The sequence below is a fragment of the Hibiscus syriacus genome, unplaced genomic scaffold (genome assembly GCF_006381635.1).
Source record: "Hibiscus syriacus cultivar Baekdansim isolate YM2019G1 unplaced genomic scaffold, ASM638163v2 tig00112305_pilon, whole genome shotgun sequence".
NCBI classification, from domain to species: Eukaryota; Viridiplantae; Streptophyta; class Magnoliopsida; order Malvales; family Malvaceae; genus Hibiscus; species Hibiscus syriacus.
In genome coordinates, this window is record NW_024063299.1 from 800,652 (window position 1) to 872,740 (window position 72,089).

Consider the following 72,089-nt stretch of genomic DNA (forward strand, 5'->3'; position numbering starts at 1 on the left):
GGGTTAAATAAGATTAAAACTAAGAGATGGATGGATTATTTGAGATTGAAGAAAATGAGTTTTGAATGAGATGTTGGAATATGAATTTTATTGATATATTACTATATTTGACTTATCAAATAAGTAAATAAGAGATTAGAAGCCTTGGATATGATTAAAAACATGTTAGAAAATGTGGTATGATTCTTGGTTTGAGATGTTCTTTGGAGATTTTAGATGTTATAAGAAGCTAAAGGAAAAAAAATTAGTTGGGATAAGTAAAGAAAAGTTTAATAGTATTGTTCGGGGTAAACATAAGAAAATTTGACCAAATTTGGGTAAGAATCGGGATGAAAAATGAAAAATCTGGGTAAGAGCATCGGTACTGGAAGAACAGTACATATACTATAGGCTTAAATTGGAAGAAATCAGTTGAGCAGTATCGATACTGATATAATTAGTATCGATACTGAGGTGGGTATCGCTATTATGAAGAATGTATCAATACCATTAATTTCATAATATAGAAATAGTATCGATATTAACATCGAAAATTGATACCATAGTATAGAAGTATCGGTACTAAGAGAAAGGTATCAATACCAAGATTCCATAATGTAGAAATGGTATCGATACTGAAAGGAAGTATTGGTACCACAGTATAGAAGTATCGATACCATGGTAGGGGGTATCGATACTATTGAGCCAGAAATTTAAGATAGGCTGAGATTGTTATAGAAAATTTAATAATAGTACTTTTGAGTATTACTTAAGTATAAATGTTAGGGAATATACTAATATTTGGTATTGTATGTGTCTTTAATGGATGTTTGAGTAGATCGAAATCAAGCCCCCGAGTCAAGCAAAATAAAAGGCAAAGGCAAAGTGGAGTAGTCAGATTTGCATTTTGGATATAATAGTGAGGCAGGCCAGGTAAGTACATATATGGTAATTATATTGGTTGAGGGAGAATCACAATAAATTCACCTCAAATGTTTAAATTAATGTATGTTTTACCTTATATGATATATGTTTATAATGTGTGTGGAATTGATACCTTGATTAATCTTTAGGGTATAAACTGCTTTAAATTAAAAGATTAAATGCATAGTTGTGCTTTTGACAGAAAAGTGTCAATTATGCCAGTTAGATGAAAGGTTAAATACGTTAGAGTAAAAGATTAAATGCCTAGATGTGCATTTGATAGAAAGGTGTCAATCATGCCAGTTAGATGAAAGGTTAAATACCTTTGAGTAAAACATTAAAGCCTAGTTGTTCATTTGACAGAAAGCCATCAATAATGCCAGTTAGATGAAAGGTTAAATACCTTTGAGTAAAAGATTAAATGCCTAGTTATGCATTTGACATAAAGGTGTCAATCATGCCAGTTAGATGAAAGGTTAAAAACCTTTGAGTAAAATATTAAATGCCTAACTGTGTATTTGACAGAAATATGTCAATCATGTTAGCTAGACGTAAGGTTAAATACCTTGAGTAAAAGATTAAATGCCTAGATGTGCATTTGACAGAAATGTGTCAATCATTCCAGTTAGATGAAAGGTTAAATACCTTTGAGTAAAAGATTAAAGCCTAGTTGTTCATTTGACAAAAGGTGTCAATCACGCCAGTTAAATGAAAGGTTAAATACCTTTGAGTAAAAAATTAAATGCCTAGCTGAGAATTTGACAGAAAGGTGTCAATCATGCCAGTTAGATGAAAGGTTAAATACATTTGAGTAAAAGATTAAATGCCTAGTTGTGCATTTGACAGAAATGTGTCAATCATGCCAGTTAAATGAAAGGTTAAATACATTTGAGTAAAAGATTAAATGCCTAGTGTGCATTTGATAGAAATGTGTCTATCATGTCAGTTAGATGAAAGGTTAAATATACCTTTGGGTAAACGATTAAATGCCCAGCTGTGCATTTGAAAGAAAGGTGTCAATCATGCCAGTTAGATGAAAGGTTAAATACATTTGAGTAAAATATTAAATGCTAGCTGAGCATTTGACAGAAAGGTGTTAGTCATGCTAGTTAGATGAAAGGTTAAATACCTTTAAGTAAAAGATTAAATGCCTAACTGTGCATTCGACAGAAAGGTGTCAATCATGCAAGTTAGATGAAAGGCTAAATACCTTTGGGATGAAAAACTAAATACCTAACTGTGCTTTTTGGCAGAAAGGTTCCATTAATGCAAGATAGATGCCTAACAGTGTATAATTGGCATGAAACGATGCCAAAAATGAAATTACATAAGTGTGTATTAACAGTATATAAGGTGTATAATACATGCATCACAAGGCTCACATCAAAGGAAGAAGTAAATCTTCCAAATGATTCACTCGTCCATGCCTTGGAAAAGAAGACCATAATAACAATAGACTTGCGATGACTTTTTGAATGGGACCCTGACCTTATTTGGTCAATATGTCTTCTAAAATACAACTGTATATCTCTTAGCTTTCAAACGGTTCTTGAATCGCATCAATTCGATATTGGGAACTCAAGATGCATTCATTTTAGTGAAGACAACACATGCATAAATTCCTATACGAGATTAATACGTGATTTTGTAAATATTAAGAATCTTCAATATTTGTATTGATTATTTGTAATATAACTTAATATAGGATGATGAATTATCTTTTAGCATTAGATTTATTATTTTTAGGGATTCAGGTTGAGTTAAAACATTAATTTTAGTATTATTATTTTATTAGGAATTAGAGTTAAGACATGTTTAGTTTGTTATTGTTTTTTTCATTAGTTATTTAGGACCTTTAAAACTCAGCCCCTATAAAGGAGGCTTCTTTCAACTTTATAAAATAAATTTTTGATTAATAATATAATGAAAGTTCATTTTTGCACGTGTTGATTGACTTGTGCCTTCGAAGCTTCTTCTCCTGGAGTTTTTCAAGTTCTTGTGAGGGAGAATAATCTTCACACTCCAATTTACCTTTTCATCACGACTAGGAGGTTGGTTAGAGCCATTTATCGAGTTTGCCTTTTCATTGCGACTAGGAGGGTTCGATAGGAAACGTATCCATCTATTTCCATAAATTCATCCGCACCATCAATCATCTTTATCATCCACCTTCATAAGGGAGATATTTTTATTCTTTATTATATTATTTATTTTCAATTTCTTATTTTGTTTATTTTGTTCTAATCCTATTGCCTTGATTCCAACCCTTAAAAAACCTTAAAGAATCCTAGCTGTTACCGCCACCTTCCTCTATTCATCCCCTTTATTCTTCATCGAGTCTAGAGCTTTCTAGGTTTGATTCTTCAATGAGAGAAACGTTCATTAATGCCATTGCTTCCCTATCAATTGGTATTAGATTTGGTTCGATGCTTAGAAAGAAGCAAACAATCTTGCTTGTTCATGCACACAAACCATCAAGGTACCCCAACGGAGCTAATTTAAAAAAGATTCATCATTTCAAATTCTTTTTATTTAATTTTAATTTAGATTCAAAATCTTTCCTATTAGTTTACTGTTTTTTCAAAAAATGGACAAAAAAAGAAGCCAAAAAATAAAAAAAAAAATTAAACGAAGGAATTTAGGGTTCATTTTCTCTAGATCTCATATTCATCCTAAGAGTAATCTCAAGTCCAAATTTCACCCAAATCGGAGTTCATTAGAGCCTTCAAATACATCATTCAAGTTTTATTGACTAATTCGATCTAGAATCTTGTCGAATTTCTTGAAAATTCTATAGGAGAAATTTTGTGGTGAAAATTTGCATATTGAAACTGCATATATTGAAGATCATTCACAAAAACATCAGAATTTTTGGAGATCAAGAACACCTTCGAGCAAAGCGATCATGAAAAATAGATTGTTTGAGGACTCACCGTTCAATAGAGTCTACTGATACTACTGAAAGTATTTGGTTCTAAAAATTTACATGTGGTTTCTAGATGTATCGAAAGACATTCAAGATTTTCCAAAATTTTTGGACACCGGTAACGTCCTCAAAAACGTTGCTCAAGTTGACCCAGCGTTTTCTAGGTTTCTAGTTTGGTTCTTTTTTTTTTGACTCTTAGTGCTTTAGGTTGTTTTGTTTTCCTTTTTATTGTTCTTTTACATTATCTAATACATATATTCCTTGTGTTAGTAGGACTAAAGAGTTTGCATACTTCCTCCTTTGCATTCTTGTTCTCTTGGAGTCTAACCTTTGTTTGGCCTCTTAGAGCTTTTAAGTTTTCTTATCGCCTTTGCTAGTAATCAAACTCCGATACGAACTGTGGAATACTACTTAGTAAAGTGAGTTTTAAAGAGTACAAGATTGGCTTACTTGCCTCTCGTTGTGTTACTTTCTTGGAGTGAGCTGTGAGGTTTTTGCTTTGTTGAATTTCTTTATTTTTTAATTTTACTTTAAAATTTTCTTTCGAGTGTTATGATTTCAGGATGGGCGATAATAACAACAAGACACTTAGACTATCTTAGTCGCACAACTCACGACTCAATTTGAAAGATTTGATCTTAACAATCGTGAGAGAATGACAATAACCACAACTGGATCTACCAAACCAGAATCTAAGACTAAACAATGCTAAACGTTTGGAACCCAGACGAGCACAACCATGTTTCCAAGTACCGAACTCTTTACAAAACCAAAGTTCACGATCCCTTCTTTCAAAGGAGACAACGATCCGGGCAAGTATTGGGAAGGAAAATTTGATCCCATGTTCACATACCATGACTGCCCCAAAACTGAACAAGTTCCCCTCACCATGAAATTCGAAGGATATGCTCGCACTTGGTGGATCCAACCAAGGAAAAAGATCGAGAACTTCCAAATTCAAGCAATCACTTCTCGGACCGACCTCAAACAAACCATGAGGAACATATTTCTACCGACACATTATACATGAGAAGTTAAACTATGACTACACCGACTTCGACAAGGTAGAAGTTCAGTTGAAGACTACTACAAGGAGATGCAGACCTTACTCAATAGGGCTAACATAACCAACGAAGAAAAAGGCACTGTGTCAAGATTCGTTGGCTTGAACTCAAACGTCCTAATCTTCTTGACCTCCACGGGTACGAAAACTTGAAGATACACTAAAGAAGGCAATAACTATAGAAGCACAAATCCAAAGGAGATTCCTATTCAGAGAACATTACCAAGGTACTTCATCCTCTTACCAAGGTAATCCTTCAAATCCTTCCACATCTTCTACTCCACCTTCTCAAAAAAAGTTGAGATATGACAAACCTGACAAGGAGAAACAACGACCAACAAAGAATGAAACACCTCCAGCCCCTAAAGATCAAATGAGAATTTATGAGGAGGTAGGGAAAATAAAAAAAGAAAAAGCTGGGAAAGAGGCAAAAGAAAAAGAGGTCACTAGTTACAAAAGTCAAAAGAATAATGACCCATGGGGGTGAGTGAACCTAATTGTGAGAAGAAAAGAGTGACTCAAATCTATGTGTGAGCACAAAATAATTGAGAGAGAACCTTATTTACAAACAACCTTACATCCTTGTTCGCTTTAAGGAATCAATTGTTTCGATTTCTAACATTAACAAGGATTTGCCTAGTGTGTTTTCATCTTTGTTACAAGATTTTCAAGAAGTGTTAGGTGATCCACCTGACAGATTACCACTGGAAAGAGGAAAACAACACCAAACCAATCTAATACAAGGTTCCATCATACCTAGTCAAACATACAATCTCGAAGAAACCAAAGAGTTAGATTTTTTACAAAAAGGTTACATCCAGGAAAGCCTTAGTCGTGATGCCATCTTAATAACGAAACAGGATTTGAACAACTCCACAGGCTTTATAGTTTGTTCACAGGGAATCCATATAAATGATGAAAAGTAAAAGCAGCACGAGACTGGCTCTCAATATCTTCCATTGCCAAGAGTTGTCAAATAGTGCTAGGTGACCCTCTTGACGGGTCACATCCTGAAAGCCCTAATCACTATGCCATATCAATGAAGAGTCACGATTTACGACAGTTCAAAGACTAAGGTAAGCAAAGTAGACGATGCACTATCACAAAGGTATACTCTTACCTATCAAATACATATTACTATTCCAAGAATTGAACATCAAAGATGTATATCATGATAACTCGGATATTTCTATATTTCTACCCACTTTGAAAAGTGCTTTTAATGAGCTTTATCTTGTATATGGGTTTCTTTTCCATCTAAACATGTTATACAGTCCATAAATCTCCTCCCGAGAATTCTTAATTCATGAACCACACTTAGGAGACTTAAAGGATTATTTTAACAAACCAGTTGACATGGTTTTAAAAAACTCATTCTCACCACAAACGAAAAACCATGAAGAAATTATCTGAAGCAATTGTACAGAAAGCCAACAGTGGTTGGGCTTGTTGAATTAAACCTAAAACATATTACAAGACTTTTATGCAAAATAGGATTTCAAGACTACAAGAAATCAATCCCTACAAAGAAGAAACCTCAACTAAAATGCATAAAGACACATCACATTGATTCTGGTAAATGTTTCACAAGTTTTCCTTTCAATACATCTAATTCTCTTTCTCTTGGATTTTTAGACTCAAGGACGAAACCTTTTGAGGAGTGGGGGAATGATACATGCACCAGAGTCCATAATATATGCTTATTTGGACTATTGTTTCTACTCAAACCTATTAAAAGAACAAAGTCTCGAAGATTCAAAGCATATCTATTCGGTAAGCATAATGGGAATAAATTATTAAACGATTCTAATGTTGCTCCCTTTAATGTTTCAGATTCGAGGTTTAATATTTTTGAAGAAAGGGAGGATGATACATGCATCACAAGGCTCACATCAAAGGAAGAAGTAATAAATCTTCCAAATGATCCCTCATCCAAGCCTTGGAAAAACACCAGAACAGCAGCAGACTTACGATGACTTTTTGAATGGGACCCTAACCTTATTTGGTCAATATGTCTTATGGAAATACAACCGTCTATCTCTTATCTTTCCAATGGTTCATGAATATCATCAATCCGATATTGGAAACTCAAGATTCGTTCATTTTAGTGAAGATAACACAAGCAGAAATTCTTATACGAGATTAATACGTGATTTTGTAAATATTACGAATTTTCATTATTTTATTGATTATTTGTAATATAATTTAATATAGGATGATAAATTATCTTTTAGGATTAGATTTATTATTTTATTAGGAATTAAGGTTGAGTTAAAACATTAATTTTAGTTATTATAATTTTATTAGGAATTAGAGTCAAGACATGTTTAGTTTATTATATTTTTTTCATTAATTATTTAAGACCATTAGAACTCAGCCCTATAAATGAGGCTTCATTTAACTTTGTAAATAGATTAATAATACAACGAGATTTGTTTTTGCAAGTGCTTATTGCTTTGTGACTTTGAAGCTTCTTTCCTGGAGTTCTTTCAAGTTCTTGTGGGAGATTAATATTTACACTCCAATTTTTCTTTCATCGTGACTAGGGTTGGTTAGAGCTATTTATCGAGTTTGCCTTTCATTGTGACTAGGAGGGTTTGATAGGACACTTATCCATCTATTTTCACAAATCCATCCACACCATCAATCATCTTTACCGTCCACCTTAATAAGGGAGATATTTTGATTTCTTTATTATCTTATTTTATTTTCAATTTCTTTATATTTTTTTATTCTATTCTAATCTTATTGCATTGATTCTAGCACCTAAAAGAAACCCTAAAGAATCCTAGCTGTTACTGCCAACTTCCCCTATTCATCCCCTTTTTTCTTCATCGAGTCTAGAGCTTTTTAGGTTGATTCTTCAACAAGAGCAACGTTCAATAATCCGCCATCGCTTCCCTGTCAGTGCAACTCATGATAATTATAAAAGATAAAGGACTATTTGACACTTTGGTGCAATACATGTACATTACTTTCTCATTTAATGTACATAGGACAAATAAAGAAAAATTGGGAAATTTACAGAATGATAGATATGTTGGGCCTACTAAGAATAATTTCAATTGTTGTATGAAAGAAATGTGGTTAATTGAGAAGAATTTATTTGATCCTTATGGAGTATGCGATTTAATTCATCTTTAAATAATGAGATATTTGTATAAATTTTAGATTCTTTACAATATTATGTCTCACTAAGCAAATACTTAATATGTGTTGATTTCACGCTAGGTAAAAACAAGGACTAATCGGGTACGAGGTGTAGTAGCAGCTATCATCAATCTAAGGTGACTCTCATCAGTAACAGTAGGGCAATCATGTTTATTTTGAAAATTTGTTGGCATGTAATAAAACTAAGAAAAAAGTTTTGTAATGTATTAAACCTATACTTTGGTAATATGTTTCAACGACTGTTTTATTGTTGTACTAAAATGTTTTGGTTTTAAATTTCGAAACAAAATCTTATGGGTTTTACAAATGGGTGAATGTTTTTAAAAGTAATGTGACACCTATGACTTGTGTACGGAAAAATACTGGAAATGGGTGTTACAACCCTAATCACTTTGAACAGATATGTGTGAATTTTTGTGAGATATTGAGTTATGTTTCATTAAAGTTGGAAAATAATTGGGATACTTGCTTGCTTAAAATTTTTCTTAGTTGTGTCTTTGCTTGATTGTACCTTGAATTCGGCAACTGTCATGGACTTAGTTCGATTGGAAGTTTGAGGAATAAATTGAAATGGAAACTTTGATTTTGATATGTTAATGAGGAATGCTTGAGGACATGCATTGAATAAGTGAGGAGGAATTTGATAGGTGCTTTATTTATTATTTACCTTTAAATTACTCCTTAGTTGTTGGTTTATGTGGCTGATTTATTCGTTTTGATTCATTTTCTATACATGACACTAGATTCTGGAAATTACACTAAAAAGACATAATTATGCAGTTTTTATTTTATTTTCAGAATCAAGGCTGGATTAGTGGGCATGACTCCAGGAATAACACATCTGAGAGGAGATGAGTCAGCACCTTTCAGAAGGTCCAATAAGCGCTTCTAGAAGAACGAATGAGTCTTCCGCATTTCTGAAATTCAAATCCAAGTCAAACTCATGTTTTAGGATTTTAGTTTAAATATTTTAAGAATTTTATTTTATCTTTGTTTTTAGTATTTTAGTTTAAATATTTTAATAACTATCATTAGGAATTATCTTGTATTTTTAGAGTTTATATTTTCCTTGTTTTTAGGATTTTTGAAGGCTATAAATACCCTCTCAGGGTAAGCCTAGAAACACATTCAGAAATCATTCTTGTTCTTTCCTCTGGTTTTATAAAAGTTTTTCTTTCCTTTTCTTTTCAAAATTTTTTCTTTGTTTATTTATTTTAAAGATGTCAAATATGATTGTCATACTTAGCTAATTTCTCCATAGTCAAGGGTTGAAGCGATAACTCAATCCTTATTGTGAGGATTGAAAAGCACTAAAATAACTTTGAGTTATTTCTCAATTTTCTGGAGGAATAAGATTGGTAATCGACCTATCTTTTCAAAATCAAAACACTTTTTAATCAAAAAGAGCTCGTTGATTCAGAAGTTGTTCTGATTTATAGCTGAGAGGAAGAATCGGCTGGTAGCAAGTTCGACTTCCTGTGAACACAGCGGCGGTCCACTATGGGAAATTGAGATAGGGCTTGATTCTCATTGAGGCAACATAGTCCGAGTCAGGGTTTTTCATATCTATAAAACAGGTTAGTGCTGATGATAATAGTCGTAGTTGGTCTAAAAAAAAGGACTGATATACAAAAATAGATTTTGGGTTATCGGTTCACAAGAGAGAAAAACAAGTTACAGGGGTTGGGCCCTGTAGACTGTAACCGATAAATAACCGAAGTAAATACTTATTCCGAGGATCAACTGGAATTTGAGGCAAAAGTTGAAGCTCGAGGCTAATTTCACTATAAGGTTCTTTATCTCAAAGACTTTAAATTTTTTTTTTATCATTCTTTTTATTTTATTTTTTCTTATCTTTTATTTTAAAACAATTTTTAAACCTCTTATTAATCTCATCCAAAACTCTACCTTATCTCATCTTTATTTAAATCAAAAAGTTTACTTCATTAGAAATATTAGAGTTCCTGTTGACCCACCCTGCTTCTATATTTCTACCCTCACTTATTTATTATTTATTATGAATTCAAATTATTTTAATAGTAAAACGACACGTGTCAATATGACAGTCCACGATATTAATGTGAAAGTCGGTGTCAGCACGATGATATAACAAAGGAATTTTATTGATATTTCTAATGAATTTGATGGCATAATTGATTTTTTTATATAAAAAGATTGAGGCCGAAAAGTCTACTGTTTCTTATCTGCCTGATCCTCTACTATGCACTTTATTTAAGATCACATGTCTCACCTCTGAATCATCTGTCATATTACTTCAAAATATAAGACGCTACTAATCAAACGCGAATTTTATAATACTTGATAACTAATTAGGATGATCTGATCGAAATAACAAATATCACATTAAATATTAAAATAATATAAATTTACAAATTACAAATTTTGTTTTCTTAGATTTTCACTTCAGATATATAATAGGTACAATAAAATGTAATCAAAATAACATTAATGAGGTCCAAAATAATATTAAGGGATATCTTCGTATTAATTATTCAACTATTCATATAATTTTATTTTGATAATTCGATTATTATTTTTAAATAATCAATAACATTATATTTTAATTTTATTTTAATAATCTAATATTTTTTATATTTGTAACTTTTAAATATTGAATTGACAAAAATATTATTGGATTAGGACAAAAAGAGATTGCAATAGATATATATCTTATTTTTTATGATATCCATCTTAGCCAATGACAGTTCTAAAAATGTTTTTGATGGTGTACACATATACATTAATAACATAAAATTTTTAGATGGGGTTGACACAAATACAATTTTAAAATGAACATAATCAATAATATAAATAACTAATGAAAAAAAATTAAAATTTAACGTAGGTCCATCCGGGTATAAATGTAGATCCGCCGCTGACCCCAGCTGTAATCTTTAACAAAAGGATTTTAATAGAGAAAATAACCTCATTGACCAAAAATGCCTTATAATATACGATTTTAACCAACTTTTTTTGGATTTGCCAAAATGACCAACTAAATCGTAATGCGATCGATAATTCGCAACGCGATCTCCGGTATCGCAAATCAGTTTCCAGATTCGCAACGCGAACTTGGACTATCGCAATGCGAACTTGGACTATCGCAATGCGATAGTCGAAGTTCGCATTGCGATAGTCGAAGTTCGCATTGCGATAGTCCAAGTTCGCATTGCGATAGTCGACTATCGCATTGCGATTTACATATTCGCATTGCGATAGTCCAAGTTCGCGTTGCGATTTATTCCAAATTCGTTGCGATAGTCCAAAATCGCAACGACTGGTGGTATTGCATTTGTTTCTTAAGAATTTTCTCTAAAAAGATAGTATTCGCGCGGACGTGTCGAAGACACATATTACCACGACCGCGACCGCGACCGCGACCCGACCCGAGACGAGACGAGACGGACGGCGGCGGCGGCGACGCGCGAGAGTCCCCCTTGTTCTCTATCACTCAACAAGGAAGTGGGAAAGCCAAACCTTAATACCATTCCCAATAGTGTTTCCATACTAGTGGGATTGAGCATTACCAACACTTGTTTCCAATACAATGTGATTATTCAGGAAACAATTAACAATCATGCACCTTAAAACAACTGAATCAGCAACCAATTGCATTAGTATTATACGATTAAATATGTCATAATTAAAAGTCAATCTACAATCAATCGCGATTATTGCAATTTTAAGTAAAACATTAAAAAATAATATCACTATTTAAGGCTCAATCCCACATAGTATTGGGAACAAGTGTTGGTAATGTTCAATCCCATAGTATTGGAAACACTATTGGGAATGGTATTTAAGGCTTGGCTTTCCCACTCCTTGTTGAGTGATAGAGAACAAGGGGGACTCTCGCGCGCCGCCGTCGTCTCGTCTCGTCTCGGGTCGTGGTCGTGGTCGTGGTCGTGGTCGTGGTCGTGGTCGTGGTAATACGTGTCTTCGACACATCCGCGCGAATACTATCTTTTTAGAGAAAATTCTTAAGAAACAAATGCAATACTGTCGTTGCGATTTTGGACTATCGCAACGAATCTGGAATAAATCGCAATGCGAACTTGGACTATCGCAACGAATTTGGAATAAATCGCAACGAACTTGGAATAAATCGCAACGCGAACTTGGACTATCGCAACGAATTTGGAATAAATGCAAATATGTAAATCGCAATGCGATAGTCGAAGTTCGCGTTGCGAATCTGGAAACTGATTTGCGATACCGGAGATCGCGTTGCGAATTATCGATCGCATTGCGATTTAGTTGGTCATTTTGGTAAATCCAAAAAAAGTTGGTTAAAATTATTATAAGGTATTTTTGGTCACTGAGGTTATTTTCATTTTATATAAGTGTAATACATAGGTTGTGGAATAAATAGAATAGGTATTAGGTATACAGACTACCAAGAAGCCAAAGTTTATAGTATAGAAGTAATAGAGGACAAAACCTTGTAAAATTCCTCCATTTTTTATGAAAAAAATAAAGAAGTGTAAAAGAATATGGATAAAATTATATAATCCCCAGCAGTTAAGAAACTGGAGTTCTAAAGCCTAAACCTAAACCTGCAGCTGCTTCTGGAAATTCTGATGGCATTGTTAGCGGCTAAAGCATCCACCACTAGCCGGCACCGGACCGTGAACTTCATTTCCGGGAGCTTTAAGCTCCCAAGCTTAATCCTCACAGGCTGTCTGGCCCTCAGCAACAAAGGTATGTTCCCCGTCTGTTGCCGCTGCTGTTGCAGCGCCGCTAGCAGGTCGGTTCCGTTCTGGATTTGTCCCGACATCGGCACATCCAGCACAGTTGTGTTGCGGTGACCTTGGTAGAATTTGGGTATCGAGCCTTGCACCAGTTGGGTTTCGTTGTACCATACGGTTATCCAGCTACCTCCTTCGTAATATATTCCGATTCTTCTGTTGGGGTTTCTCGCGGTGATGTTGACGTCGAAGCCAGCAGACAAGCTAGAGTTGGAGATCAGATTGAACCGCGTTACCTCCAGACCGTCGATAGAATAATCCGGCAGCTTCGGTCGGAAAACGAGGAATAAGATGCCGACGAGATCCCTAATACGATTAAGAGCAAGAGAGTAGAAAGTGTTCTTGGACAGGGTTAACGTGGTCGGATTTCGTGGAGCCTACGGGAACCAAAGGGGCTGTCGGAGAGGCTTGTGGCGGAGATTCGATGTCGGAGACGGGATGGATTCTCTGTTGATCGGCCATTGATTATTAAATTCAATTCATAAGATTGAATTTATATTAGAATTTATATAGAGTAAGGTAGATTAAGTCATAAGAGAAGCTTCCTTTATTTGACTTGCAAAAGATAAAATTAAGCGGTTTCGTCCAATATTCACCTAATAGACCGCATTCATATTGTAAGGAAAATTCAATGTCCCATGCTTTAGTAATCATTGGGGCTAAGTACAAAAATGGTCCCTTGAATATATGATATTGTGTTATTGAGTCTCTCGACTATTAAAAATTACAAATAATCTCTGGCTTTAGAGAGTTGCTTTGTTGAGTTCCTCGACTTTTAGAAGTTTCAAAATGGTCACCAACTATTCATTATGTTCCAAAACTCATCTTTTTCTGTTAAAAAATTAATGACAGTTTGAGCAAGACGTTAACCTGTTAACTGAGATATGATAAAATTTGATCTCATAATTTCAAACAATTATCATATCTCAGTCAACATGTTAACGTTCAAATCAGACGACCATTAATTTTTAATCGAAAAGGACGAGTTTGGAACATAATGAATAGTCGGATGATCATTTTGTAACTTTTAATAGTCGAATGACTCAACAAATCAATTTTATATTGTCAGGAGACCATTTTATAACTTTTAATAGTCGAATGACTCAACAAATCAACTTTCTATTATCAGGAGACCATTTTATAACTTTTAATATTCGATGACTCAATAAAACAATATCTTATTATCGGAGGATAATTTGTACACTTTACCCTAATCATTAAACTCAGTAATTTAACCCGTGACCAGACTAAAACATATCATAATTGAATCATAACATAATATAATATGTGTTAAAATAGAAACGTGAAGTATTGAGAGGTCGGTGTTGAAAAATTAAAAGAGAAGATTATAAAATATTTGTTGAACAAAGCCGCCGCCATGTGACCGTCATCGGGTATGAAAGGAGGGACAAATGTTAGGGTTTATAATTTTATTCTGAGTTTTATTCTCACGTGTCATTTTGTTACTATCATTTTGTGACACATATAGCCTTTTGCTCTTCTTTAATTTTATATATATATATATAACGTTGAAACTTGAAGTTTATGTGACGACTTTAACAAAAGACTATTACAATATTCAAATTTTGAATATTTCTCAAAAAATAAGAAATGCTAATTATGATTTTCTAAGTATTCTAACAATCTCTTTATAGGTAACCCAACAATCAAATTACTGACGCTCTAGTACTTTTTTCAAAAAGGATAACATTATGTTTCACAAATATGTAATATTTGTCAATTTAGTTACTTAACGTTTTCAATGTATTATTTAAGTGTTTCGAGCGTAATAGACATTAAAAGAATTTCATCAACCACTTAGAATATGACACGTGGTATCTTTTAAATTTTGAAAACTTTATTTAAAAAACTTTAAATTATTATTATTTAAAAATTCCAAAATAATTCTTAATCTTGTTGCTGCCCCCACCTACCCACCAATCGCTTTCTACACATTAATCAGTCACCGTCAATCGTAGCTTCAAATCCTCAAAATCCCTAAATTCAAACCCTAAATTCTTAAATTCCAACACCTATCCATCTCAATCGGTGGATGGGTGGTCAGTGGGCTAGTGGTTGGCAAGTGAGTCGATGATTGCTAGCGGCGGTGTAGTGGTCGACGCCAAAACTGAAAGTCTTGGGACCATTTTACGAAAAATAGAAAAAGTTTAGATTTTTTGAAATTTTTTGAATTTTATTTTTAAAAAAATTATAGAAAATAAACAATCAAGCCACATGCAAATATTTTTTAATTCCCATTACAACGTAGGTAGCTAAATGGTAACATTAGAAACGTTAGGTACTTAAATTAATAAAAAAAGATTTAAGCGCCGGGGAGAAGTATAGTTTGACACTTATTTTTATATTAAGCCTAAATATAAATTAGAATTTAAGGAGTAATAGTATGCACTTACAAATTAAGGTCGGTAAAACTAAAAGTTAGAGGACGGGGTTTTTGATATCTAAATTCAAATTTCATCAAATATTTAAAGTAAACTTAAAAAATCCAATGCAGCTCCCGATTAATGGAGAGAATTGGGATATCTTTTTCGGTTCCATGCTTTGGTGCTTATGGATTAGGAGAAATAAAGCCATATTTGATCAAGATTTTCTAGATGTATAGAGTGTCATTCAAAAGAGTTCTTGTTGGTGTATAAGCTGGAGTTGTTTGCTTAACTAGCTTCTCACGTGTTAAAGTCTCACGTGCATTAATAGCAGTTAGTTTGTTAAGAGTTAGTTGAGGTGGTTATAAGCTGTTAAAGCTTCTTGGATTATCTTTACCAAATGTATAAAGCACCTCTCTATGGTTGAGAGATACAATCAGAAATGAAATGAATAAGTTTCAGTATTCCATTTCTGTCTTTCCCTTAATCTTGTTTCTTTACAACAATCGTTGATCACTATAACAAGATAATAACATGGTATCATTCGCCAAATCCTGGAGCCTTTTCGTTATTCGCTGCTTGTTCTTGCTTAGATTCCTCTTACGCAATGTATGAAAGATCGTTCTTTTCAATGGCTATAGTTGTTGATAGTATAATTTGCTGAAGGTGGTTACAGAACTTGAAGTTTTTATGAGTTGGTGGTAAGAAAGATTCTACTCATTTTCTTGTTGGCTTCTTTCTTAATTGGCGTCTATGGCATCAACTTCGATTAATTTGAGTGTTCAACTTATTCCTAAGCATGACATTGTGAAATTGTCCGAGAGCACTATCTTTGTGGAAACATCAAGTAATGTTGATATTAATAGATATGGTTTTTTTGAAATATGTATCTACTTATACTTTTACTCCTAGTGAGTTTTCACGAAGATTCAGGGTAAGAAGAAGAGAATCATGCTTTTGTGGTTTATAGGCAACAAGATAAACTACTGGCATCTTGGCTCCTAACCAGTGTGAGTACAGAAGTCTCCCTCATCTCACTGGTCTTACGACAACTCTCACCATTTGGAGTGCTATTCACGACTCTTTGGTGCGAGATCTAGTGCAAAGATATCTGCTCTTTGACATAGTCTTCACTCACAAATGAAGGTTGGTTTAATAGTAAGTGATATCTGGCAAAAGTTAAGTCCATTTTTTATGATGAATGCTACAAGAAGTTTAATAACTGAACAAGAGCATGCTAGTGTTCTTTTGGCTGGATTCATGGAGTTTGAGTCCAGAATTGCTATAGTTTCTCGTGATTCCTTGCTTTGGATACTTTAACTGAAATGCATCTTGATTGTGAAGCTCGACAGAAGCTTTTCTTGTATGAAAGTGCTTCAGTTAATATGGCATTCATTTTGGTGATAAAGATTGTCAAGAGTTGAAATCCACTGCTAGTAATCATGCATCTCAGTCACAACCAAATCAGTGAGAAACCAACAAGGTGACAGTTTATGATGTAGAGGTCGTGGTCATTTCAATAGTTCAAATCGACCTCAGTGTCAGCTAGTGTGGAAAGTTTGGCCATATTGTACAGAAATGCTATCACAGTTTTAATCGAGAGTACTTTGGGGTGACTGACTCTACTGCGTTAGCTAATGAGGATGGAAACAATCACGTACTTCTCGGGTGATAAGCAACAAACTGCTGCCAGCATGCGGCATATAATCACGTAATGAATCCTGATTTGCTCAGACTCATGTGTTCCTATATCATCCAAGTGCTAAATTAGTTTTTCCTGGTATGCAGTCTTGGCTCAGTGTCATACTATCAAGGTGGTCACTTGTTCACTCATCAGTCGCGTATCTAATGCCAATGCTTCCTGTGAATGCAGCTTCTGGTGATTCATGTTGGTTTTAATGCTGGAAATAATCCTTTTGGTTCTTCAATGTCTTCTTCACAGCAGCCTTTGTTTCCACAGTTCATTTTGTCAATGCTTCAACCAAACCTGTTACCTGGTATCCAGATACAGGAGCTGACATCATGTCACCAATGATTTGTATGTGTTTAACTCTGGTGTTGTCTACACAGGTAATAATATCTACTATGGGGAAATGGAGAGGGTGTTAAGATCTCACATATAGGACAGTCTTGTCTATTGAGTAACTCAAATCCCTTGTTGTTACAAAATATGCTTCATGTGCCAAATAAAAAAGAACTTGATGTAGTGTCATAGTTTACTCGTGACAATGAGGTGTTTATAGAATTTCACCCGTTTGAATGTTTATGAATGACACACAGACTCAAAAGATTATGTGAGAGAGAGGCTCACACATGATGGGTTGTATCAGTTGCTTCCACACACTGTGAAGGATTCAAGCTGGCAGTGAATAATGTCTCGAAAGCATCGAGTTTACCATATTATGGAACAAACGTCTTGGTCATTCTTCGATGGCTACTGTTTGAGATGTAATGAAGACATGTAATCAGTTCTAGTGAAAATAAGTTGTCATATGTTTGTACAACATGTTTACAAAGCAAGGCTCATAAACTACCATTTTATAAATCCTTAACTGAATACAGGAACTGTTTCAGTTGGTTGTTTCAGATGTTTGCGGTCCGCACCTGTTATTTATACTGATGGTTTTTCTTACTATGTGTCTTCATAGATGTTTACAGTAGGTTACTTGGGTTTATCTACTTAAGAGAAAGTCTGAAGTTATGCAATGCTTTCTAAACTTCTACAAGATGGTTAATGTTCAATTTGGTTTAAAATTAAGTTGTTCAAACTGATGGAGGTGGAGAGTATCAAGCTCTCAAAGGCTGGTTCTTGCAAATGGTGTATAACAAAGGATCTCATGTCCAAGTACATTTGAATAGAATAGAAAAGCGGAAAGGAAACACAGACATGTAGTTGAAATGGGATTAGCACTGTTAGCTGAGTGACACTACCATTAAATTCTGGAGTCATGCATTTGTTTCAGTAGTGTATTTGATAAATTGTTTGCCAACTGAAGTGTTAAGTGGTAAGTCACTATTTGAGGTCCTTTATAAACAAATTCTTGATTATTCTATGCTCAGGGTCTTTGGGTGTGCTTGTTTTCCACTTTTCGAGACAGTTTAATCAGCATAAGATGGATTTTCAGGTCAAAACAGTGCATATTTCTTGGATATAGTCCTTTACATAAAGGATATAATGTTTAGATGAAAATGAGAGAATTTTTATTTCGACATGTTGTGTTTGATGAGGAAGTTTTTCCTTATTCTGGTAAAAGTAGAAGATCGACCTCATGGTGGTACTGTCACCTCGATAAATATTTTACCTAATACAGTCAACTGAAATGTTATATAATGGTCAGCCTGATAGACATGTGGAGGTAGTGCCTGATTCAGTTCATAACAGTGGTCAAAACCTTGACCTTTGTCTGCCTGGTTCATCACAAGCTACAGTCACTATGGAGGACACATGTGCAGGCAATGGTTTAGTAGTGCCTGTTGTGACATGTGATGAAGGGTCTGCTACAGGTGAGTATGAGTCATGTGTTCCAGTTGTTTCGAATGGTAATAATGGTGTGATGAATGAGTCAGATCCAGTGCCATAACTCGTGTAGAATCACAGGCTAGTATAGAACAGTGCAATATTCATCCCATAGTGACTCAAAGTAAGAATGGGATTTGGAAGCCCAAAGTGTTTCAGGTGGCTTGCTCAGATAAAGAGCCAAGAACTATTCGAGAAGCTATTAAGAGTCCTTAGTGGAAAAACTACTGCTCAAGCTGAATATAATGCACTGGTGAAGAATAACACCTGGACACTTGTTCCTCTCCCAAGTGGTAGGAAAGCAGTGAACTGTAAGTGGATTTTTAAATTAAACGAAATGCTGATGGATCCGTTGCAAGGTATAAGGCTCGACTTGTAGCCAAGGGTTTTACAGTAACCAGGAGTCGATTATCATGAAGTCTCAGTCATATGGTCAAGCCAACAACAGTGCGAGTTGTACTTTCACTTGCACTTTCAATGGATGACATTAAGGCAAGTGGATATCAACAAAACGCGGTTCTAAATGGAGTCTTAGCTAAGGAGGTGTATATGGCACAACCTCCAGGTTATGAAGAAGGAGATGTAGCTTTGGTTGTAAGCTTAACAAAACCATTTATGGGTTTAAAGTAGGTCCTCGAGCATGGTTTGAGAGACTAAAGAGTATTTGGTGACTCAGAATTTTGTGTTAGCAAGGTATGATGCTTTTTTTTGTTAGCGAAAACTGCCAACAACATTACGTATCTACTAGTGTATGTGGATGATATCATTATCACAGGAAACTATAAGAAGAAGTTCAGAATATGATTAACAAACTTAACAATTAATTTTCCCTAAAGGATCTTAGGGTTTTAAGTTTTTTTCTTGGGAATTAAGGTGTGTCGAGAAGCTGATGGTTATCCTGAGTAAGCAAAAATATATACGTGATCTGTTTAAAAGTGGTATGGAGAATGCTAAAGGACTTCCTACACCTATGGTCACTAGTTGCAAGTTGACATTTGACACTTGAGTACCAATTGATGATGTAGCTCAATATAGGAGTATTGTTGGTGCCTTGCAGTGCATTGTTATCACACGATCAGACATTGCCTTTGTAGTGATAAGAGATGCAGATGATAGACACTTAACCTTTTGGTGATAATTTGGTTTCCTAGAGCTCTCTAAATAGCAAGTAGTTGCTCGTTCTACGACAAAGGCTGAGTATCTTAGTGTTGCCTGTGCTTCTTCTGAGAGGTTTGGCTTGAATCATGCTAAGTGAGCGTGTGACCATTTATGGAAAAATATCCTGTGGTGTGACAATTCCAGTGCTGTTGCAGTCTGTGCAAATCCGATTCTTCATTCCAAGTTCAAGCATGTTGAGCTTGATTTGTTCTTTGTTAGGGAGATGGTTGCTGCTGGCAAACTGTCTGTTCAAGAAGTTCATGCCTTTGAGCAGGTTGCTGATGTCTTAACTAAACCGTTGTCTGGTCCTGTGTTTCTTAAACACAGGCAATGGTTGCTTGTCTCTCAGAATCAAGACAAGTCTTTGGTTTCAAGGGTTGAGGAGTGTGTCGAATGAGCTTTTGATTTTTAAATGACGAGATGTGTTGAAAGGTGTTGTTCAGTAGTAAAGTTTGCAGTAGGGGGAATGTGGTGTATGAGCTGGAGCTGCTTGCTTAACTAGCTTCTCGCGTTGGTGCATGATGGCCTTGCATGTGTTTAAAGGCGTTGAGGAAAGTTAGTAGTAAAGTTTGCAATAGGGGAATGTTGGTGTATGAGCTGGAGCTGTTTGCTTAACTAGCTTCTCGCGTGTTAAAGTCTCATGTGTATTAATAGCAGTTAGGTTGTTAAGAGTTAGTTGAGGTGGTTATAAGCTGTTAAAGCTTCTTGGATTATCTTTACCAATTGTATAAATGCACCTCTCTATGGTTGAGAGATACAAGGAGAAATGAAATGAGTAAGTTTTCAGTATTCCAATTTCTCTCTTTCCCTTAATCTTGTTTCTTTACAACAGTCGTTGATCACTATAACAAGATTATAGCATTTCCGATTCTGTTTTGAAGTTATTCAAGCTCTGAATCAGCATAGAGCTCATCAACCTGAGAATCATCGAGTTCAACGTGACTCTGTTGCTTGGAGACTGCCGCCAGATGGTTGGATGAAGCTTAACGCTAATGAAGCTTAACGCTGATGGAGCATGAAGCCCCTGTACGGGGCTGTCGGTTGTGAGGTGTCATTCAGGATTCTAAGGGTAATTGGGTGATGGGCTTCACGAAGCGCCAGGGCATTGCTCAGTCTTGGATGCCGAAACTTTGGGGAATCTACGAGAGCTTGAAGATGGCTTGGGAAATCGGCTTCCGAAACATTGCGGTGGAAACCGATTGCAAGGAGGTATTTACGTTATTGCAGCAAGGTGAGGCGATGGATGGGGTTTCTCATATGGTTCCTCACTTGATTGATATGTTATCTCGAAGTTGGGTTCTTCGTTTGTCACATGTTCTGTGAGAAGCTAACAAGGTTGCTGATGCGATAGCAAAGGTCTCACGGACGCTTCCTTTTGGTATGATTCGGTTCAGTTGTCCTCCACCAGGAATAGATCCCTTTTTTGCATGGGGACATGAATGCGGCCACTGCTACTAATCTGTTTGGCTCCTCCTTTATATTAAAAAAATATTTTAAAATATAAGAAAACCTACACAGAGAAAATAACAATCATAACGTCATATCAGCGTATACAAATGTCATTAGAATTTGAGCTGAGTGGGATGTGATTTTGTGGGGTTATTTATTTTGGTTTTGACGACAATGTGTGAGATTAGGGTTCTTAATGAGTTGAATAGGTGGTGGGCAACTCGAATTTGATTCAGTCAAAATTCTATAATAACTCGACTCGAATTTGAGCTCACTCGAGACCTTAAAGAGTGGAGGAGAGCAAAGTTCAACTCGGCTCGATAAGTTTGCGAGCGGCTCGTTAATTTTTTATATAGTATTTTTAGTAGTTATCTTAAAAAATTATTTCATTCAAAAAATTGTTAATTTACTAATAGATAATAAAAATAATAAATTGTTAATCTATTAATGTTCTAATAAACAATACAAAATACAAAATTATTAATTAATATTTTACTACACTAAAAAATCAAACCCTAAATGTATTTGTGAATTCTTACTTTAGAGTTTAGGCTTTGAAATTTCTTCGTACACTCTTTTGATAGTTTGTTTTGGTTAAATTTATTAATTTATGTTTATATTAAGCTCTATATAATATTAGTAATATTACCTATATTAAGAATAAGGTAAAAATTTCGGTGACCATAATGAGCAAGAGGTGAGCAACGAGTCAATCAACAAGTTTTTTAACAAACATGAATCGAGCAAAAATTTAAGAGTTTAACGAGTAACGAATTGAGTGAACAACAAATTTTTTTTAATGAACATGAGTCGAGTACTACCTAACTCGCAATTGATCACCCGATAATCCCCTTATGTGAGCTTATAATACCTTTAAACCAAATAACGTTGGCAATGTCATATTAGATTTCGTTCAAAGGATGAAAATGTTAAAACAAAGATTATCCTTTCTTATATGCTTCCTTACTTGTTTACTGACCACCTCCCCAGTTTTCCGTTGTAGTATTCCGGCAACAAACGTTTCTCTGCAAGATCAATAGCATGTCTTGCGATTCGTGGCCTTCCGGTTTTGATGCAAGCAGCCGTTAGCAACCAAATAAGCACTGCATGCCGAATAGTGAACAATTACAAAATGAATCAAGTTCATGACTATTATACATCAAGCAAATGTTTTATCCTTCTTATACGATCACAAGAGTGGTGAAGATAAGATAGGGAGGGGGCGTCATACCGGCCAAGATCCTCCGTTGTGATAACTCCATCTCGTGTTCTTCGGGTTGCAGCTGGTGATAATTCGCCACTCATGACTTTCGATTGAGGGATTAAGTTATTTTCAAAGGCATTTCTCCGACATGCTCGTCCCACTGTGATTCAATAAGATCCATAATAGCCATTGATTGCTCTGGATTTGCGAGAGAAGATAAAATCGCTATACAGTTGCCTAAACAAAACCATCGGAAATCCATCCTCGCAGGACTAACATTCTCAATAAAAGTATCACCACGCATTGGCATGAAATCGAATATCCAGTCGGGATGGAATCAGGAATGACATTAAACTTTACTCGGTTTTGTATCTGTAAATATCATTTAGTTGTTGAAAGTCAAGCCAATAGTAACTGCGCATGTTAAGATTCAAGGCATGCAAACGCTTCTCTATTCTTTCGATGCAATCTTTTCCTTCGTTATTATTAGAGGAAGAGGCATACTGCATATTTAGCTTGCGACTTCTAGAAAGTCAATTAATGCTGAGCTGTAATTCTGTTATGGAACGGTTGTGGTTTGTTAGGCTTAACAGCTCCTATTAGAGTTGTTTTCTAGAATTCTCCTTCTGCATATAAGTATGCTGTACATATGTGATAGAAGATCAATAATATCTCAATATTCAAGTTGTGCATAATCCAATATGGTATCAGTCGCTGATGGTCCTGGTTCTCTTTGCCTAGCTTCTGCTGTGTAACGATTGCAACAATGGAGTTTCCTGGCCAAAACTCGAAGACCTTCTCCCATAAGAAGGTCAACGTTATGCTCGATGAAATGAACTTTCTTCTTTGGAAGCAACAAGTTCTACTGACTGTTCGCAGCCATAGGCTGGAACGACTGCTCACTGGTGCAGTTTCCACACCACCAGAAACAATTGTTGATTATAACGGTGTTGCTCAGATCAATGAAGAATATGAAGAATTTGTTGCACAAGACAGTGCCCTCGCCTCATGGCTTCTTTCCACCATTAGTGCCCCTCTTCTTCCTCAATTTGTTGGTGCCGAATCTGCCTCAGCTGTTTGGAACACTGTGTTGCAATTCTTTTCTGCACGATCAACCACTGCGGTCATGAGCCTTCATTATAAGTTGCAGTCCTTGAAGAAAGGTGGTGATACTATGAGAGTCTATCTCACACGAGTTAAAGAAGTCTGCGATGCCTTGGAGTCGTGTGGCAGCCCGGTTCCTCCTGTTGAACGCATTGCCAGTATACTAAAAGGGCTCCCACGCGAGTATCAGTCCTTTGTAGCTGTTATTACTACTATGAAAGATACTTTCAATATTGATAGCGTTTATACCATGCTTCTTGATGCTGAAATACAGCTAGCTGGGTTTGATGAGCAAATCGAAGTCATACCAATGAGCGCGCGTATTGCTCAGGGTGAAGAGCGTGGTACTTCCTTCCCTAATAATCGTGCGGATTCGCGATCCAGTTATTCCACAAACTCTCGCGGTGCTGGTAGAGGTCGAGGCAAATCACGTTTTCAGTGTCAATTGTGTGGCAAGGTCGGCCATCTTGTAGATCGATGCTGGCACAGATTCGACAAGGATTTTTCTTGTGTTACATCTGAGAATCGGATGGTTTACAGCGGTGGTTCATCTTCATCGTCTGCCAACACGTGTAATTGCTGTGGCAAAGGACGTCCTAATTCCTCAGGGGTGGCTCAAGCTAACGTGATTAATTCTGCTCATGGCTCGGATAGGTGGGTGGTCGATTCTGGGGAAACACATCATGTTACCACAGAAGCTTCAAATATCCTGGAACCTTCTGAATTTAGTGGTCCAGGTAAATTAATTGTTGGCAATGGTATGCCTCTTAATGTTAATCTGGTTGGTAGATCTTCAGTTTCTTTAGCATCTAGAGTCCTTTTGCTTAATGATTTATTGCATGTACCTCAAATCACTAAGAATCTTCTTTCGGTCTCGAAGCTTGCTAAGGACAATGATGTTTATCTTGAATTTCATGCCAATCGGTGTTGTATCCGTGATGAGAAGGCTGGTTGTTTGCTGCTTCAAGGTGAAGAGAGTGGTGGACTTTACTCGTTTGCGATTAATAATGATGCCCCTGCTGCTTGTATGGCTGAGGTGCATGCTACATATGTTAAAGATTCTGTCGGTGAGTTATGGCACAGGCGTCTTGGACATCCGGCAGCTCCTATATTAGCTAGTTTGTCTAATGACCTTGGTTTCCAATTAAAATTCGATGTAAACAAAGCATGTACTGCTTGCTATATGGGCAAGAGTCACAAGTTGCCGTTTAATGAATCAAATACTGTTTTTTCTACTCCATTTGAACTTGTATTCATAGATCTGTGGGGACCTCCACATATTGCATCTAATGGTTTTCGATACTATATCTCGTTTGTTGATGCATTCACTAGACATACTTGGCTCTATCTCCTGAAAAGCAAAGATGAGGCTGTTGTAGCATTTAATTTGTTTCAAAAGCTTGTTGATAGGCAGTTTGGTTACTCGATCATGGCAGTTCAGAGTGATTGGGGGGGCGAGTTTCGCAGCTTGTCTCCTCTCTTGGCCAAGCAAGGCATTGTCCATCGGTTGAGTTGTCCACACACCTCCGAGCAAAATGGTGTAGTCGAACGAAAGCACCGTCACATTGTGGAGCTTGCACTCGTTTTACTTAAGCAATCTGTCATGCCAATCAAGTATTGGTCTTATGCAGTTGTATCTGCAGTTCATCTGATTAACAGGTTACCTACTAAGGTTCTTCAAGGGATGTCACCTTTTGAAAAGCTCATGCATAAAAAACCTGACTATAGGATGATGAGAGTATTTGGCTGTCAATGTTTCCCTAACTTGAGACCATTTCTGAATCACAAACTTGCTTTTCGGTCAAGAGCGTGTGTGTATCTTGGTGTCAGCCCACAACATAAAGGCTATCTATGCCTGGCCCCAGATGGTCGAGTGTACACTTCTCGTCATGTAGTTTTTAACGAATTTGTGTTTCCTTTTTCAGGTGCTGATACTAATACTGATGCACATATCTTGAATGCACCTTCCACGTTGTCACCATCGCTAAGTATAGTGACAGATTCCAGACAGCCTTTGTTCCAGGCCACACATCATCAAGTCTCTCCCAATCAATATCAAATGATGCAAGGAATGATGTTGAAATTTCTAATAATGCAGGCAATGGTAATGAAGTTTCAATGCCTTTGGAGCCTTCGCCCTTGGAGTCCTCTAGCAGTGCAGGTTCTCCTGCCGCGCAACAACATGAGAATTCTTTCTCTACTCAGCCTACTAATGATGATTTTGATCCGCTCTCTAACCAGGATGATGTGATCAATGCTGAGCTAGACTTAGCACCTGAAGAAACTGCTCCTGCTTCTAATGATGAGCCATGTGCACCTCAACGAATTCACCACATGATGACTCGTAGCCGATGTGGTGTGTTTAAACCAAAGGCATATGCTGCGACTTATGATGATTATGTCCCCAACTCAATACACGAGGCTTTTCAGATAGAACACTGGAAACAAGCAGCTTGTGATGAGTATGATGCTCTGTTAAGAAATAATACTTGGATTTTAACTACCTTGCCAGATGATCGAAGTGTTGTTGGGTGCAAATGGCTATTCAAAGTAAAGCACAATCCAGATGGCTCGGTGCAGCGTTATAAGGCACGTTTAGTAGCCAAGGGATTCTCGCAAATACCTGGCTGTGATTTCAAAGAAACGTTTAGCCCTGTCATTCGGTTCTCGACCTTTAATGCAATCCTTGCAGTTGCAGTCAACAATGGCTGGACTCTAAGGCATGTAGACATTAATAATGCATTTCTTAATGGGGATTTGCTCGAAGAAGTGTACATGCAGCAACCCCCCGGTTTGGAGAAAGTGAATGAACATGGTAAGCCGTTTGTTTGCAAACTTCAAAAGGCATTATACGGGCTGCGACAGGCACCCAGGAATTGGCACGATAAATTAAAACAAAATCTGGTACAAATGGATTTTATGGTGTCTCGTGCTGACCCCTCTTTATTTCACAAACGTTCACCTCAAGGTTTCATATACGTACTCGTATACGTTGATGACATTGTTATTACAGGAAGTTCGTTGACTGATGTAGAAGAAGTTGTGGCTATACTCAAGGACATATTTTCACTGAAAGATCTAGGGGAGTTACGATACTTCTTGGGAATTGAAGTCAAACGATCTGGTCAGAATATTGTCTTGAGTCAAAAGAAATTTGTTAAGGAGCTCTTAGAGAAAACTGGTATGGTAAATGCTGCTGGCTGCAGTACACCTATGGTTATTTCCTCCAAACTCTCACGTGATGAGGGGGTATTGATCACCAATGCAACTGAATATCGCAGCATTGTTGGCTCTCTTCTATACATTTGTCATACAAGGCCTGACATCACCTTCAACGTTGGGCAAGTTGCTCAATTCATGAACTCCCCTAGAGATTTGCACCTTACAGCAGTTAAGCGTATACTGAGATACCTGGCTGCTACCTTGGATTTTGGTTTGGTTTTTTCTCCTTCTTGTGCTGCAAGTTTAGATGTGGTTGCTTTCGCTGATGCGAATTGGGGCTCCAATATTGATGATCGACGGTCTATTTCGGGATTCGGAGTGTTCTTAGGGCCATGCTTGATTACATGGTCGTCGAAGAAACAAAAAACAGTCTCTCGATCCACTATGGAAGCCGAATACAAGAGCGTTGCAGACGCCACTGCAGATGTCACGTGGCTCACTGCTCTGTTGGATGATCTTGGTGTTAAGCAAAAATTCACGCCCATCGTCTGGTGTGATAACACAAGCACAGTTGCCATGAGTGCTAATTCGGTGTATCATGCTCAGTCGAAGCATGTGGAGCTTGACATACATTTTGTTCGAGAGAAGGTGACAGCTGGCCAACTTTGTGTCAACTATGTTCCTGCCATGCATCAGGCAGCTGATGGGTTCACAAAACCTTTGTCTAAGGCTACATTTGAAGAATTCAGAGCCAAAATGTGTGTGCAGCAAAGTTAATCAACAGAAGGAAAGAAGCAGAAAGAATATTAGAGGAAGAGGCATACTGCATATTTAGCTTGCGACATCTAGAAAGTCAATTAATGCTGAGCTGTAATTCTGTTATGGAACGGTTGTGGTTTTGTTAGGCTTAACAGCTCCTATTAGAGTTGTTTTCTAGAATTCTCCTTCTGCATATAAGTATGCTGTACATATGTGATAGAAGATCAATAATATCTCAATATTCAAGTTGTGCATAATCCAATAGTTATATTGCTTCAACATCATCAATGCACACCACAAAGCATTATAGACACTACAACAAATTTATCAATTTATGACGAAATTTCTATATGACGTTACAAATAACGTCACAAAATATACTATAAATGTGACATTTTTTCGTTTTCGTCACATTTAGTGATTCATGATATATTTTTTATGACAATTTTAAAAATTGTCATTGATTTTTGTCACTATATATTTGGAGCCAAAATTTACCTCCAAATTTTTTTGGTGGGAAACATTTTAATGACGTTTAGATAAAATGATGACATTATAAAATTGTCTCCAATAAGATATAACTATTAGTGACGATTTATTATTATGATGATATTATTTGAATTAGTGACATTGCAGATTTGTCACTTATAGGTTGTATTTTGTGACAATTTAATTCGTCATATATTTTAAGATATAAAATATAATGTTTTATTTGTGCTACAAATAGGTTTAACATAACGAAAGCAATTATTTGTCACAATCTCTTGTCTTTTATATAACAATTTTAAAATATATCATGAGATCATGCCACTTAGTATTTGGCACCATGAATTAACAAAAGAAAATTGTGGAAATTTTTTTAGTGACATCTTAGATATGTCACTAATTTAAAATCTTAGTGATAAATTTCAAATGTTTTTTATTTTTTAAAATTTATGTATTATATATATAAGATATTTTTGTTAATATATGTGTAGTATTATATGTTCAAGATCTCTTTTACTGTTAAAAAATAATCTTTAGTTGATCATGTTAAAGACGAATGCTAATAAGATAATTAATGTTGTGCCCCAAAAACGAGATTAAAATATTTTTTTTAGATTAAAATAATTAAATATGTTGTTTTCGAATATCTAGTGGGATGAGACACTAGATCCCTTAAGCAAGGTCAAGGATTTGAATTCTAACGACCGATCCGAATCAGTTGATTAATAGATCGGATACTAGTGATTATATCAAAATCAAATGAAATGAAATAAAAAAAAAGAGATAAAAATATATTAATCCTTAAAATTAACACTATAAAAAAGAAAAATAATGCGTGAGTGAAAATAAAATAGTAATAATAACAATAATTAAATAAGATAAAAAAATAAAAACACATTAATGTAAGGACCAATATGTAAAAGAAAAAATTAATTGGGTTGCAATAGCAAATAAATTTGACTGAAAATGATAGAATTAAGACAAAAATAATAAAGCTGAGGGACCAAAATTAATATAATCCTAAATGTTGCCTAACAGCGCGGGTTGATGATGATCGGATGAATCTTTAGCATAGATTTACGGGGGAAATGAAGGAGTTAATTAATCGAATTAAAAAACTTAAAAAAATTCTTACTTAATTTAAAAGTTAGTTAATTATTATATTTTATTATTTTTTGATTAATTAGATTTCAACTCATTCAATTCGGTTATCAAGCCGAATTAACCGACATCGTTTGGGAATACTCCAGGGTACTTTTGTAATTTGGTAAACAAAATGTCTAATTAAATCCAGCGCCCACGATTATTCGTAGGGCTCCGGTTTCGAAATACTGAACGGGGAAGTTTTGCAGAGAAAAACAATTAACTTCAATGGTGTGCGAGAAGTGTAAGTTCTCTAATTCTGCAATTGCAGCTAGTTTCATTAGCAATTTGGTGTAATATATGGAAATTGTAAGGAGAAAACCTGATCTGTTTGATCAATTTAATTTGTAGGCCAGAAGAAGCTATCAAGGGTGATCGTGCCCGATAAGTGGAAGGAAGGCGCCAGCAACACCAACGAAAGCGGTGGCCGGAAAATAAACGAGATTAAACTCCTATCCAAAAAGAACAGGTATGTTCCTTGTTTTTTCATCTCCTATTTACTAATTCGCAAAACATGAGCAAATTTTAAATTCCGTAAAAGCTGGGCAGAATTCTTAGCTGTAGTCGTTGATCAGTATATTTGTTTAAGGAATGGCTTGATTGTTGCTGTAAATTATTATTGATTCTTCCAATCCTAGGGTTGTGTTCTTGACAGTGGGGAAATAATGTTATATTCATGCTACTTTTCTGGTTTCTCTTTACTAATGGAAGTATTGGTCAATAACATAACCTAGGGTTTAGGATTTTAGCTGACCTTCAAGAATCCATCAAATATATTACAAAACTTGGGAAAATCTAACAATACTTAGCCATATCCGACACTCACCCCCAAGTTTGATTAACATAGGTTAAGTGCCCCTCTTATTTTTCATGCATATGCATTTTTCAGATTTCATGATTTTGATTTGGAATCCATTGCCTGCAGATGGACTCCTTATGGAAACACTAAGTGTATCATTTGCAAGCAGCAAGTGCATCAAGATGCCAAGTACCGTCACACTTGTGCTTTTTCGAAAGGTATTTTAGATTGATAACTTGATGCCTCTACAACCTGGCCATTTGATTGATTTATGTTTGTTTGTTTGTTATGTTGTGCATGTGGCCACTGATGAGTGTTTTATGCTGTGTAGGCGTATGTGCAATGTGCGGTAAGCAAGTGCTCGACACCAAGCTTTACAAGCAGAGCAACGTATAAATCGAAGGGAATATAAGCTGGTTTTCAAGTAAATTTCATTACTACTATTTGTCATCGTTAACTCACCAACTTGACCAAAGAGGTTGTAAAAGATCATCAAAATGTTAATGTTTACTCTGTATATTTTCTACTTTTCTCCTGGATCATCTTGCTAATCTTTCAGCTGGGTTCTCTACGATTACTATTTCATGGCATGATTTTACAATTTGGTAAATTATGCTTTCATTGAAAGGTTATTTCAAGTCATGATGTGAAAAGTATGGTTTGATCTTGTTGCTCGGTGCTGTACGCACGTCATCATTTATTTATTTATTTTTTTGGGTGTTCAATCTTTGAATCATAATGAGAATCCTTGTGATTGTGTGTCTCTTGTTTAATCTTTGTTTCTTTGTTTTCTTTTAGGGTTTCTCATTGTTTTTGTTTTTGTTTGAATTGCCAGGTGGTAATGAGGGTTTTTGTTTACTTTGTGCTCTTCGTCATCACATTGATTTTTCATTGAATTCATCAAGAGTTGTATCGCCTCACAAAAGATTTTACAAATTGAACAGTATCCTTTATTTTTCTATTAGTAGTTTCATTAGTTTGTAATTAATTGGTTGTTACATAATATGTGATAAGCATTGAATGATTCTGATTTAAAATTGAATTTTTAGTAAATTTTGGTCACTTTATTTCTTTAGTTATTGTATTTTTAAGAGATTGACATATTTGTTATCAATGTGCTTGGAAAGGTGTATTTCAAGTATGGAGAGTGACTATAAAAATACAGAAATGAAGTGTGTTCATAATTGTGATTCTTGACTCTCATGGACCAAGGCATTGTATCATTTTTCAGAGATATCAACTGGAAGATGCTCATGAGTTCCTGTAATGCATGTTACATAGGCTTGAAAGCTATTGACTAAAGCCCAAGAATGATTTGTCCTCTGTTGATGATTGCCTCGTTAAGAAGGTTTATTGTGGTCGCATGGTTAGTAGAGTATAAATGTTGCAACTTTATCATGGGTCATTATTGTCATTTGTAAAAGATGTATATTATTATTGTAATTTATGTGAACCTCTCCTTTAATGTAATTTATAAAAAGTTGTGGTCTCTATTATAATTTATAAAAGGTTTTATCCTTAATTTTAATTTATAAAAAATTGTCCTTAATTTTAATTTATGTAAAGTTTTGTCCTTTTACTAAAATATTTTTTCCTTTAGTGTAATTTATAAAAGGTTTGTCCTTAAATGTGATTTACAAAAAATGTGTTGTATATTGTAATTACTAAAAAATTTAGACATTTATTGTAATTTTAAGCTTTTTATTTATTATAAAAAATTATGATAATATTTTTTGTCACTAATAAATAAAATTATTATATTATTAGTGACGATATTAATAAATAGTGACAAAACTTTATATTATTTGATGACATAATTAATTGTCACTGAATATAATTTCTAAGATGACATAATACATTAACATCACTATGTATTTAATAATACGTGACGAAAATATATACATCGTCATATTTGACATTTAGTGATACACCTAGTCTGACGTTCGTCGTGACGTCAAATTTTACTTCACAAAATATAAACAGTGACATAAATGTGAGTTTCAGTGACGATATTTCAGATGCCATAAATAAACAAATTTGTTGTAGTGAGAGAAGGGCTTGATTTCAATAGGATCACCATGAACAACCTGTGAAATAAGTTCACACCATTATTTCTGTCAAAAAAACATGAAAACACCAATTCATATAACCTCTATTTTCTTTAAAGATTAAGAATATAAGGCTTAGTTACCATTCTCCGATCGATCATAGAGCATCCATCAGCAAAGAGAAGAGTAGGAAATGTATCAAATCCTTCTGCTAAACAGTACAAGTATAAGCCTTATCCCTTTCTGACACTCGGGTCTCTCAGCTAGAGAAAAATCCCCGATCGATTTTGTGTAGGCACAGAGCAGAATGATCCACCAGAATCAAGAGTCAACTGGGGCAACTCTTCCAATGGCGCTCTCCCCAAAATCTGCGACAAGCGTGTCTAGTTTACGTACAGGGTCATGAAGAACTTTGAAGCTAGTTGGCATTACACCTTCTTCTAGCTTGAATCTATCTATTTTTTTTCTCCCACCCTTGAAGTTGTTGTGTCTTCAAAAGAGAATAAAATCTCTAACAAAAACCTGAAACAAATCAACAATTCATTAATCATAAAGGAAAAAATCCAGGAAATTTTCAATATCAAATTAGATGGTAATGGATTTTTAGCATTAAAAATAATTACAAATATTTCAAGTTCTCAATTTTATACATATGCATAAGAATTTCAATGTTACTATGATGAGAAACTTTACCTGATCATGTTGGGGAAACTGGGTTATTTCCCACAAAAACATAACTTACAAAATGAGCTGAAATGTCAAAATTAAAATTATCGAAATGCACAATGGACAAACTAGTCAAATTATTAAATATTGTAATATAATGAAAACCCCAATATTGAACAATCAAAATAAATAATGGAGAGAACACACATAATTTACGAGGTTTGACGAAATATCGTCTACTCCTCACGCACCATCGCCAGATGATAACTTCACTATTACCAAAATGATACAAACAAATAGAATTCCTTAAGAATTCTCAAATACAACAAATGGGAGAAGAGAACAAAATTGAAGAGATGGTTTGAGACTGAGATGATTTCAAATGAAATAATTAAACTTATTTATAGTTGAGCTCTGAGGGCTGATCTTGTAAATAACCAATAGTTTAGGGATCAAATGATAATTATCTCATTCATCATTTAATATTAAACTTATAGCTTCATTTAATTCTAAATTAAATGGCTTTGAAACCCCTACGTTTTAGGCCATTCTTAAAAAATCTCCACCTTGGCTTGAAAATCAACATGCTTTTCAAAATTTTCAACTCCCCAAATAAAGTTATCTTCTAAAGTGCCTCCAAATGCGCCCATGAGTGCCATACACCCGAAGGTGCTCAAACTTTCATAATGGTAACCAAGTTCAAACAATGGTTGAACTTGATTGCAATTACCACCTTGGTCATCATATCTGTAGGATTTTCTATCGTCAAAATCTTCTAAAGTAAAATCTTTCATTCTTCAAAGATCTCCCGCACAAAGTGATACCTCACATCGATGTGCTTGGTTCTTAAATGGTAGATTTATTTTTTCGCTAAGTGAATAGCACTCTGATTGTCACAATAGAGACTAATGTGACTTTGAACAACTCCTAAGTCTGGTAACAATCCATTAAGCCAAATAACCTCCTTAATAGCTTCTGAAATTATCATGTTCTCCGCCTCTGTAGTAGACAAAGTCATTGTAGATTGTAAAGTAGACCTCTAACTTATTGAGGCTTTTGCTAGAGTAAACAAATACCCAGTAGTTGATCGACATTTATTCGAATCACCAGCATAGTCTGAATCAACATATCCAACCAAAAACTGACCATGTTCTTCATCTTGCTGAAAAACTAAACCAACATCTACGATTTGTTAGAGATATCATAGAATCTATTTCACAGCTTGCCAATGTCCTTTTCTAAGATAATACATGTACCTGCTCACAACTCCAATTTCTTGTGAAATGTCAGGCTGTGTACATACCATCGCATACATCAAGCTCCCTACTACATTAGTATATGAAATTTTTTCCTTATATTCCCACTCTTCATTAGTTTTAGAAGATAAATGAGAACTAAGTTTCAAATGAGAAGCAAGTAGGGTACTTATATGTTTCGTGTTTTCATTCATACTAAAACATTGTAATACCATTTTTCAGATATTACTTCTGAGTTAAACAAAGATAGCCCTTCACCTAGATCCTTCATTTCGAACTCTTGATTTAACTGATCCTTCAATTTGTTTATCACTTTTTGACTCTTTAAAGTGATTAACATACAAGAGGAGATAAATGAATGACCCATATTGTAGATTTCGGAAAATACAAGCAATGATCATATTTGCTTCTTGTGTACCTCTGCCTCCTCATAAAGCTATCAAATCGCTTATACCACTACCTCAGAGATTGCTTCAATCTATAAATTGACGTGTTTGATTACAAACCCATTTCTCGCTTCCAGCATCATTGTATTATTCTAGATGATTCATATAGATCTCCTCTTCCAAATCATCATGCAAAAAAGCCATGTTTATATCTAGTTGAGCTAGCTCCAAATTCAATTGTGCTATTATGGCCAATAATATTCTAATGGAGGAATGTTTCACAACAGGGGAAATACTTCATTGTAGTCGATTCCATCCTTCTGAGCGTAGCCTTTAGCTACCAATCTTGCCTTGGAAAACATCTTACTTGCTAGGAAACTCATTTTTCTTTGCAAATACCCAATTGCATCTGATTGCCCTTTTACCTTTTGGTAAATGTGCCAAATCCCAGGTGTTGTTTTTCTTGAGAGATTGGTTTTCTTCTTCCATAGCACTTTTCAATTTGTTACTTTCTAAGCTTTTCATTGCTTCTTGATAAGTGACACAAATATCATCATCAATAACTGGAAAAACATAGGCCACCATATCTATAAATCGATCAGGTCTATGAATTTCTCTCATTGTCATTCTAACTGCAAGTGGTTCTAGTGTCTCCAATGGTTCTTGGGTTTGAGCCTATTCATCTTATAATTCTTCCATTGAATTTGGAGAATCAGTAACATTAATTATTAGGCTAATCATCATCTTTTGAAGCTCCACCTATTTATGGAGTACACTCCACCTGTTGTAGAGTTCTACTTGTCTAAACATGTTTATTTGTTACCTTTTTCAACATGATAGATTCATCAAAGGTAATATCTCTGCTAAAGATTATCTTCTTTCTGTCTAAGCACCAAAGTCAAAATCCCTTTACTCTATGGGTGATCCCCATAAAGAGAGTCTTATTTGCTCTAGGATCTAACTTTGACTCATTCACATGATAGTACGGAGTGTATCCAAATATATATAAGAAAATATATTCTATAGTGGGTTTTCCATACTAAACCTACCAAACCTCCAACAATGTTTTTCCTCTAATTACCGATGGCGGTAGACGATTAATGAGATGATGAATGTATGTCACGGTCTCAGCCCAAAATGGTTTTTTCAACCCAACATTGGACAACATACATTGAACTTTCTCAATAAGTGTTCCATTCATACACTCTACCACCCCATTCTGTTGTGGTGTATGTCTAACAGTGAAGTATCGAACAATGCCATGCTCCTGAAAAATGTCAAAGAGCAGATCACTTATACATTCCCCTCCATTGTCCATCCTAAGTTGTTTGACCTTCCTTCCAATTTGGTTCTCGACCATAATTTTCCATTTTAAGAAATTTTTGAGCACTTCATCTTTAGACTTCATTGTATACACCTAAACTCTTCTGGAAAAGTCATTAACAAAAGTTACAAAATAGTGTTTTCCCCTCAATGATGTTGTTTTAGAAAGATCCCACACATGTGAGTGAACATAATCCAAAATACCTTTCTTATTTTGGATAGCAATGCCAAATTTCACTCTCTTATGCTTTCCCAGAACACAAGCTCACGAAAGTTTAACCTGCAAGCCTTTGCTTTCAAAAATCATTGTCTTGCTATAATTTGCAAGGATTTTTCACCAACATATCCCAACAGCATTGCCACAACTAGGTTGAATCCAATTTGTGTAACTCGGAAGTTGTTATTGCTCCAATAACTGTACTACCCTGGTAGTAATACAAGTTATTTTTTCTGATGCATGTCCTTATCGCCAATGTATCGGATGTGAATTTTAAAACTACATCTCTTATAGTGACGACTAAGCCTTTAGATTCCAAGGCTCCCAGCAAGATGATATTATTCTTCAAACTAGGCACATACCAAGCATCAATCAAAATTATAGTTGATCCATCTTGATTCTTCAATCAAATTGAACATATCCTAACAGTTTTACAGGCGTTGTCATTGCCTATATAAACAACTCCTCCATTTAGTTCTACTAAATCAAAGAAACACTCCAGATTAGGGGACATATGATAAGTACAACCCAAATCCAATATCTATTCATCTGAATGGAATGTTGATGGTGAAACAACTAGTGATATTTCAGAGTCACTGGTATCATTCTCTGATAAATGTATCTAGAGCAACTTTTCCTTTCTTCTTCAGCTTCGGACAATCTTTCTTCTAGTGATCTTTCTCATGACAAAAGATACATTCATCTTTCCCAAGTTTGGACTTTGACTTTGATCTCCCTATCCACTTTGACTTTTGCCTTTTCTAGCGACCTCTTGAAACAATTGCCTCTGTTGCATTATACTTGCTCTTTATCTTGGTTTTCTTTATAATCTCGTGACTATACAAAGAAATAGTAACATCTTTAAAGCATACTTCATTCTTTCCATGAAGTAACATTGTTTCAAGGTACTTAAATTCATCTATAAGTGATGAAAATAACATTAAAGCCAAATCTTCATCTTTGAAAGTTTCATCCATGCCCAATAAGTCTGTCACTAACTCATTAAAGGTAGTGATGTGTTCATTCATACTGATGTATGGTTGATAGTCAAATCTGAACAATCTTTTCTTCATATGAAGACGATTCTGAGAGTTTTTCTTTATGAACTTTTCCTTAAATACTTTCCACAACTTACTTGCAGAAGTCTCATTCTTGTAGCCATACTTATGCTATTTGGAAAGAGATGATCGAATCGTACTACATGCCATACATTTGATTGTTTTCCTATCTTTTTTCTCCATATCTGTGGGTTTTTCTTTCTCAATGGAAATTTTTAGACCTTGTTGGAATAAAACGTTTAGTACCTCTCCTTGCCACATGCCGAAATGACCATATCTATCAAACAATTCTACCAAGAAGTTTTCATTTGTCAATATCCTCCTTAGTGGTATAAAGGAAGAGCTTGATGCCCTATCCGACTCGTCTTTCGCCATCGCAACGAACAATGTTCAACAACATAAACTAGATACTAAGAACAATGCAACATGTAAGTTCCCAAGAAAGAGAGGTGGATCATACGGATCGCTTAAATACCAAGTATTTCCTAGCCAAAACTTTCCTAGGCATGCACTATCATAATACCAAACTTATTTGTAGTAGTCGAGCAACTGAAATAACCTTCATCGAAGCTCGGATACCAATTTTTGGGGAAATTGCGTTATTTACCATGCGAATGTAACTAGAAAAATGAGTTGAGATATCAAAATTGAAATTAACGAAATGCACAACGGACAAACCTTTGAAACTATTAAATATTATAATCTAACGAAAAACCAAATATTCAAGGATCAAAATAAATAGTGGAGTGAAAACTCATAATTTAAGGGGTTTGATGAAATGTCATCTACTCCTCGGGCACCATAACCGGATGATAACTTCACTATAAAAAATGATACAAACAAATGAAATTCCTTAAGAATTCTCAAATACAATAAATGGGAGAAGAAGAAAAAATGAGAGAAGGTTTGAGACTGGTATGATTTCAAATGAAATAGTTAGGTCTATTTATAGTTGAACTTAAGGGATTGGTCTTGAAAATAGCCTAATAGTTTAGGGACCAAATGAAAATTACCCCATACACCATTTAATATTAAACTTATGGCTTCATTTAATTTTAAATGAAATGACTTTGAAACCCCTACATTTCAAGGCATTCTTAACATATCATAGTTCAAAACTTCTTGCAAAACATGATCGTATACGACAATGGTACCAACTAGTTGACCTCTAATTGTACCAACTGGTTAGCCTCTAAATTACACCAAAGACCTCCTGAGAGCCTTCCTTGCTTCAGCCACGATGGGGTATAGATCGAATGAAGTTTTATCCCAAAAAGCCGAACTATCGATACTTTACCTCACATCGAGTGAGGGCAAGTTATCAAAATTGCCATAACTCCCTCTTACTTGAAGCATAGAAAGCTCACTGAATGACCTTTCATCAAACGATCTTTGCCGCTCTATGTTAATTTTAAACCTCGACTTTTCAAGGAGGTGTGAGAGGTCATGATCTTCCAATTCAATAAGTGAGCAAATTGAGCTTACATTTCGAATTCCCATCTGTTTAGCCTTATATATTTCTTATTGCACAAAAGTGAAACTCTCAAGTTTCATAACAAGAGATTCACTGTTAAAAATAGGAAAAATGAAGAGATTGGGTCCCTAAATATTTTAGATGAAAATAATGATCTAATAGCAAAGAAATATGCTTATATGGAGATTGAAATGCTAAGACTACATTTATAAAGTTGTTGAAACAAAATGCTTGCCTTGTTCTCCATTCAATAAACATTTTCTTTATTGTAACGACACATAAAACATAATCAAATAAAGATAAACAAAACTTTTACTCCACAATCTTCATCATCATTACATATAGATTAGGAAGTGTTCATTACAAGAGTCTATTACTGCATTATACACAAGGTTAAAAGAATTGAAGGAAACATATTAAGATGCATCATGCATACCCATAAAAACCAACAAAAAACATGGTAAAAAACTAAAAATAGAAGAAACAATAAAAATCAAGCCACCATGAAAAGAAATGTAGAACTAGACCATCAAAGAAACAAACCAAAACACACAGAGCTTTATTTGCTAGTATTTGTTGGTGTAATACCCCGAATTTTAGATAATGACCAAAATATAAATTTTGAAAGTTTAGTGGATAAAGTATAAAATTGAGAAAAGTATAGGGACCATTTGGTAATTTTTGAAAAGTTGGTTGACTAGTTCAATAATTTTGGAAAAATAGTGGGTTGTTGTGTAATTGTTCTATAATTGATGTACTATGCTAGATATTGTTGTTTGGGAATTGAAATGAGTGTTAAAATGTGAAATTGGATCATTTTGGAAGTTTGGAAAGCTTGGTGTTTTAAACGAAATATTAAAATTGTTTGGAGTGCTTATTTGTAATTATGCATTTGTATTTGTATTGGGGTGGTAATTATTTTAATGCTAGATTTTTGGTATTGAAACTTTGAATGGTAAAATGTAAATGACCATTTTATATAAGTTGGAAAAGTTTGTGCCAAAATTAAAAAGGATTAATAAGTGATAAAATATTTGGTGGTGAATAAGTTTCAAGTATGAATATGGATTAAATGGAATTTGAATGGTCAACTGGAAGTGTTAAAGTCAACATTTATGTTGTGACATAGAAATTTTATCGAATAAGCATCGAAAAATTTGTTAGGAATTTATTTTCCAAAGTATGCCTATGTTAGTAAGATTCTAACATTTGGTTTGACTTTGTATATGTTTGGTAATGATGCTTATTTAGATGGTGTACTTGAAACCAAGGTCGAGCAATATTAAAGCTAAGGAAAAGCTTAAGTATGGAATGTGAAAACCCAAGGGAAATTTGCAAGCTAAGGACACCAGGTGAGTGCAAATTTAATTTGTATTTATATTATTGAACAATATTGGCTTGCGATGAGCCAGTGACAGAGTTACTATGGCAACAAGTGACTCCTAAAATGTTATTTTATTTGTGATGCATGCATATATGTGCATCTGGTGAGATAATAGAATTAGTGAAAAAGTTGAAAATGCAAATTGGTGGAACCTGATTATAATTTATGTTCTGGACAGTAAGTTTAGAAAATCACCATAAATTCTAAAAAAGGATTAAAGAATTACTTTTATATCTTTGGATTATTATACCAGTTTAGGTTTGTTTAGAATAAACGAAAATTTATTTTGAGTTGTATACAAAAATATATGAATTTTTAACCGTGAATAGGTCAGAAAATGGTACAACAGATTATACTCAAAACAGATTATGCCAGTGAACTTTGAAAATTCACCATAAATTATACAAATTGTACTAGAAGGATTTACTTATATTGATAGATTCATATTTGAGTATAGTTTCCATTGGTATAAAAGGAATAATTTTTAAAAGTGTATATTAATAAAAAATAATATTTCTTTAAAGGTAGTGCAAACTATCAGGATATAAAATTATGAGAAATTTTGGTTATAACCAAATTAAAAGCAAATGATCAAGTTAAAGCTTAGTGAGGTTTATATTTTGACTTGTATATAATGTCAAAATGAGTGAAATGCATGCATATAATTATACATGGATGTTCTATACATCATCAGGTAGGACTTACAATGAGTCTACCTTATTTATGTTGGTAAGATATTTATGTCATTCATCATATATTTGACATATTCTAAATATGTCAAAGGTTGATTATAAAGTGCATTGATCACTGATCATTACATATTATGTTTATCATGAACATATATGATACTTATCATGAATAATATTTCGGGTATGAATTGCCCAAAGGTTAAATGGTATTGATATATTTTGCCATGGATGGATCAAATAAAAATATACTATATGCCCAAGTATTTTATTGAGGATCAGTGGTATTAATGGCATGCCATAGAGTATAGCAGCTTCATATTAGGTAATACTAGAGTGTCTAGCAAAGACACATAGTGCAGGCCTCAGAGTGTCTAGAGAAGACACATGGTACAAAACACTACTATGTATAAGGTGGGCAAGGCCCGATCTCAGCACTACGGTGCATTATTAGGTGAGCAAGGCTCCACCTAAGCACTACATTACAATCTTCTACTCCTATATCGGGGTCATCATATTATTATACTTTGGGCTATGGTTTATTAGTTAATAAATGGTAAACAGACAAATAAGCTTCCGAGCTTGTAGAATCAATGGAAAATATATTGGTAAGGAACTTGATATCTGGTTATATCATGTTAATATATGGTAACATGGTTGGAATATAGGTAAAGTGATCATATTGCATTGAATATGGTTATTCATTTAAATTTATGTGTTACGTTGCTTAAAATATTTATATAATTGTCTCACTAAGTGTATACTTAGTGTGTGATGATTTTCACGCATAGGAAAAATGAAGAAAAGGAGTAAGGAGGTGAGCTTGGCATCAATCACCAAGGAAATATTTACAGGTAACAATGATGACATCCTACTGTGTTTTAAAAGTTCTAGCTGGCATGTATACGAGAATGAAATGTCTGCAAATTTTTATTATAGTTAGCAATAAATAAATTAATAGTATGATGAATAATATTATGATATTAAACTATGCTTAAATAAAATTAATTTGGGTTTTAAATCAAACGTGTTAGACAATCTTATTTACTTTATGAAACCGAACAGAATTATCTATCACTACTTGAAACTAGTGATGTTTGAATGAAACAAAATTTTATTCATTTTAATTAAAGAAATGTTTTGAATCTTTGATGTGACATATATAACTTATATTGGTTCCCGTATACGGGTTATGGGTGATACAATTGGATTTGTGCTTTTTCAGAGTACTTATTATATTAATTCTTTTAGGTCTATTTAGTAATATTGTTTAAAAGTACTTTGAGCTATAAACCTCATTTTTACCGCAAAATCAATATCAAACGGGTATAAATTGAAAAACAAATGATGGAAACAGTAGTTTAAAACCAACCGCAAAACCTAGAATTTCTAGACTTTTCATTTAAACTTTGAGTTTAGAAGTAAATTTTATATTTTTACCCTTACTAATGCATGGGCTCCACTCAATTATGTATTTATATTTAATTTTAATAATTTAATACTAACATACTTAAAAAATAATTTATTAGCGTTATCGATCAAACGAAACAAGCCAAGAGGGGGTGAATTGACCTTTTAAAAAGTTTGGTGGATGCAATCGAAAAATAAAACTTTGCACAACGATATTAGAGTGGTTCAACTTCTCAACCAAGTCTACATCCACTACCTTAGAATCCACACTAAGGATTTCTCAAATCCACCAGATTTTCTTACCTTTAAGGACAAAGTGTAACCTTACAAACACTTCATGGTTTATATCCCAAAACCTTGAATACACACTCTCCCAAAGAGTAATTAAAAATTGAGGAAGCTAACAAAAACCTCACAATGAAAAATATATTTGCACAAATGTAACTACTCACCCAAATCACACTTCACCAAAATAAACAATGTAGCTCACAAGTGTGTTTACAAGAATATGACAATTTTAGCTCAAAAACTCTTTTGATGTTGGTAAATTCTTTCAATAATCCTTCTTATTGTTCTCAATTTGAATCTTAATCCCTTTTATGTCTTCTAACACCCTTATAGTCATTTAGAGCTTTTGGTAATTGATTAGAGCTGCTGGAAACATTAATTTGAGCATTAAATACTCATATGCAACTTTGGTGTCGATACTGGGTAGTTGGTATCGAGACCAAGCATCCTAACGGTAAAACATATAGCCGTTAAAACCCTCAATATTGATACTGTTTAGTGAGTATCGATACTCACCTATCGGTATTGATACCAACACCTTGGTATCGATATTAGAAAGGCATTCTGGAAAAAGGGTATCGATACTAACATGCTTGTTTCGAGATTGAATGAGATTTTTGGACAATATCAAATATTTTTGAGGTTTGAAGCATATTTGTAAATTTTAATATGACTTAAAAACACTTAAGGTTATTTTTCACTATTAAAATCACTTGAAAAAATTTATGACAAATTTTCTTAGAATTACAGAATGCAAAATTTAACAAATTAAATTATTTAAAAAAAATGCCAAGTGCAAAAATAATAAGTCATAAGGCAAATGTTCTAAAAGCAACATAAAATGTATATTCTTCCAGACCCGATGTCAAATGAGAGGGAGGCTTAAAATGATGACATAACAAACAAACATCATTTTCAAATTTCCAAAGCGATGATCGAATGAAACCATTTGAGCACTCAAGTTTCTAAAGTTTTAGACCATGTATGGTCTTCATGGTGATCTCCTTTTGTGGTGGTGGCATGGGAGGTTCTTCCAACTCGTTTTCTTCTTCCTCAACATTGTCCAATTGATATATTTGATATAGAGACCATTGAATGAAATGTTCATCAAAATCTCAATTGGCCTTGTTAGGCGATTTGAGATCAATAACACAAATGAGAGCAATGGAAGGGTTAAAGAAAATGGACACTGTAAGTTTATCCCTAAAGATAAATTAAGGATACAACCATATAGAAGACTTTTGGCATAGTTAACTCTTTTTGTGACAACATCGACAAACTCTAAAAATATGATCATGGAAAAATTAGGATGGATGTTGTTTTTTACATGATAAAACCACCAATAGTCACATGCACACTTGTTGGTATCTTTACCACCAGAAGGACGGAAAAACCATGTAACAAGAAGCAAAATGATACGATCAGGGAACTCAAGGGAAGTGGGGCTATCATTGGGGAATATATCCATGTCTATTGATTGATCCTTAAAAGGACCATTCTTGTTAATGTTTATAAAGCTAGCTATGGATGAAGGACTAAGAGTAAAAGTTTTCCCCATAAGTTATGATTCAATCCCAATGACTTTGTTGACATCATTCTCTTTATTGACAAGGATAACATTCCAAAAGAAGACATATACAAGGTTTAGATTCACCTTATGAGAGATGCTAAATAAGTCCAACCAACCCCAAGAAACAAATGTCTCAAAGATATTAAATTGATAAACCTCACTTCGAAGGTTCTCTCTGTTCGAAGGGGTTTAATTTTGAAGAAACAGTCGTAAAGATCAAGAGCATTTAATCTCTAAAGCAAGCATTATCAAAACTTTGAGAATTGGATGATTGACCAGAATGAGAAGAACTATCGGTTCTAAGACATTTGAGGTTAGTTCTAAGAGCAATTTTGGATTGAATAAATGACTAAGGAAAGATAAAGTTTCGTTTGTGAATTTTATCAAACATTTTTTAGCAACCTAAAAACTTAGGTTTCTAAGAAAGATTGACAAATGGGTGAGCCTCCTGCAACAAACACATGCAATGAGCAACCCAATTGCAACAAAAATATTTAGATTTTCACAAATAAAAAAAATCAGAACTCATAGATAAAAAATATTTGAAAACAAATTGAACTAATCATGAGAATTAAGAAGTAATAATTTGTTCAAAAGATAAGTAAGCCATTCTAGAAACTAAAAACAACTTAAAAACATTATTCAAACCATTTAAGAACAAGGAATTCAAAATTTTAGGGTTTAAGGTTAATCCAAGAATTACCTTATTTTTATGAATATAAAAAGATTTTTTATGAAATCATGACGCAAGCCCACTAGAGATGATTAGTGGATGAAGATTTTGGCTCAAATTTAAGTGAAAATAAGGTTGATTTGAGAGAATTTGAGAAAAAATCAATTAGGGTTTGATATAAAATGATAAAAATAAGAATATTTTGGTTAAATTTTGAGTGAAAATAGGAGTCCCGGTCTTGATACCGAGAAGGGCGGTCTCGAGACCCAACAATGAGTATTGATACTAGATGGTAGTATCAATACCGAAAATGGCTACTAGAATCTGTCTCGATACCAAATGCCTGAAATTGACGAATTTGATATTTTAAGCCCTCAAACACTTCCAAAATAAGAACCTAATGATTTCAATACTATGGATTGCACTAAAAACGTATTAAGGCATTAAGTATTAAAAAATGGTACTAAATTAAAGCATTTTACTAGGTACTTTACTATAGTGTATATTATGGACTTTTTGAAGAGAAAACTAGCTATAACATGCAAGGTCCAAAATATACCACAAAAAGTAATTTAAGGCCAAAAATTAACAACATAAGTATATAGGGCCACAAAAATACAATTCATGCAATATTAACTCCCCTAACTTATTGCAATATTACACTATGTGAAGACACTCAATCATGCATAAAAACATATAAAATCATATAATCAACACGAAATTGAATGAAATTAATTTTTTACCACTTGAATTAAGGTTAATTTGTTAAGTCTCCTTTTCTTCAAGTGTCATTCTTGTCTAGAGCCTCCAAATATCTTGACTTTGCTCATCATTGCTCCAATACACCTACAAAAGATACTTGCTTGATTTTTTATATTCAAATTGCTTTGGGTCCTTGATTGTTAGTTTCAATGTCTCTAGTTCCTTTGGAAACCTATACTTGTCTTATTTTATAATATTTTATTTTCCTTATAGGACAAGAATTAGAATTATGAACATGATAATCACAACGTGAACATTTTGTCATTATTGACTTTAATAGATTGTTAGAAACAATTTCCTTTTCTTTTATTAAGCTATCAATCTTAATTTTAAAATTAAATATTTTTTTTCAAACTTTCATTTTTCAATTTTGAAAGCTCCAAATCCTTTTTCAAAATCTCATTTTTGCTTTCAAAATCCAATGTAGTTTTCAAAAGAGAATTATTTTTTATTTTAAATTTAGAGCTTATTTTCTTATATTTGAATTCATGGTCTCAAATTCCAATATCAAATCATCATAAGCATATTCTAACTCATCAAAAGAATATGAATTTGTTTCATTTTAGTTTGAAGACACATTTGAATCGTCTTGTATGTCATCAAGGCAAATGTTGACTACTTCATCATCGGTGATGTCCTCATCACTCCAAGTAGCAATAAAAGCCTTCTTATGTGGCTTGTTTGATCCCTTGTTTTTTCAGTTGGGAACAATCATACTTCACATGTCCCAATTTTTTGAAATTGTAGCATATTATGAGATATTTTTCCTTCTTTGATTCATGTTTCACATCTTTCCTTTTTGATGACATGAATTGCTTGAATTTTCATGAAAAGTTTGGTCATCTCTTCATCTTCATCCACCTCTTCACTAGAGTTTTCTTTATTTTCATTAGTGGACTTAAAAGCAATGTCGACATCTCTTTTATTCTTTTCATTCTTTACCTCTTCTCTTCTTCTTATTCTTTTCTTTGAAGTCTCATCTCATGAGTAAGCAATGATCCAAGTAAGTATTTCCAAATCCTTTGCTTCTTAAATGAAGATTATCTTTCCTTCCCAAGACATTAGTAAGAATTAGAGCATCTTTCTCATTACTTATTCATTGTGATATTCCTTCTCAAAATTCTTCATCCCATTTATGATGGTAGTAAATCAATCTAATATCGTCTTTATGTCTTCATTGGGCTTCATCTTGAAGTTCTAATAGTTGAGAATAAAATGTCCACTTTAAACTTCTTTACTTGACTTGTTCCTTCATGAGTCACCTCCAACTTGTCCAAACTTCTTTAGCACTTGAATATGATTAAACTCTACTATATTTATCTGACCCAAGTGCACAAAAGAGGATATGCATGGCTTTGGCGTTGAATTGAACAAGATTTCAATCTACTTTTGTCCATTTCGACTTCTTTGGAGGAGTGGGTGAACCATCAATAATGACACCTCGAATCGAATAATTGTTAACTTGAATGAACAACATCATCATATTCTTCCAATAGGAGTAATTTGCACCATTGAAATAAGGAGTCTTGGAGATGAATTGAGAGTCTTCAATAAAGTAGGAACCGGAAGTTGAAGCCATCTTTTGCAGTTGAAGTAAAAGTTGAAAAAACTCTTCAAGGATTGTCTCAAGAGGTTGTTATACCTTTGAATGAGTCAAGATTTGATATCAATTGCTAGTTTTATCGATAAACCAAAACACACCAAAAGTGGGTGAATTGGCATTTTAAAAAGTTTGGTGGAAGCAATTGAAAAATAAAACTTTGCACAACAATTTTAGAGCGGTTCAACTTATCAACCAAGTTTACATCAACTACTTTAGCATCCACACTAAGGATTTCTCAAATCCACTAGATTTGATTATCTTTAAGAATAAGGTGCAACCTTACAAACACTTCAAGATTTATACCCAAAACCTTGAATACACACTCTCCCAAAGAGTAATTACAAATTAAGCAAACTAAGAGAAAACTCATAATGAAAAATATGTTTGCACAAATTTAAGCACTCACCCAAATCACAATTGAGAATATAACAATTTTAGCTCAAAAACTCTTTTGATGTTGGTAAATTCTTTCAATAATATTTCTTGTTGTTCTCCATTTGAATCTTGGGCCCTTTTATGTCTTTGAAAACCCTTATAGTCGTTTGGAGTCTTTGGTAATTGATTAGAGCCATTGGAAACATTAATTTTGAGCATTAAATGCTCACCTACAACTTTGATATCGATATTGGATAGTGAATATCAAGACCAAGCATTCAAACGGTAAAAATATAGCCCTTGAAACCTTCAGTATCAATACCGTTTAATGAGTACCGATACTCACCTATCGGTATCGATACAAGCACCTTGGTATCGATACCGAAAATGTATTCTGGAACAAGGGTATCAATACTGACATGCAAGTTTAAAGATTGAATGAGGTTTTTTTGACAAAAACAAATGTTTTTGAGGTTTCAAGCATATTCGTAAATTGTAATATGACTTAAAACACTTACGATTATTTTTCACAATTAAAATCACTTGAAAAAAATTATGACAAATTTTCTTAGAAATACAAATTGAAAATTTTATCAAATTAAATTATTTAAAAATTCATGTTATATCAAAATCAAATAATGATATTTTATTAATTTTAATAATTTATTTTAATTACTTAAAATAAATAAAATTCATGATTTATATATTTAATATTAATAGTGAGCTATTATAAAAAAATATTTTTATTATAATTATTTTATTTTTTATATTTTTATTATAGTTTAAATTGAAACAATTAATATATAATAATATTTTTTGAATTTATTCATAATGTATATCTTTTTATTTTATTTTTGAATGACTAGAAGGAAAATATATGATTTGAATTATTTTTTTCATAATAATTTTTGTCAAAAAAAGTATTTAAATTATTATTTCATAATAATTTTAAGTCTATATGTTAAAAAGTATTGATAATATATTTTTTTCATATAAAATATTTTATTATAAAAATATTATTAATTATTTATCTTAATTTTTTATATTTTATTATATTTTAAGTTGATATATTTTATATATCATAGTATTAATAAGTGTAAATATAATTTAAATAGTTAAATTTTAAACTTTATTTATGAAAATCACTTTTAAAAATTCGTTTCTATAACACTTTTAAAAGTCACTTTTCAAAAACAATACCAAATTGACCCTTAATCTTTATCCCTTTGATTAAAAAAAGAATATTTTTAATACCAAAAAGAAGTTATTTTATTTTTTTAATTTTAATTTTGCATGTTACCTTTATTCTTATCTGCTTAACTTTTACTAGTCACTTTTTCAAATACAATGTCAAACTGACCCTTAATCTTTATCATTTTCTGATTAAAAATATATTTTTAATACTCAAAAGAAGATTTATATTCTTTTTAATTTTAATTTTACACGTTACCTTTATTCTTGTCTACTCAACTCAAAACAAAAAAATATTAACAGTCTAAGTAATACTCTTAGAAAATAAATATATTGTATAAAAATATTTTGATACAATCAAGGTTAAAATATATAAGTAATTATCATAAATTATATTAAAATATTTTATTAAAAATTTAAAAATTGTTTAATAATTATTTAATAAAAATTTAATGAGTATTTATAGCTTTTAAAAATTTTAATGTTAAAAAATATTTTAATATATTCTAGTGATCATTTGTGCACTCTATATTACACTCAATAAAATCTCTAAAAATGCATTTATTTAATTTTCTTTTGAATAATCTGAGGTGACTATAAGATAATATATTTTAATAGTCTTTCTTTGTCATTAACAATTCTTACCCACTTTGTAGACAACATTCGAGCTCGAGGTCAAGAAAAATAATACTCTTTTTATCCGTGAAGCCACTTAATAAGTTCTTAATTGATATATTTAAAATGGAGAACAATCCTTATATATGCTTGAGACGAGTCTAACATTTAAACCCTAAAGATTAATAATCAAATAAACTAGAATTGAAAGAAAAGAGGTAAAATTAAAAGAAACAAGGAATGAATAAATATGATTATTAAAAAACTCTTTTTGAATAATAAGTTCTAAAACTTTTTAATGTAAAACGATTATTTTGTAACTTTTTATAGTCAAAGGTAGGGTGAGCGTTCAATTAAATCGAGTCGAGTAAAAAAATTTGAGTTATTTGAGTCGACGAGTCCTATTTTATAACTCAAAGTTGACTTGAAATTTTTTCAAGTAGATTTTATAAATTTCGAGTCAATTCAAGTTGTCGAATTTTCAAGTTTCTATTTAAATTTAATTGTAAATATTTATTAATGTTATTATTTGATTCCAATTTAAATAGTTTTTTTATAACCATATACAATACATATATATTTTTTATTTTTTTTATATGTGATATACATATATCAAACAAAGTAAGAGTCTGGATTCAACTTGAAAATCAATCCACTAATTATTAAAATTTTTGAGTTATTCAAGTTATATTTTACAACTCTATTTGAACTTGAATTTTTTTAGTCAAGTTGAGTTTATGAAATTACAACTCAAATTCAATTCGACTCGAATTGAAAAATCGTTTTTCAAGTCGAGTCGAGTTTTGCTTTCCTCTAGTTAGAGGACTCAAAAAAATATTCCATATAATCGGAGGTAATGTTTATGTAATTTACCCTACACTTAATTAATGAGTAAAAAATGATCCTGCTATAATACGACAAAAACGATATAATAGAAAAATGAGAAATTCCAGAAACCGACCCCGGTTAGCTTATGATTGAACACCATAGTCCGCTTTCACTTGGATGCATCATATGACAAAGGATCCAGCCTTTTGTCTTCTATATATGTCATGTGTTATGTTGAAAGAAAAACGTCGTTCGAAATTGGCGTAAAACCAACATGAAACTTGAATTGCATGGCCATGTATCAGTTAACCTGCAGCTCCGAAAACCCACATGGAGACTTTAATCAATCATTTAGGAATGGCCTAAATAATGACCTAAAATCAAGTTTCAAGCTGATAAATCATAAAATCAGCTACAAAATAATGACCTAAAATATGCCCAAAGTTAGATATAATCACAAAAGGTAATGCCTATTCAAAGGACATTACATATAGAATAAAGGTGGTTCACAAAAATTAATCATATATTGAGGTAATTCACAAAATAAACTGAGCCAGTCGTGCAATTTCAAACCCTAGTTGAAGCTTGTGATTCTTGAGTTGTATGTGCAGGGTTGGAGATAGTTGATTTTTGACTGACAGTCATATTTGGCATTCATCTAATAGTAGCTGGTGGAGGAAGAGGATGTCTCCTTGGTGGTATTTTCTACCTTCGAGGTTAATGTTGGCGGGATGATGGAGGTTGATGCTGATGTTGTTGGCTTGTAGCTGTAGGTCTTCTTATAGGCTGGTTTGCACCCACTTCTCCTCTACAAGTCCTTCGGTTGTGTTTGTTCTTAACACATTTTTTGCAATTTCCATGTTGCCCTCTCTTACTTAGCTTGGGATTAATAGGTTCATCGACTTCCTTTTTTCTTTTTAGTCGGCCTTCCAGGTGACCTCCTTAAAGCAGGTGGCAATATTGATTCCATGTCAATTATTTTTCCATTGGTGAGGACCTATTTAGAAATGAAAATACAAATTATAAAACAAATTGAAAACATAAACACAATTTGAAAATGAATAATGTCATTAAATAAGGTTTCAATACCTTTCACAGTGTAAATTATGTTAAAGTATATAGCTAGTTGGGTGCTCTTGTTGTAGCATTCATTAACATAACTTTTTTGTCTTTCATTATTTAGTAGAAGGACAGATGTTGCATGGACACAAGGGATGCCAATGAGGTCTCATTTTCTGCATGAACATGAATGTTGACCAAGATCCATAATATGTTGATTATCGGGAACAGCTTGAACTTGATACCTAAGTTCACCTACATGTGTAGGCCATCATCTATATGTAATGAAAAAATATTTGAATATTACAATATTTAAATTAAAGAAGTCAATTTTTTTTTAAATCAAACAAGTCAGAACAATATTTAAATGAAACAAGTCACAACACATTTTAAATCAACAATTTTTTAAATGGAATAAGTCACAACAAATTTTAATTCAAACATGTCACAACAATATTTAAATGAAACAAGTCCCAACAGTTTTTAAGCAAACATTTGAATCAAACAGTTTTCAAATCATGCAAGGGCACAAACCCAAATTGAATCAAACAATGATTAAATCAAATATTTGAATCAAACAGACAAAGCCTAATTTGATTATGATATCTAACTTTTTTTGAATTTTAGAGATTGAGACCAATACAGGCATGCTTGTTCGATGATGATGTCCAACTTTTTTTGAGTTTCACCACACAGAGGCCTAGGAAAATTTTCAGCTTCCTCCCTTTTGGTGACAATTTTTTTCATAAGTTTTCTTCGAATGATCTCAATCAAATTTAAAATAAGAAAAAATTATAGGCTATTAAATAAGCCAACAAAAGAAAAGGTAAAATCAAATTACTTGCTAATTAAATAAGCAAAAATTACAAAAACAATTTTACCTTGTTCAAAGATTCACAGAGTTTATTAAGGAGCATATTACACTTGCTCCTTGTGGATAAGTGTGATCTAGACCATTGGACTGGATCCTTCTCTTTAACCCAATTATAGGCATCAACAAACAAAGCCTTTAATTGAATTATTACATCTTCATACTCTAGTAAATATGTTGCTCGGACAGTCTTCCATACAACATCTTTTAGAGCTTTCACTTTGTGAATGATTTTGAAATTAGAATACATGTGTCTCACACATTTCCTTGCCTCTACATCAAGGAAGATTTCTTGGATAGCTTCCACAAATCCCTACATTACCAAAAAAAAACATGAGTAGTTAATAAAATATTAGATAAATAATAAACAAAATAATGCAAGTTCAAGGGGATTATCTTTTGTTTATCATACATAAAAGAGATGTTAAAAGAGTTGTCAATGTCCAAGACATTTTTGAATAAGTCCGAAAATTAATCAATATACTACTGTCATTTCAATTGTTTCATTCCTAACCTTATCACAAGTTACCACTGATACTACTGTCATAAATTCTTCCATTACATCCCTTTTGAGCGATCTTACAACATAATTAGGATCTCCCATAAATTTCTCTATATAACATTTGTCAACCAACAAGTTGTCATATTCCTATTCTTAGTTACCTTAGAACAATTATGAGAGATAACAAAGGATTGCATTTGCCAAGTGTGGTCACTACTATCTTTAAGATTCATTGGGACTGCCCATAGTTTCCATGGACAAGTTTTCTTACAAATTGCTTGAAGCCTTTTGGCATTATTAACCCTAAGCTTTACTTGAACCATATTCACCCTCCCATATTGTCTTAGGGATTCCTTTATTACAGACTTATTAGGAAAGACTAAACCCTTTCTAAATTTAGGATTCAACATGTCAGTTTCTATATTAAACTCAGGGAACCTATGATATTTGAGTCAAATATATGATCACTATGAAGTTCATCAAATTTGTCAATATCTAATTCTGACTCGGGATTCAATCTTACACCATTGGGTCCAAAATCATCCATTTCTCATTGAACCCTAATTCCTATATTATCATCTCTGGATCCCCTTCATCAAACCCAATTCAATATCACTAACCTCAAACTGTTCTATATCTTTATCATCTTCATCAACTTTATCTTCAGCTTCTTCTTGTATATCTACTTCATCAATTCTTTCTCAAGTTCTACTTCTTGTTTATCACTATTTTCACTAGAAGGATACTTTTTAGCAGATATACTTGAATGTATTTATTACCAGGCAGGCTGTTGAATATTGCCATACAATCAGAATCAGTTCGCAACAGCCTAATAAAATCTTTGGTTAAAGCAACATCTGGTACTCGCCAATACACTTCAAAAAGACCACATAATCGTAACTTCTCTATGATACAACATACATCAAACATGGAGAAGGTGTCACAATCAACAAGGTCATAATATGCAATGGATTTAAAAGTGTATTTTTCTATATGCGAAAACAAAAAATTTCCACTATAATGAATTGCAACAATAAATTTGTATAAATCGGGATTCACATAGTACATAAAAGCCAACAAAAATAGAAGTGGACATAAAAGCAAACAATAATCAACATAATATATTTTACTAATTTCGACACAAACATGTTATACAAGTAGACAACAATAATGTATTTTAATAGCAGTCATTTTTTAAAAGCCAACAATAATGCTTTAGATACAAGCAGATAAGCAAATATGGTATACAAACAGATAGGGTATACAAACAAACAATTCATATCATAATATAACATTCCATATTCCACATTCTCGGAGAAGTAAACGGTTCAAAAAGATAAATGGGTATACAACATAGTATACAAACAAAACAAAACTAATAAACTTTGGATATGGAAAAAGAAAAAACAGTTGAAAAAAAAGCATACAAACAAACATTTTATGCTTTAGATACAACATAAAAGAAACCCACAGAAAAGAAATCCTAATCAAGTAAAGGGAATACCCAAAGAATATTAAGAGATTATGAATACCCAGAGAATAAGAACCCTAAATATCAACCCACCCTAAACAAAGAACCCTGACTATGTAACATTATCCACCAAGAACTTTTGATTTTACCCAAAGAATACCCATAGACGATGAAACCAAGAGAATACCCATCACGCCATGAAATGTTTTTTCACCCCTTAAAGCACTCGACATGTTCAATTTTTCCCACAAATTTCCCCTCAAAGCACTCAACAATTTTTCTCTAAGAGATTTTGATTTTTTTTCCAAAAAGAATCAATCTATGAACGTTTGAATCCCAAAACTAAGACTTTAATTTGATAATCAGAAAAAAGTTAGATTATCACGACAATTATTATGATTACCATTAACGAGGTATGTTAAAATGCGTTATATTAGGTTAATGAAATCAAACGGCCGGTCACGTAATCCCCTCTTTTTTTAATCACGTATAATCCACTTGAAAATGTCATATTTTATATTTTATTTAGTTATTGTGCCAAGTCATCAATCTGTTAATGGATTAATGACTGTTAAAGGTTTAGTGAATAAATATTTAAAGGTCGATAAGGTAAGTGACCACATCTTAATTAAAACAAAACGAAAGTGATTATGAATTATATTTTTTGAATCCAGTGATCATATGTTTATAAAACTAAAACAAAAGTGACCAAATCTATAGTTTACCCTTCTTTTAATATTTATCACTATGATAAAAAGAAATAATTTTTTTAATACCAAAAAGAAGTTATTTATTCTTTTTAATTTTATTTTTTTCATATTACCTTTATTCTATCTATTTAACTCAAAACAGAAAAATATTAGCATTTTAAGTTATACTCTTAGAAAATAAATATATTGTATAAAAAATATTTTGATACAAGGTTAAAGTATCTAAGTAATTATCATTAAATTATATTAAAATATTTTTATTAACATTTTAAAATTATTTAGTAATATTTAATAAAAATTTAATGATTATTTATAAATTAAAATTTTAATTAAAAAATATTCTAATATACTTTAGTGATCATTTCTGTACTATATCATGCACTCAATAAAATTTCTATAAATACATTTATTTAGTTATTTTTTGAATAATTGAGGCGATTATTCTAAGGCGATTATAAGATAATATATATTAAAAGTCTTTCTTAGTCATGAAGAACACATACCTATTTTGTAGACACAACACTCGAGCCCGAGATCACTAAAAAATAATATCCCTTTTTTCACTAAAGCTGTTTAATGAGTTCTTAATTGATATATTTAAAATTAAGAACAATCCTTATATATGCTTGAATGAGTTTAACATTTAAACCCTAAAGACTAATAATCAAATAAACTAGAACTGAAAGAAAAGAGGTAAAATTAAAAGAAACAAGGAAATAATAAATATGATTATGACGGTATTTTTGAATAATAAGTTGCAAAACTTTTTTATATTAAGTGATTATTTTGTAATTTTTCATAGTCAGATGTAGGGATGAGCATTCGATTGAGTCAAATTGAGTAAAAAACTTTTTGAGTTATTTGAGTTGACGAGTCTCATTTATAATTTGAAGTTGAATTTAAATTTTTTCGAGTTGAGTCGATTCCAGTCGTGTTGAATTCGTAAAGGAATACTTTTTGCAGTAATTTTCAATGAATAATTTTCCACACTTCTCATTGATAGATGATTGAAATTATATACAAAAGTTGTACAGCTAAGAAAAGGAAACAAGTAAAACATAAGGCAAAAACTAAGCTATTGTTACAAAATACAATCCTGGAAATCAGCCTTAAAACCATTCTCCAAATATAGAAAAATTGACAGAATATTAGCCATGATTTTTGGCTATACATGCTCTGTTTTGGTTTGATTAGAATCCTCACATGCTTCCCTTATACGCCCCCGTAAGATTGAGCTTCCATCGGCAAGACCAATCTTGTTACGAAGGAATTCGTGCGCGTTTTGACAATGGTTTTGTTAACAGATCAACCAATTGATCTTGAGTATGGACATGTTTAACTTAGAGGCTTCCTTTTTGCACTAAGTCACGCACAAAATGAAGGTTGATTGAATATGTTTCATGCGTGAGTGATTTACTGGGTTAAAGATGAGATGGGTGGCTCCAAGATTATCACATAGCAGCTGTGGAGATTCTTTAATTAGAAAAAATAGTTCCTTGAAAAGAGTAGACAACCAAATTATCTCGGAATCCGCATTAGCTAATGCCCGATATTCAGCCTTAGTTGAGGAGCGCGCAATAGCCCTTTGTTTCTTTGATCTCCAAGAAATAGGATTAGGGCCCAAAAAACTAATATAGGCAGAGGTTGATGTTCAGTCATCCAAATTTCCAGCCCAATCGGCATCGGAATATGTCCTTAAGATGGAAGATCTAGCTTTGTGAATATGAATACCATAGAAAATGGTTTGTTTGAGGTAGCGGAGAAGCCTTTTTATTGTTGTCCAGTGATTTGTAGTCGGCTTGTGCATGAATTGAGAAAGTTTGTTGACTGCAAAAGAGATATCTGGACGTGTCAAGGAAAGCTATTGAAGGCTTCAATTATTCGACGGAACTCGGAGCTGTCCACAGCAGCAGTACCATCAATTAGTTGAAGAGAATTTGTTGTAGAGAGAGGTGTGGAGATATCTTTTGCACCACTTATACTAGTGTTGGCTAAAAGTTCACGAACATATTTATGCTGGGAGAGGAATAGCCCAGCACGAGTAGGAATGACCTCAATCCCCAAGAAAAAATGAAGAGATCCCATATCCTTAAGAGAAAACATATCACCAGCTGCTTAATAATATTGGCCACAAGAGTTGAATTATTTCCAGTAATGAGTAGATCATCAACGTAGACTAGGAAATAACAAAGAGTGGAGTCTTGGCTATAAATAAACAGAGACGAGTCAGCCTTGGAATTCTGAAAACCCATTTGAATGATGGCATTTTTTAGGGCAGTGTACCATGCCCGTGGAGCTTGTTTAAGCCCATAAATCGCCTTGTTCAACCTGTAAACATGGTGAGGTTTGGATAAATCTTTGAATCCCGGGGGTTGTGCCATAAAAACATTAAGTCAATTTACCATTTAGAAAGGCATTGTTGACATCCAATTGCCTCAAATCCCAACCATTCATTACAGCAATAGATAAGACAACTCTAATAGTTGATGGTTTAACCACAGGACTAAATGTTTCTTTGTAATCAACACTAGGGCGTTGGTGATACCCCTTAGCAACTAGACGTGCTTTGAATCTGTCCACTGACCCATCTGCTTTTCTTTTTACTCAGAAGACCCACTTACAGCCCATGGGTTGACAGTTGGAAGGTGGTAAAACTAGGTCCCAAGTCCCATGTTTCATTAGAGCCGTTAGTTCAGTGGACATGGCTTCACGCCAATGAGGTTGAGAGATGGCTTGGCTCATACTCGTTGGTTCAATGGTCGGGGGTATAGGATATTTGGACACAATATGGATGTGTTTGGGTTTAAAAATTTGATTCATTGACCGTGTGGTCATGTTGTGAGTGCGTTGAGGGGGATTATTTGTTGGGGAAGGGTTTGCGAGATTTGAATTTGAGGGATTATAATCAGTACCTAGATGGGTATCCGTAGAGATAATAGGAGGAGGTGGTGGGAGATTTAATGAAGAAACAGTCCATTTTTCTAAAGGAGGAATCGGATTAGAGATTGTGTGATCTAGAGCATGAAAAGAATCATGAAGTAAAGAAATAAGGGGTTCGAAATTACCTGGGGAGGACGTGACAATGGCAGGAAAACCTTCGTAAGGTGAGATGGTGCTGATGCGCAGGAAGGAACTGCAGGTTGATGAACACCGAAAAAAAGAGGAATGAGGGTCTGAGGGTCAGGGGTGTTTTCGAGTGAGGCGGAAGGGACAGTTGAAGGGTGTTGGAGTGGTGTTTGGTGTCATCAAACAACACGTGTCGTGAAAAGAATAGTTTTTTGGTTTGTGGTTCAAAGCACTTGTACGCATTTTGAGTTGGTGAATAACCAAGAAAGATACAGGCTTTCGATCTGGGCTACATTTTATTTGAGTTATAAGGCCGGGTGAGGGGATAACAAAGGCAACCAAATTTTTTTAATTTTAAATAATTTGGTTTTTGATCAAAAAGAGCTTCAAATGGTGATTTGTTGTGAAGAAGGGGCGTGGGTTGTCTATTTATGAGGTAAGAGGCTGTTTGAAAGGCATGAGGCCAATAAGAAAAATCATGATTTACATCATGAAGAAGCGTAAGGCCTGTTTCAACGAGGTGACGGTGATGACGTTCAGAGACACCATTTTATTGCGGGGTTTTTAGAGCAGTGGTGTAGTGAGTTATTCCATTAAGTGAGAGATATTATTTCAAAGCAATATACTCACCACCATTGCCTGAATATAGTGTTTTGATTGATTTTTGAAAGCGAGTTTCATTAAACTTTTTGAAATGTGGACAAATATGAGAAACACTGGATTTAGTGATCATTGGATAAAACCATATATATTTTGTATAATGATCGATAAAAATAAGGTAATATCGTGATCCATCAATGCCAGTATAACTAGCAGGACCCCACACATCTGTGTAAATCAATTCAAGGGTCTCATGACTTTGAAGACTATTGACACGAAAGGGTTGTTGGTGAGCTTTATTAATGGAACATGAATGACATAGTGAAGTCAAATTTTTATTGGATGAAATAGGAAGAGAAAAATTCTTGACAAGATGATGAACAATTTTAAGAGAAGGGTGCCCAAGACGCTTATGCCAACCATCAATAGAAGTCCGTTCATGCACATTAGAAACCTTTTTAGATGTCACCATTGAGTCCGAAAAGGTGTAGATACCATTGTCAAATGCTCCTTTTAGTAGAATCGCCCCCGTTATCTTGTCCTTCACAAGAAAATAGAAAGGGTGAAATTCAACAATGACATTGTTTTGTTTGGTGAGATGATGAACGGAAATTAAATTTTTCCAAAGGTTTGGAATACAAAGGGTATCACGCAATATAAAAGTGCGGTGAGGGTAGTGCAAAGACAAAGAGCTAATGTGTGAGACTGTCAAACCTGAACCATCACCGAGAGTTACTTCGTCAGTTCCATCATATTCAGAATGAATAGATAAATTGGAAAGATCACCCGTGATATTATGAGATGCGGCCGAATCAAGTAGCCAATTTTTGTCCTTTCCATTGGAAGAGGTGGCACAATTGATAGAAACATTCTAGGAGTTAAATTTCGTACAGTACTTTGCAATGTGTCCCAGCTGATCACAAAGTTGGCATTTGGGTTGATAACATCGATTGGAATTGCTGGGATTTCCAGAATTGTTGTTGGAGCGACGCTCATCACATTGGGCTCCATGATTATTTGAGTTCCACGTGCAACATCATTTTTCTTGAAGGACCAGATTGATTTCCCCTTGCATAGACTGCTTCATCTTCGTGAAGTTTGCAGAAGAAACTAGTTGTTGCGTTGCAGCTTCCATGCGCCGTAGATAGGCTTCATGTCCAACCAGAAGGTCATGTAACTCCTCAAAGGCCAGTGAAGATTCTCGAGCTCTAATAGGCTCTGCTATTTCTCGAAAATCTGAACCTAAACCATTCAACACATAAAGAGTTAGGTCATCATCCGAAATGGAATGATCAATGATGGCTATTTCATCAGCTAAGGCCTTCTCAGAGTGGAGATATTAGGTGATGGACTGATTTCCACGCTGAATTAGTGCGAGTTCTTCTTTTAACTGTATAGCACGAGTTCGAGATCGACTAGCATATAAATTTTTAAGCTTTTTCCAAGCTTCATGGGAGGTCTTTGCCGTAGCAATAAGGGGGTGATTGAAGAAGATGTGGAAGCTAAAATAGCACTCAGGATTAGTTTTTCCTGTCGGACCCAATGGGTCTTGTGCAGTGCAGCAGCGGTAGTACCAGCGGAAGAGGGGCACTGAAGGCTGCCTTCGACATAGTCGAGTAATTGTAACCAATAAGAAGGGCTTCGAATTGAGCACGCCATTGAGGAAAGGTGGAGGGAGTTAATTTTTCATTGAGTTGAGCAGTAATGTTAAGAGCTATAAGTGGTTTATCAGTTGCGGAAGAAGGTTGGGTATTGAGAGTAAAGGTTGGATTTTGATCGGATGAGGAAGTCATGGGAGTGGCTTGGATCGGGGACTCGGTAGAGATTGGCTCTCCTGATACCATGTAAAGGAATAAGTTTTGCAGTAATTTTCAATGAATAATTTTCCACACTTCTCATTGATAGATGATTGAAATTATATACAAAAGTTGTACAGCTAAGAAAAGGAAACAAGTAAAACATAAGGCAAAAACTAAGCTATTGTTACAAAATACATTCCTGGAAATCAGCCTTAAAACCATTCTTCAAATATAGAAAAATTGACAGAATATTGGCCATGATTTTTGGCTATACATGCTCTGTTTTGGTTTGATTAGAATCCTCACATGCTTCCCTTATAGAATTTTCGAGTTTATGTTAAATTTAATTGTAAATATTTCTAATATTATATTATTACTTTATTTAAATTTAAATAGATTTTTATAACCATATACAATAAATATATATTTATTCATATATTTTTATATGTGATATACATATATCGTATAGGGTCGAGGGACTGAACTAAAACTTGAAAATCAATCCATTAATTACTAAAAATTTTGAATTATTCGAGTTATATTTTAACTCGATTTGAACTTGAATTTTTTTTTCGAGTCGAGGTTACAAAATTACAACTCGAAGTTAATTCGAGTTGAAAAAAAATCAATTTTCAAATCGAGTCACGTTTTTCTCACCCCTAATAAGAGGTATCAAAAAAGTATTCCATATAATCAGAGGGAATATATATGTAATTCAGCCTACATTTAAGTAATGAGTAAATCCAGATATCGATACCAGTTAGCTTATGATTGAACACCATAGTCCTCGTTCACTTGGATGCATCATATGAAAAAAGATCCATCCTCTCGTCTATATATGCCATGTGAATTGTATCAGCTTTTGGGTTGGATGAAATAAAATCATTACCTTCACAATATCAATCCGGATTAATCGATCAATAAATTAAATACCGATAATTATTAAAAAAACCATTGCCAACTTGGTGAGCCAACCAAAAGCTGATTAAGAGAGTGCTGAAATCCATGTCTGCTTGCTCCATGCCTTTGCCTTTATGGCTGATGTTGAAGGAAGAACGTTGTTCGAAATTGACGTAAAACCCAACTTGGAACTTGAATTGGATGGCCATGTGTCGGTTAACCAACAGCTCCACTCACCCATGGAGACTTCTATCATTTAAGAATAGGAATGTGAGGCACGCCCCTAACGAATGGTGTTGAAAATAGTTAGCATATAGCAGTTTTAGTTAGTTATACAAACAGTTATTAGTTTTTTTTTGTATATACAAAGTCATTTCGAATATTTTCGGGGCCATGAGCGACTGAGCGAAAATTTTAAAATAAGAATCATATAATGAAAGCATATCCATTAATTTAAATAATTAATTTAATATTTTATTAATAAATCATAAAAATAATTCAACTTTGTCAAATATATTATTTTTTATTATTTTATTAAGAAAATACAACTAGAATAATAAGGGGCATTCACCAACTTACAAGATTGTCACTTGAAAAATTTTACCTTCAAACATTCTTTGAACCAAATTCATCAATCAAATCCTCATAAGCATATTTATCCAAATCTCATTCTCGATTGCCACCAAAACTAGTATATTAAGCCTTTCTTATGACATAGAACTACTCAAGTAAGATTTGAACAATTTTAACTTTTAAAAACTTCTTTTTGGCTATTGCAACTGTCATATGAATTGTTAACAATATCCTATATGCAATAATTGAATTAGGAAAACAATCAACATGCTTCAAAAACTTTAAAATATCTAGAGCCCCCAATTTTTCTTTGGGCAAAAATTCTTGAAGTAACCTCAACTCCACATATAAGTCATAACCATGAATATCACGTTTATCACCATTCTTAAGTGCATTTCCCAAACGAAAACAACAAGATTTTAAACTTGGATCATCTAGTGAATGCAAATTTCAGAAGAAAATAAAAACTAAACACATTTTTATATTGTTCATATTATTCAACCCTCCTATCAAGTGAAACAACTCATTGACCAATGATGCAATTAAAATAATTAATTCTAAAATACTCTTGAAGTAACTTCAACTCCACATATAAGTCATAACCATGAATATCACGTTTATCACTATTCCTAAGTGCATCTTCCAAACAAAAACAACAAGATTTTGAACTTAGGTCATCTAGTGAATGCAAATTGTCAGAAGAAGATAGTAAACTAAACGCATTTTCATATTGTTCAAATCTCCTATCAAGTGAAACAACTAAAAATAATTAATTCCAAAAGACTCTTTCGCACATTGTGGACTCTCATCATTTAAGTTCTCATCAAACTGCCTTTTTCTTTTGATTTGACTCCTTTGAAAAAAATTGATCAATTTCCATATCAATTGCAAGTTTTTAGCAACTTCAAGAGCATTAAAAAATCATTATCTTTATACTCTTTAAAAAATAAAATTAAATTTTTCACATTTTCAATGGCAACAATTTCGATTCTAATTTTTTGCTAACCACATTGACAACCTATAACAAATCATATCAAATGATTATAGCCATAGTAACTTAAAATCACCAAGTTCATTATTGGCTAAAGATTTTACTTCACTTCTTATTGTAGAATCTTTATCACTGTTAGCAACTTCAAGTAAAGATTCTCTTATATTTGAAATCTGAAAACTAATTGATTTTACACTATAAACACGACTCTCCCAACGAGTAGAAGACAATAATTTATGAGTTAAGACTTTCACATTTTAATTCAAAATTTGTCATCTTTTTTAGAATTTACAAATATAGTGTAAATACGTTGTATAACACCAAAAAAAAAGTCCTTAACTCTTCCAAAATTGTTAGTCATGTCGTATAACATTAAATTAAGGCTATGGGCACCACAAGGAGTGTAAAAAGCTGTAGGATTCAAATTTAAAAGTTTATTTGCACTTCTTGATTTTTTCTCTTTCATATTTGACCCATTATCATAGTTTTGTCCACACACATCATCTAAATCAAGTTTTTGAACTTTCAATTCATGTAAAAAAATCAAAAAGATCTTATCCAGTTGTGTTCTTCACATTCAAAAATTTTAAAAATGATTCTTCTGTGCTAACACAATCAGAAGAAACATCCACATACTTAAAAATTAAAGACATTAGCTCTTGGTGACTAATATCAGGATTACAATCACGTATCACAGAAAAATATTTAACCTCTTTTATTTTCTTAACAATTTTAGATTTAATTGTACAAGCAAACAAAAGAAACTCATTTTGGATGTTGTGACCAAGGTAAAGAACATGAATCTCATCTATAGTAGTACGCTGAACATGCTCCTAAATAATAGGATGAAACTCAACTAACATTTCAATTAATCCCTAAAAATTCCTATTGCTATTTGTATTCAATTTCTCATTAGTACGACAAAATGTTATATCATGTTTTACAAGAAACTTCATAATTGAAATAATTCTCAACAATACATTTTTCTAATGTTCTTTCTCATTTTTAAGTTGTTTTTAGCTATTTTATCAATAGTTATGTTTTTTTAAGTCTTAAACACAAATCATACCTGTAACCCCATAGACCCGGCCTATGCATTTTGACTAAGTCTAGTGGATCACATTCATGATTCTTAAAGACATTTTTCCGAAACCGTTATTTTATCACTTAAAATCATATTTATAAATGACATTTATGAAATTATAATTAATTATACTATAAAAAAACCAACTCATAATTATGAGAAAAATAACAAGTTAATTAAAACATGTCTTAAAAATCCAAATTACAATAAACCAATATAAATTAGCAAAAGGAGTACTCATTATAAAATCTAATACTTTTAAAATAGGGCCCAAGTTACCATAATATAGTCAACTTAAAAGTTAAAACATTACAATACGATATACTTCAAGAGATATGTTGATCCTCCAAGTGCTTGATCCGAGTATCTAACCAATAGTATCTGAAAGGGGAAAATATTTTCGAAAAGTGAGCTAGGCTCAGTGTGTCCCAATAGTACAATAAAATCATAGTAGGTACAATAAATGAGTAATAGTTCAGAAATTCATCATCAAACCATAATGAAGTTTAACTTTTGAAACTCGTAATTTAAAACCCTTCTCCTATACACCATCCGCAATTCCCCATAACTGCGTCCATAGGGCTTACCTTAAGCACACAACAGAAAGGAATCCAACCTAAAGATAGGCTTTGGGGCATGTATCCTTAAGTCCGTAAGTCCGTAGGGCTTACCCTAAGCACACAACAAATGGAGCCAACCTAATGAAGCATCGTGAGGCCCGTGAGCCTACCCAAGAGTCACATTAGGTCCATAAGGTTTACCAACTTGATCAAAGTTGTACCTCCGTAATGCAATCCAACCAAAAATCAGTATTTCAAAATTATTATTTATGCAGTAAGCATAATTTCCTTAATTTCATAATAAATATTATCATATACCAATGAAAACCAATCATATATCAGTCATATTCCATAAACCATCACTAGTAAATAGGTGGATTAATAAAACATTAAACCATAGCTTTCAATGTACCATATTTCAAAACATATAAAACAATCAAGTAGTACACATGGAACACACCTCGACAATAGGTTCAAATAGTAGATCTAGTGATTGCTGGCCTCGCCACGCTCTGCTACTGTTTTCGAACCTAATCCATAATAACACTATATTACTAATGGGTAACAAAATTAATTTCTAAAATCATAAAATTTACGAATATTACGGGTGAATACTGGCACACGCGGATTAACTGATCTAGAGGAGCTGGGTCTAGCTGTCGAACGGTCAGGAGAGTCTCTTGTACCTTCAAACATTAATAATTTATCAGTCCCAAGTCTTACTTAATTGTTCAAAACTAAAATTCTGAAGTATATAAGCATTTTCTGGGTTTGACTATCAATTTGGAGGATTTCGAGTCTGAATTTGACCAAACAGATTGCGGAATCGGAATCAGACGTCAAAAACCATAAAGTATAACTTTTCAAAAATTTAAATTCTTGGTCAAAATCAAAGTCAACGGGTTTGACTGATGATTTGGAGGCCTTCGGGTTCGAATTTGGCGAAACGAACTTCGGAAACGGATTCAGCACATCAAAAAATCTCAGAAAAGGTATACTCAAACAAAATCAAAGGTCGTTTAATGGCCGTTTAAAGCCGGTCAAAGTTATGGTCAAAGGGGTTCAATAGTCTACTTTCGAAAATTAGAAAAATATCACCTTTTTTAAAAATAATTACCAAAATGTCATTGTTTTACAAAAAATTCCCAAAATTCACAGTTTTAAAAATAATTACCAGAATGTCAACGTTTTTAAAAAAATTCCCAAAATGTCACCGGGTTGGGTCAACGGGTCGGGTCTGGTCGAACCGGTCAGACCGGTTTAAACCGTCAAGTCGGTTAAACATGCAATCAACCAGTTCGTACGCGTGAGGCGTCGTCCGGTCTCCATTATTCATGAAAAAAATTCTAAAAATTCTTTTAAGCGATTTTAAGTCACTTACTAACCTCCGTTTAAATTTTTGAACGGTGGAGAGCTCGATTTCAACTTGGCCGAATCTTTGACCGCTCCAACTCCCACACGCGCCGTCGCCTACGGAGACAAGGACGGCACCGTCGGACTCGGAACGACACCAGGAACACGATGGTGCGGGAGGTGTCGAAAACCCATCAACGATCGAGATGAATTTAAGATTTTCTCGGCGGTGATGCTAAAAAAACGTCGAGACTTTGAATCGAAATTCATATCGTTTGGCAGCGTTTCGCTATAATTGGTTTACTGAGTTTTGATCACGGGTCGAAGATGAACACGACGGTGGTTTCAATTTTACGATCGGAAGTCGGACAACGTCGGAATCGGACTTGAAAGAAGGATGAAGGAGAAGGGAAATTGAGCTTGTGTTTTCTGATTTCAAAATCAAAAAACACACATATATCATATAACCTGCTGACACTCCTTGGGTAAATTCAGGGTTTGGTCCTTGAATTTCCTTTACTTCTAAAATGGCCTACAAGTTTTCAAAAATTTTAATTTAGTCACCAAATTTCACCGATTTAAACATTTTTTTTCTTCAAATTTTCTTGGTTATTACAATTCTCCCCCTCTATAATAAATTTCATCCTCGAAATTTACCTTATGAGAATAGTTGAGAAAACTGAGCCTCCATTGACTCCAATATCTCCCAAGTAGCTTCAGATGGGCCTCGATTACTCCATTGAACTTTTACCATTGGAATACACGTATTCCGAAGAACTCTCTCATTTTTCTAAGATCTGAATGGGCTCCTCCTCATATGACAAATCAGGTCTCAGCTCTACCTCTTCAACCTGAATGATGTGACCTGGATCTGGACGATATCGCCTCAACATTGATACATGAAAGGCATCATGAATACGACTGAGTTGTGGAGGCAACTCAAGCTGATATGCAACAGGTCCTATCCTCTTCAAAATACGAAATGGTCCAATAAATCTTGGGCTCAATTTACCCTTACGCTCGAATCTCAATACTTTCTTCCAGGGTGAAACTTTTAAAAAGACCTGATCTCCAACTTCAAACTGAATATCTTTTCTCCTTTGATCTGCATAAGACTTCTGTCTATCAAATGCCTCTTTCAGACGATCACGAATCAATCTGACTGTGTCCTCCGTCTCGCGTACTAAATCAGGTCCCAACGTCTTCCTTTCATGCAACTCAGTCCAACAAATAGGGGTGCAACATTTACGCCCATAGAGTGCTTCGTAGGGTGCCATACGAATGCTAGTCTGATAACTGCTATTGTAAGCAAATTCAGCCAACCACAAAAAGTTCTCCCAGCTACCATGAAAATCAATTACGCAACCCCGCAACATATCCTCCAGAATCTGAATTACTCTCTCAGATTGACCATCAGTTTGTGGGTAAAAGGATGTACTATAATCCAATCTTGTTCCCAAAGCCGTATGTAGCGCCTTCCAAAATCTCGAAGTAAATCTCGGATCTCGATTAGAAATAATAGACAATGGAACACCATGCAATTTGACAATCTCTAAAATATACAATCTCGCTAGCTTGTCCAAAGTATACTTTACCCGCACAGGAATGAAATGAGCTGACTTTGTAAGTCTGTCAACAATCACCCAAACTGAATCCTTTTTCGAAGGAGTCATAGGTAAGCCAGTATCAAAATCCATAGTAATACGCTCCCATTTCCATTCAGGAATCTTGATAGGATGTAACAAACCTGATGGATGTTGATGTTCTACTTTAACTTGCTGACAAGTCAAACACTTAGCCACAAAATCTGAGATGTCCTTCTTCATGCCGACCTAATGATACCTCTCTCTCAAATTCCTGTACATCTTATCTCCACCAGGGTGCATAGCATATGGACTACTGTGAGCCTCATTAATAATAATCTACCTCAACTCAGAATCATCAGGCACACAATATCGACCCTTAAAGCATAAAACTTCATCCTGATCAAGGGCGTAATCTGAGCTTGTCCCCTGCTCTATTTGCTCAAAGATGGATAGCAAGGAGCTATCAAGGGGTTGCTTAGGTTTAATTTCATCAACCAAAGTCGGCTTAACTTGTAATTCTGCTAACAAAGTGCCATCATCATATAAATTCATCCTGGCCATTAAAGACCCCAACTCCGATACCGCCTTTCGACTCAAAGCATCCGCCACAATGTTAGCTTTACCAGAGTGATAATCAATCACACAATCATAATCCTTTAGAAGCTCTAACCAGCACCGTTGACTCAAATTAAGCTCCTTCTGGATCAGAAGATATTTTAAGCTCTTATGATCAGTGAAAATGTAACACTTCTCTCCATAAAGATAGTGTCTCCAAATCTTCAAGGAAAAAATCACTACTGCTAACTCCAAATCATGAGTAGGATAATTACACTAATGCGGTCGCAGTTGACGTGACGCATAAGCCACTGCCTTAGCCTCCTGCATTAGAACACAACCAAGTCTTGAATGTGAACCATCACTTTACACTGTAAAATCCTTCCCGGACTCTGGTTGAATCAACACTGGCGCTTGAGTTAAAACCTCCTTTAATTTCTCAAAGCTCTCCTGTTGTGCCTCGCTCCAATCAAACGACACGTTCTTCCTTAACAGCTTTGTCAAATGAACAACAATGATCGAGAATCCCTCGACAAAACGTCGATAATATCCAGCCAAGCCCAAGAAACTACAGATCTCAGAGACGTTCCAGGGTCGTTTCTAATTCATAATATCCTCGATCTTGCTTGGATCAACCTGAATACCTCGAGCAGAGATAATGTGCCCCAAAAACGACACTTCTTGAAGCCAAAACTCACACTTGCTTAGTTTGGCATATAGTCGATGCTCTCTCAAGGTCCGTAGAACAATCTTCAAATGCTCATCATGCTCTGTTTCCGTCCGAGAATAAACCATAATATCATCAATAAAGACAACCACAAATTGATCCAAATATGGTCGGAGCACACGATTAATCAAATCCATGAAAGTTGCGGAGCGTTCGTCAAACCAAAAGGCATTACTAAGAATTCATAATGACCATATCTAGTGCGAATGGCCATTTTTGCAACATCGGACCCCTTAACATTCAATTGGTAATACCCCGAACGAAGATCAAGCTTAGAGAATATAGTAGCTCCTCGCAACTGATCAAATAAGTCGTCAATCCTGGGTACTTATTCTTGACCATCATCTTGTTCAACTTCCGATAGTAAATACATAGCCTTAGCGACCCATCATTCTTTTTCACAAACAAAACTGGAGCTCCCCAGGTGAGGTACTATGCCGAATAAATCCTCGATCGAATAATTCTTGAAATTGGACCTTCAACTCTTTAAGTTCCCTTGGAGCCATACGATAAGGTGCCATAGAAATAGGTGAAGATCCCGGATAAGTCTCAATCTCGAACTCTACCTCTCTATCAGGAGGTAACCCATGAAACTCCTCCGGAAAAACATCAGGAAACTCGCTAAGTGTACGAATCTCCTCGATCGTGGACAAGGAACCTTTAGAGTTCAGAATACAGTCAATGAAAGTCTCATACCCCTTCTTGATCATACGATCAATTTCCATAGCTGAAACAATATTGGAGAGATAGCCACGCCGTTCACCAATTAACACAACAGTCCGACCATCTGAAGTCTTCAGAGTAGCTCCCTTGTATTCGTAATCTAGATTTACCTTGTGTTTATTCAACCAATCCATCCCAAGAATTAGATCAAACTCCTCTAAAGGAAGCTCTATAAGATCAGCGAGAAAATTTCTCCCTGAACCTCTATAGGACAACGTCAAAATACTTTATTCACTAATATTGCTTGTCCTACTGGACTCGTAACCGTAATAGTATTATCAGTGTTCTCGATAGGAATCTGAAGATTTCAAGATAGTGAACTCGATACATATGAGTGGGTGGAGCCATTGTCCAGTAATGCAAAGTATGGAATAGAATATATAGTAAATGTACCTGCAATAACCTTAGGCTCATCTATGTCATCCCGATGTCTAGTGGCATAAACCAACGCTGGCTGTCTAGCCTCAGAAATTCTTGGCTATCTATTATGTTGAGTCGGGCTCTACTATCTATTCTTGATGCTGATCCGGAAGGCTTCCCTGACTATGACCTCTAGCTGGAGTCTGAACTGATGCCTGGGAATGCGCAGGAGTCTGGTTAGTTGTCCTCTTAGATGAAACTTGTAGACACCCATTTTTGTCTGGGAAATAAATATTATGTTATAATAATTATTGTATTATAATTATTATTATTATAAAATTATAATTATTATTAATATTATTATTTTACAACGTTTATAGGCCCAAACTACAAAGACCAATTACAACATGCTTGAAGAAATTAAAACCCGAAGCCCAAGAGCATCCCAAGTGTGACCGGATCCAGAATTGACCCGTTTAGCTGCTGCCAACAATCATGCCATTGTTGAAGCTGATAATGCACAAATCATCCACATCAAACACCAATCAATCACCAAAAGTTATCATCCAAGTAAAAAAAAGAAAAGAAGAAAAAGCAACCGAAAATCCCTAAACTTTCAAGATTTCACTTCACCAAATCAGAGAAATAATTCACCTACTTCTACCTAATCTAACAACATGCAATGGGATTTGGTGATAAAAAGAATGAGGGATATCAACAAAGAGATGGGGGGATGAAAAGAAATAGAAGGGAGCCATTAGCAATCAACAACAGGGGGTCTCGAACAAAAGAGAGGGGAAGTAAGCAAGAAAAATACAAAAGGAAAACGGGAGAAGAATAACGATTGTAATCGAATTGGGGGGCAAATAAACTATAAAAGTGGGGAAATGTTCCATTCTACAAATCGAAAGCAATAGTAACCGGAATTTTCCTATCATCCAAGTAGATTCCTTTCAAGGTTTTTTATTCTTATTTTATAGTAGCATTTTTGTTATTTATATTTTTTTTGTTCTGAAAGTAATATGTAGAAACAATCAAGCATAGATCGAAAGCAACACATTTATTTTTACTTTTAATTCCCCTAATCGAAAAACCAAAGAAATAAAGAAATAAAAAGGAAAATAGTTTACCTGAGGGATGAAACAAACGTCACCAAAGTTGTAGTTGTCGGACTAGGGAGTCCGTGGGTCTTTGCATTTTATTTGTGAGTTTGGTGGTCGTTTGGTCCCTCGGGCTGTTGTTAGCAGTGGCCGGTGTGCATGCGGTTGTTGGGGCTAGTAGAGGCCTCTGTTTAGAGGCGATTTAGGATGGAGAAATGACCAAGCAGATTCGGTTTGCCCAAGGTAGGCCTAGGCTTCTCTCGTTCTCGAAAGCAGGGGTTGATATCCCATCGCAGGGTTCTATAGCTTTAGATCGGGGTAAATAAAGCATTTGGGTTAGAATAAATTAAGTGTTTGGTAGTATTTGGGTTAGGATTAGAAACTTACCAGTTGAGTATTGTGTAATCGGAATGGGTTTTGGCCACTTGCGTGTGGTGGCCGACGTAGAAAGCTTTCGAGCTTCGTGGTCGCTGTGAGATATGTCGAAGAATAAGAGTATAGAGGGAGAAGGAAACGGTTGTGGAGAAGAAATGTTGAAAGTAATATGTTTTTAGGGTTTTATTTTTTAATTTGTTTAAGGATTCTGTTTTGTGCTAACATAAGACAAAGGGGTAGAGTTTTTTTAATTACTTTGCTTATTATATAAGGGTCCCACACGTTTTTACTTTCAATACAATTTGGTTTTGATTTGAGAATTTTATAGTGGTTGGTAATGCCTTTATTTTGTATTATTATGCCCTATTTCATTATGTTTTAATCATGCATTTATGTTTCCTTGTTAATGCGTACATGATGGTTGTAATTATATTAAAATATATATTTAGTATGTTGCATGTATATGTTTGTATATTATATTTAATATTAGATTTTATATCTTATGTGTGGTATGATGTTGGTTGTCCGATTATTATAAAGGTATTATATATATATATATAAAAGTTATTTCATATCATGGTCGTTTCAGTTTACTTGCTCTGTAATGACTGCTACTTAGGTATCTAATGTTATTTGTGAATGTTAATCGTATGTGAAATTGCTTATATCATGTTTGATATTTATTTATTTATAATCTACGTGTATATATATAATTCTTAAAAGTTGGTGCAATATTTACATATGTCATAGTGCATGTGCTCTAATAAATATGATTTTAGTCGTGTTAGGTATTGGTACTTTTACATTTATAATTATGTTTAACCCATTTGGCAACCTACGTTGTGACTTTATGTTTTATAATATTTTTATATAATAATGCAAGCCTATATATAGTTATTAACATTTGACTTTTTATTACATTATTGTTTGTTTATGAAACTGGATTATTTAGCATTATGTGAGTGTGTAGTGTGCATATAGGTTTAGGATTGAATTTTAATTAATTTGCATAATTTGTATGATATCCACATGAGCATAACTCGATATTATTATATAATTGGATTAAGGGTAATACCCTCTTAATTTAAAATGGTCAAAATGGCTTTTCTTAACTTACAGGAAAGTTTTCTTGACGATTTTAAATTACAAGTGTATTCCGTCATTGTCACTAAAAAATTTTGATTCTTTACTTTAAAATTTGAGAGTGAAAGAAAAGGAAATATTCATTATTTAAAATTTTGAGAAAAGGTCGTTAGAACTTACCTAAATATCTGGTCTCAATATTTTTAAATAATCGAATATTCTTTATCTTTA

The 72,089-nt window shown here is 33.9% G+C and overlaps 1 protein-coding gene and 2 pseudogenes across 1 annotated transcript; 1 reads left to right on the plus strand and 2 right to left on the minus strand.

Moving 5' to 3' along the window:
• Window positions 1–12,502: 12,502 nt before the first annotated feature.
• On the minus strand, window positions 12,503–13,297 carry LOC120177699 (annotated as a pseudogene).
• Window positions 13,298–22,303: 9,006 nt separating this feature from the next.
• On the minus strand, window positions 22,304–37,326 carry LOC120177711 (annotated as a pseudogene).
• LOC120177690 (cysteine-rich PDZ-binding protein-like) lies at window positions 29,342–30,528 on the plus strand. Its single transcript, XM_039183751.1, has 4 exons — window positions 29,342–29,442; window positions 29,550–29,667; window positions 30,124–30,215; window positions 30,329–30,528. The coding sequence occupies exons 1-4, from the start codon at window positions 29,427–29,429 to the stop codon at window positions 30,391–30,393; spliced, it is 291 nt and encodes a 96-aa protein (XP_039039682.1). The 5' UTR covers window positions 29,342–29,426; the 3' UTR covers window positions 30,394–30,528.
• Window positions 37,327–72,089: the final 34,763 nt, after the last annotated feature.

Coding starts and splice junctions, on each gene's coding strand:
- LOC120177690 (XM_039183751.1), top strand. Junction 29,668..30,123: donor CTCCTATCCAAAAAGAACAG/GTATGTTCCTTG, acceptor CATTGCCTGCAG/ATGGACTCCTTATGGAAACA. Junction 30,216..30,328: donor CACTTGTGCTTTTTCGAAAG/GTATTTTAGATT, acceptor TATGCTGTGTAG/GCGTATGTGCAATGTGCGGT.